Raw genomic sequence first — 72089 nt, 5'->3', positions numbered from 1 at the left:
CATTATATAATTATTTTAATATTAATTAATAAGTATTAAATAAAATATTTTTTTACTGTTTGAACTTGTTTTTTTTTATTATCTCCTAAACATTATTTTTCTCGTTATTATTTATGTTTTCTCTAGTTTATGAATATAATAAGTGCACCTTTAATTTATACGCTTATTCTTTTTAGTTCCTTACATTAGTCTTTTTTCCTATATTATATATTGGAGGTAATTTTATTGAAAAAAAAAATCGTACATCAAATATACTTGACCACTTTTCCGATTATAATTCAAACTTCGCTTCTCATGGTGTGTTACATATGGGATTTTAGCTTTGTTTTCTAGCATATATCCGTGAGTCTCAAGTAATTTAATTTTAAATATTGTGCATGGAAGCTTGCTTTGTATGTTTCATATATAATATGTTGATAACATATGGATCATCCAATACAAACAATGAATTGAAATAATTAAGTAATAATTGGAGAAAAATAATACAAAAGATAAATAATTGTATACTTATACAAATTATATGATAATTGTTTTGTTTATTTCAATATTTCTTGTTAATAATTTTAGTATAATTAATCTTTTCTCTCCCAGTTAACTTTTTTAATTTTATCATTAATTTTTTTTTTCTCCTATTATTTATTCTATACTAACAAAATCTAGCTTTCACCCTTAGCTTGATGATGAAGTTAGGTGTGAAAACATGTTAAATTAGGAAAAGTCACACTCTTAATAGACCAGGCTTATATAATTAATAAGTGTTGGGTAACTTGGACTAGCCTGAAACTTGTTTAGAAGATGTCTTTTGTTATTAGTGTAATACTACTTACTTTTTTTTTTGGGGATCAATTTCATTAACTAAAAAATAAGGCCTAGCACCTAGATTCAAGTAGCTTTTAACAATAAAAAAAAAGACAATCAATCGAACCGAACAAAATCTACGGTTTTAATTAATTAAATAAAAATCAATAAAATATTAAAAAAAAATTTGTTTGGTCAGATAAATTGGACAACTTCTAATCCTAAATATCACAACACACTTACGCCAAATACTTATTCACATAACACTAAAAGATTCCTTTTTAATATTTGGTGTATTTACCAAGATTTAAATCCAAATGCAACATATTAAAATTGATGTACATGGATAACTATTTGAATTAAGCCTTAGCTACAAAATATTTTAAAACTTTAGATCTAGTTATAATTCAATATTTCAAATTGGGCTTCAAATGTCTCATCGGCCCAAAATGTATTTATTGGGACATTATTAATCTCTAAAATAACTAAATCAGATCATATCTTACTAAATTCGATTAGGATGTAACGTAAATTCTTCTTTAAATTTACAAAAAAATGTACTATAAATATCAAATAAAACACTCACTTCGAGATATATGCTATCTTATCCTAAGATTATACATTTTAGATTTAAATTTATGAGAGTTCTTTGTAGATATATATTAATTCCATCTGGCTCAAAAATTGTAGTAAAATAGAGAGTTAGGAGGAGAGTGGATTTTTTTTACTGAAAAAAAATTGGATGATGTTCGATATTTAATTTTATTATTTATTGTTCTTTTTCTCTTATTTAATTTTGATCTTACTTATAAAATTAAAGATGAGAGATCACACTTTATTTTCTCAAGTGTTCAAAAAAATGGAGAAAATCCATTTCGGAGGCATGTAGTCTAGTATTATATTTAATTGAGCAAGATACTTTGGGTTAGTAACTTGGTATGATTTCAATTCAACTGTATATCTTTTAAAAGTTGTACAATATTCAATTTTTTTATAATAATTTTAAAAAATAAAATAAACACATCAAAAAATTATAAATAAATTTAATATTTTTTTAAAAATTAAATACACATTTAAAATATAAATTAAATAAATTTTAAATTTTAAATTTTTTTTAATTTAATATATTTAATTATTAATATATTACAATTTAAATGTATATCCAAAAATCAAATTTGTTAAAATTCAAAATTTCGATTTTAAAATTCTAAAATAAATCTTAAACCATTTAATTATTAACTAATACCATACCAAACCCTAAAAGAAGTAGAGCAGTCACATTCACCGCACATCGTAAACTCAGAGGCGCACGCCATCCGTGGTTTGTCATCCTCCGCCACCGTTCGTCTGCGCCACCGTTCTCCTCAGCGCTCATCTTCGACGCCGTCTTCCTCCTCTTCGGTGCTCATCCACAACGCCGGCTTCCTCTTCCTCGACGCTCATCATCGTCGCCGCCTTTCTCCTCCTCGTTGCCGTTCGTCCGCATTAGCATCGCCGTTCGTCTGCGTGCGCCAAAAACGTTCCTAAGGTTTGGATGGGTCTCTGTTCATAGAGTTTTTCTTTGTGCATTTTCTGACACCATTACTTTTCTTATTATTCTGTATATATAAGTTTTTTACATGAGTTTTGAATGTGTTGATAAAATATTTAGAGTGCATTCTTACAATTTTAGATGTGTTTATGTTGTTTATTATGTTCTTATGTACATATATAAGTTTTTTTACATGAATTTTGAACGTGTTGATAAAATATTTAGAGTACATTCTTATAATTTTGGATGTGTATTTCAGTTTAATTTTTTCTGTGCTCAATATGTAATTTAAAACTACAATGACAATAACTTAGATGTGTTAATACATAATTTTAAATGTGTTTATGTTGTTTATTTAATTTTATATGTATTTTTTACATGAATTTTGAATATTTTAAACAAAAAATTGAAGTGAGTTTAATTTATTTTAAAAACTTCACTGATTTTTAAAAATTAGTATACAAAAAGTTGTTACAAGTTTAATGGTTTGATTTGCAAAAAATTAATATTTCGTAAGTGATTACAAATTTTATAGTGATAAGTATTAAAAATAAAAGTGATTTCTTAAAAATAAAAAGTATCATTAATTAAAATAATAAATATTAAATTTAAAGATTGAATAAAAATTAAATTTTATTTTTCAAATAGTATTTTTTGTATGATTTATAGGCTTTTCATGGAAGAGCTTGATTTTCTAGAAATTTTAGATGGTTGGTGTTACGGTCTGGCCCGAGCCACGCATGGGTCGACCCGACCCATTGGGAACCCGACCCGGGCGATCGAGCCCTTAGCGCCTGCCACGGCACCTGGACACGCGTCCTCATCATTCCCCTAACACAGCTGGGAGGAACCTTCGCGGAAAGTGGGCTCGTCCCCTCAGGGCCCATTTCTGACACAGTATAAATAGGGAAGGACCTGTCCTTCCCCGAGGTACGTCATATCCTTTCACCTAATCACTCTGTCCGCCTGCACATGCTGACTTAAGCGTCGGAGCGTCTTTGCAGGTGGCACCCCCCTCATTCTCTCTCCGCAACAAGTGCTCGGCTACTCGGCAAACCCAACCCCAGCACGATCAAGGCAAGGGCGTCCCCACTCCTTCACCTGCTCACCCCGATCTGTCCGGAAACCGACAACCGAACATTGGCGCCGTCTGTGGGGACTCCTCGACCTAAATGGAAATCGCGCTGGGTCCCGGAGACCAAGCCCGAGCAGCCGGAGCGGAGGGGGCGGCTTCCGTCGCCTCGCTAAGGGGGCAGCGGAGGTCCCCCCGACAACACGCAGAACAGCACACGAGAGCGCGGCCCTTCGGGGGAACAGGCGGCGATAGCGCCATAATAATGCAGGAGCTACGCCACAGGGTCCAGAACTTAGAGCGACAGCTGGCCGACCGGGAACGGGACGGACGAACCACCGATCCCAGCTACACCCCGTCCCCCGAAAGCGAGGAGGGAGACTCTCACAGAAGCCGCCCGCGACGTACATCCGCATCCCGAACGGAAGCGGAGAGCACGCGGGAAGAGTCTCCCATACCGAGGAGACGAAATGACATGGTCATCTACTCCCGTGGAAGGCAAACCCGTTGAGCGGCAAGAGGTCGCGAAGACGGGGAAGGGATATCCGAGAGAACGCGACAACCTGTGATAATGGGCGTCACCCCGTTCCACCGATCTATCCTCGAGGTCCGGTTGCCGAAACACTTTGATAAACCAACGGACATGAGGTACGACGGAACTCAAGACCCTCTAGAACACCTCACAGCCTTTGAGGCTAGGATGAATCTGGAGGGAGTGGGGGACGAGGTAAGATGCCGTGCCTTCCCGGTAACCTTAGCAGGGCCAGCGATCAGATGGTTTAACGGCCTCCCACAAGGATCCATCTACAGTTTCTCGGACATAAGCCGCGCATTCCTAGCCCAATTCACAACAAGGATAGCGAAGGCGAAGCACCCCATCAACCTTCTAGGGGTAACCCAGAGACAAGGAGAACCGACCAGGAGGTACCTAGACCGGTTCAACGACGAATGCCTAGAAATCGATGGCCTAACCGATTCGGTGGCCAGTCTTTGCCTGACAAACGGCCTCCTCAACGAGAACTTCCGAAAACACCTTACCACGAAACCGGTTTGGACAATGCATGAAATCCAAACAGTAGCCAAGGAGTACATAAACGATGAGGAAGTCAGCCGAGTTGTGGCCGCCAACAAACGGCAGCCCAGCTACAATCAAGTCCGGCAACAGGGCAATGGGGAAAGGCCGAAAGGACAATCCAGGGAAGAGGCGCTGAGTAAGGCACCAAGGACATTCCACCAAATTGGAAAATTCACCAACTACACTCCGCTCACTCTCCCCATCGTGGAAGTCTACCAACAAATAGCCGAAAAAGGAATCCTGCCGAAGCCCCGACCACTCAAAGACCGCACCGGAGGGAGCAAGAACCTTTACTGTGACTACCACAAGGGTTATGGTCACCTAACGCAGGATTGTTTTGATCTAAAGGATGCATTGGAACAGGCGATAAGGGAAGGAAAGCTAGCGGCCTTCTCCCACTTGATCAGGGAACCGAGGAGGCGACATCGCGACCAAGACGAAGAAGGCAAGACCCGATCGGCAAAGCGGCGACAAGAACCAGAGGACGGAGAACACGGCCTCACCGTGATTAACGTAGTAACGGCCAAAAACGCCGCACCTAGATCCAGATCTGCACACAGGAAGGACGCGAAGATATTGTCGATCTCCTCCTCCTTGACGCGAAACTCTAGGAAGCCTCCATGCATTTCTTTCGGCCCAGAAGACCAATGGTTTGACGACGTCCCGGACAATCCACCCATGGTCATAACGGCCCGAGTAGGGACCGGTCTCGTCAAGCGCATCCTTGTTGATACGGGTGCGGACTCGAACATCATGTTCCGCAACGTGTTCGATGCACTGGGACTAAAAGATGCCGATCTAACGACTCACCAACACGGGGTCACTGGACTGGGCGACCACTTCATCAAACCGGATGGGATAATATCCCTCCCGATCTCAGTAGGACAATCTCAGGGCAGGAGATCAGCGATGGCCGAGTTCGTGATCCTCCGTGACTCCACCGCCTATAACATCATTTTGGGAAGGAAAACGATCAATGATTTCGAGGCCATAATCAACACCAAGCTGCTAGTCATGAAATTCGTTACCGACGACGGATCCATAGGGTCCATAAGGGGAGACCTTGAGACGGCGGTCGCTTGTGACAACGCCAGCCTCTCCCTTAGAAAGAAGTCCAAGGAAGCGTCCGGTGTGTTCCTAGCCGACCTTGATGCCAGAGTAGACGACAAGCCGAGACCAGAACCGGAAGGGGATCTGGAGAAATTCAAAATCGGTGACGAAGAGGAAAAGTTCACATTCGTTAACAAGAACCTCCCACATGAGTTGAAGGAGCCTTTGGTCAAAATGATAAGAGCCAACAGGGATTTGTTTGCCTGGACCCCAGCCGACATGCCGGGTATAGACCCAAAAATCATCTCGCATCATTTAGCCGTCAAGGCAGAAGCGCGCCCGGTGGCCCAACGGAGGAGAAAGATGTCGGCGGAAAGAGCAGAGGAGGTGGCCAGGCAGACGGCCAGCCTCCTAGAAGCAGGCTTCATACGGGAAGTCGACTACTCGACATGGCTCTCGAATGTAGTATTGGTGAAAAAGCACAACGGCAAGTGGAGAATGTGCGTAGACTATTCTGACCTTAACAAAGCATGTCCCAAAGATTGCTTCCCCCTCCCCAACATTGATGCACTCGTCGACGCTGCGGCGGGATACCGATATCTAAGTTTCATGGACGCCTACTCCGGTTACAACCAGATTCCGATGCACCGTCCAGACGAAGACAAGACGGCGTTCATAACGCCAGGAGGAACTTTCTGCTATAAAGTAATGCCATTCGGCCTAAAAAATGCGGGGGCAACATATCAGAGGCTGATGAACAGGATATTCCACGACCTCATAGGGAAAACAGTTGAAGTCTACGTGGACGACATCCTGGCAAAAACTACACGACCTGACGACCATTTGAACGACCTGGCGAGTGTATTCGCGTCCCTCCGGCAACACGGTATGAGGCTGAATCCCCTCAAGTGTGCTTTCGCTATGGAAGCCGGGAAGTTCCTCGGATTCATGATAACCCAAAGAGGGGTAGAAGCCAACCCGGAGAAGTGCCAGGCGATACTCCAAATGAAGAGCCCAGGCAGTATCAAGGAAGTCCAAAGATTGGCAGGTCGATTGGCCTCATTGTCGCGTTTTCTCGGAGCATCGGCAACAAAGGCCCTACCGTTCTTCAATCTCATGAAGAGGAGAATAACGTTCGAATGGACACCCGCATGCGAGGAAGCCTTTCAACACTTTAAAGAAATCTTGGCGACACCACCTGTCCTCGGGAAGCCAGAAGAAGGGGAGCCATTATACCTATACCTCGCCATAACAGGAGAAGCCTTGGCCTCAGTTTTGGTACGGGAAGAAGGAAGGACACAACAACCAGTCTATTTTGTCAGCAGGGCCTTACAAGGGGCAGAGTTGAGATATAACAAATTGGAGAAGTTAGCTCTGGCACTCCTGACCTCTTCGAGGAGACTAAAGCAATACTTCCAAAGCCACCAAATCATCGTGAGAACAGATCAGGGAATCCGGCAAGTGCTTCAAAAGCCCGACTTGGCGGGGAGAATGATGACTTGGTCAATTGAACTCTCTCAATACGACATACGATATGAACCCCGGCAAGCCATCAAAGCGCAGGCGATGGCGGATTTTCTAGTAGAGGTAGCGGGGGACCCAACCGAAGACACGAACACACGGTGGAAACTCCATGTGGACGGAGCCTCCAACCAGACGTTCGGGGGTGCCGGGGTTATCCTAGAAAACCCGGCTGGAGTCGCATACGAGCAATCAATTAAGTTTGATTTCCCCGTTTCAAATAACCAAGCAGAGTATGAAGCCCTCATAGGAGGCCTAACGTTAGCAGCAGAGGTCGGGGCGACAAGGTTGGAGATATGCAGCGATTCGCAAATCGTCACTTCCCAAGTGAACGGGAGCTATCAAGCTAGGGACCCACTGCTGCAGAAATACTTGGAAAAGGTCAAAGACTTGAGCCAAAAGTTTAAAGAAGTCACGATCCAACACGTCCCAAGAGAAAAGAACACACGGGCAGATCTCTTGTCGAAGTTGGCCAGCACAAAGCCGGGAGAAGGCAACCGGTCTCTAATCCAAGGAAAGTTGAAAGAGCCGGCAGTCACATTACACCTCTCAAAGCTAAGCCCTTCCTGGTTGGATCCCATTATCAACTTCTTAGAAAGCAGCAAACTCCCCGACGACGAAAAAGATGCCAAAAAGCTAAGAAGGGAAGCCGTCAGATACGCCATCATCCAAGGTCAGCTTTTCAGGAAGGGATTCAATCATCCCCTACTGAAGTGTTTGCACCCCGACCAGACGGACTACGTCCTTAGGGAAGTCCATGAAGGGTGCTGCGGCCACCATATAGGAGGCAAAGCCCTAGCAAGGAAGTTAATCCGAGCCGGATATTACTGGCCATCGATGATGGCTGACTCCAAGGAGTTCGTTAAGAAATGTGTCAAGTGCCAAGAAAACGCCAACTTCCATCGAGCACCCGCTTCTGAGCTCAACTTGCTAACGGTTTCTCGACCCTTCTCGCAGTGGGGAATCGACCTCTTAGGACCTTTTCCCGTCGGCCCGGGACAAGTCAAGTACCTCATAGTTGCTATCGACTATTACACCAAATGGATAGAGGCTGAACCGCTGGCCAGCATATCCTCATCCAATTGTAGGAAATTCATGTGGAGACAAGTCATAACACGGTTTGGTATCCCGGAGGTCGTCATCTCGGACAACGGGACACAATTCACCGACAAAAAGTTCACAGAATTCCTCACCGGCCTGGGCATAAAGCAGAGATTCTCCTCGGTAGAGCACCCACAGACAAACGGGCAGGTCGAGTCCGCAAATAAGGTCATCCTGCAAGGGCTCAAGAAGAGGCTGGATAGCAAGAAAGGCTCTTGGGCCGACGAGTTAGCCTCAGTCCTATGGTCCTACCGAACAACCGAACAATCCTTCACCAAAGAGACACCCTTCCGACTAACCTACGGGTCAGAGGCAGTGATACCTGTAGAGATCGGGGAGCCGAGTCCACGATTACTCCTGAAGGGAGTAGGCAAAGCCGTCGAGAAAGACCTGATAGAAGAAACCAGGGAAATGGCCCATCTGGCAGAAGCAGCGCTAAAACAGAGAATGGCCTTACGCTACAACGCCAAAGCACTCAAAAGGAAGTTCGAGGAAAACGACCTCGTTCTGAGGCGTAACAACATCGGCCCATCCACCCCGGGAGAAGGCAAACTAGCGGCGAACTGGGAAGGACCATATCGAATCAAGGAGATAATCGGAAAAGGAGCATACAAGCTAGAGAAACTCAATGGCAAGGAGGTCCCGAGAACATGGAATGCCGATAACTTAAGGAGGTTTTATTCATGAGCCATCTATTTTCGTGATAACACTTCAGTGACTTTGATATAATGATTGAACCCCCTAACTTTTTACATTCCATTCCATATTTGCCCATGCTATTTTGCCTACGTTATTCTCTATATTTGCCTATGTTATTTTCCAAATTCTAACTTTCTGAGCGATCACTATAAGAACGGTGATACGAGGCCTCGGAACTGATCACCCCGGGAGCCCCACAATTCGAAAAATACGGCGAATGACTACAACAAAAGCGCACGCCATTAACGGCTAACGCGAGTAAATGGAAACGCGAAGTAAATTGATGACAAATGAAACGAAGTTAAACTTACGGGCAAACAAGCCCACAAACCCACTAACGGGCGCCAAAGTCATAGTAACAGGCTCAAAAACTTCAAACAATACAAACATCACTTTTTCGGCATATCGACAACTTTGCCGTCCTTAATGGTCTTGAAAACTCCGATCGCCGACACATCGAACTCCGGGGAAACGATCTTCACCTGAGCTTTGAGGGCCTCCTCAGTCATAAAAATCGCATTCTTGCCCTGCTCCTTGACTTCCTTATGCTTCCGCTTGAACAATTCGGCTTCCTCCCGAGCAACCTTGGCAGCCGCCGCTGCTTCATCCCGCTCTTTCTCCAGAGCGGACACCCGACTCTGCGCGGCACTCAATTGGCTCTTCAAGGTTGTCTCTTGCTCCGTTAGGCGGGATACGGAGGCATCGGCAGTCTTCAATTTCTCCTCCGCCGAAGCAGCTTTCTTCTCAGCAGCATCAACCTTATTTCCCGCTTCAACCAGCTGATCCTGAAGTGTTTTAACTTTGGTTTTGTACTTATTGTTGGCATCAACAGCAGACTCGAGCTTCCGGCGAAGCGAGGCCATACCAGAAAGTTCGAACTCCGCCTTCCGGGCTATGGCCGCGCCGCGAAGGAGGGTGCGGTACATCCATCGAGCCTGCCCCGATAGGTCGGTACCATGGAAATGATCCTCTGTGCCCGGAAGCAGTTGAGCGTCTATAAACGTTTCGGCATCAAAGTTCCTTTCCATAACAGTCAAAACACCCTCAGGACTAGACTGGGACCTCTGTCTCTTGGGGGTAGGGATGACGGACAACTCTTCCTCCTCCTCCCGACGAGAGGAAGAAGACTGCCCAGGAATAGCAATCTCTGGAGGAACCTGAGTCGCGGAAGTCGGGGTGGCGGCGGAGGTCGGGGTGACGGCCTTTGCAGACGCATCGACGTCGGCAGCGGGCACTTCGGGAGGAACCGTCGCTTGTTGTCCTCCGGTCTCCTCACCCTCGTCGTCCTGAAGAAAGGTTTGATACAAGTTGTCCATGCCGGTTACTTCGGCAGAAAGCCCCACTACAAAACAATTTGAAAAACGAACAAGTCAAATAAAAGAAGCAATAGGAAAATTTAAACAAGCGACCACACGGCAAAAGGAACTCACAGACATAGTCTCTGGCAGCCTCACGGTTTCCCATGAGGAGATGGGGATTCACGTTATTCCTTCCAAGAACTGCCAACAAGATGTCGGCTACCCGCCGATCCACGGCCGACATCCCTTTATAAGTAACCTTGATAAAAAGATTAGACCCCGCCCCGAAACTCCAATACGTCGGGATGAGGCTACTTTTCCAAAGATAACCAAAAAGGGTGACGACCCTTAGCCGGACGGACCTTAAAGTACTTGTCCTTGAACCCATGATAAGAGTCCTCGAACAAGCCAAAAATCCTCCGACCCTGGGCAGACCGGAAGGACATGAACCCCTTCCTGTGTTTCCCCTCCTTGGAAGGATTGGTTAGAGTAAAGAAAAAAAGGAAGACGTCGACAGAGGTCGGTAGCTCTAGATATTCGCACACCATCTCAAAGCAGCGAATGGACGCCCAGCTGTTCGGATGCAATTGAGATGGCGCCACGGAAATCCGATTAAGGAGGCTCATCTGGAAGGGGGAAAAGGGGATGCGGACCCCGACCTGAGTGAACATGGCCTTGTAGAACCAGATCCAATCGGCAACCCGGGGGGCGTTGAAATTAATTTCATAAAGCCGTTCGTGAGGGGCGGGGACATAAACATCATAGTTCGCCTCCTCGTCGGTACCCCCACAAAGATATTCGGCCTGACGAAACTCCGTTAGCTCTTCCTCACCCATTTGGTTGGGAGAGTTCCTGAGATCGGAAACCACCCACGCGTACGGGTCATAACCCGCGGCGGAGCTTGAAGCTCGGCTAACGACACGAGGCATACCTACAGTGGGGGCACCGCGCGGTTAGTCCGTGAGGCCGGAACCCGGGAAAGACCCAAAGAAACCCCTTATGTCGTGACCACGGGGGGGAGACCAAACAAACCAAAACCAAGGCAAAAACATAAACCCCCCATGACACACCACGGTCAACAAAAGAAAAGGAGAGCGCATCCACAAGAATGCACCCATGAACAACCAGACATGAACAAGCACATGGGAAGTGATTATAGCAGACATGCAAATAACCATTGAAGCGATAAGAAAAACAGAGAGAGCAGTTACCTGGATGAATTGAGGAAATTCCAAGAAGGACGAAGCACACTAGAATAATGGAAATAACTTTTGAATGATGAGGACGCAAGAAGAACGAATGAGAAAGTATGATCAGAAAAGCAAGAAAATAGAAGAAGAGTGGAAATATAAAACCGTTCAAAACCGCTCTGATGGAAGCGCGAAAGAACTGGGGGCAAAATCGTCTTTGCACACATGGGGTTTCTTTTCAATCTTTTATGGGCATTTAATGCCCCGCGCGAAAAACAAGGCGGAAATGGAACGCCCCGAACCACGAACGGGCACGCATGCGGGCAGTGCGTCTCCCACACGAACGGCCGACCAGACGACAACAATGATAGGATGCTCGCCGCCAACAGCCTATACGGCAGGTTAACGGCGCGTGGGGGCACTGTTACGGTCTGGCCCGAGCCACGCACGGGTCGACCCGACCCATTGGGAACCCGACCCGGGCGATTGAGCCCTTAGCGCCTGCCACGGCACCTGGACACGCGTCCTCATCATATCCCTAACACAGCTGGGAGGAACCTTCGCGGAAAGTGGGCTCGTCCCCTCAGGGCCCATTTCTGACACAGTATAAATAGGGAAGGACCTGTCCTTCCCCGAGGTACGTCATATCCTTTCACCTAATCACTCTGTCCGCCTGCACATGCTGACTTAAGCGTCGGAGCGTCTTTGCAGGTGGCACCCCCCTCATTCTCTCTCCGCAACAAGTGCTCGGCTACTTGGCAAACCCAACCCCAGCACGATCAAGGCAAGGGCGTCCCCACTCCTTCACCTGCTCACCCCGATCTGTCCGGAAACCGACAACCGAACAGTTGGTTATGTGTCTTTCTATAAGACATAAACATGAATTCCATTAAAGTAGTTATTGGTCACTTTGTAACAAAATATATGTTTACAGTATGTTAAAGCTATCAATGACTTACTGACGATTGGATTTTTGACGGTTTAGAATTTCACTAATGAAATCTTGTTGTAAAGTATAGTTTCTAAACCAAGCAATAATCCTTTCATACAAAAATTTGTTTGTCACAAGTACAAACCCCTAAAATTAATAACCGAAGTATTTAAACCTCGGGTCGTTCCCCCTAGGATTTACAATAAAGTGTCTTGTTATTTGTTGTGAGTTATTTTGGGGTTTTTGAGATTATAGACAAGAATTATAAATGGCAAGGGAAATAACCTAACAACTAATAAAGCTCTTGGCAAGATATGAGAACTAGAAGTCCTATCCTAGTTATCCTCCTCAATTGTGATGAGAATTGTTTATTTCTACCACTTAGTTAACCTCTAACCATGGAGGGAAGTCAAGTGGATGAATCAATTTGATTCCTCAACTCCTAATCAACTCCTAAAGGAAAGACTAGCTTTAGAGGTATTCAAATCAATTAGCAACTTCTAATTATCAATCAACAAAAGGATTAGATAACTCAAGAGTCACTAATTACTCAACCAAAGCCAAGAGGAACAAAACCTACACTAAAACCCAACCAAGCATTTCATCAAACACTTGGAAGGCATAAAAGAAAAGCATAGTAAATTGATAACAAGAATAGAATATAACTACAATTATTGCAAAGAATTAACAACAACAAGCAAGGAAATCACAACTATCATGAATTACCTCAAATTGCATTATTGAAAGAAAACTAAGGAACAACAATCTATCCAAAACAAAATGAAGAATTACAATTATGAAAGCACATAACTAGAAAGAGAGAGATAAGAAGATTAAGAATTGATAAAGGAAAATTGAATCAAAGCATGAATTAAATCTAGATCTAAGAAAAGAGATTAACCTAAACCTAATCCTAATTCTAGAGAGAAGTGAGAGCTTCTCTCTCTAGAAAACTACTTCTAAAACTAATTATCTATCTAATGATCTCCTAATTAGTCTATGGATGTGAATGTGTGTCAATCCCCTTCAATCCTTGGCTCTTATATGCATTTTGGCGCCAAAGTTGGTTGCTGAAACCTTCCAAAATCGCCAGGCACGTGTTGCAATAAAAGAATCACGTGCGGACCACGACGCGCGCGCGCACGGTACGCGTGCGCGTCCCTGGCTAATTCTGCGATGTGCGCGCGAGCGCCTTGTGCGCGTACGCATGCTTGGCCGAGATCAACTCTTTGGCTTTTCGTGCTTCTCTCCACTTGCATGCTTCCTTCCTTGCTTCCTTTGATCCATGCCTAGCCTATTTCAATCCTGGAATTACTAGCAAACACATCAAGGCATCTTATGGAATCAAAGAGGAACTAGAATTCATCAAAATAAGGCTTAAAAAGCATGTTTTTACACTTAAGCACAAATATGGGAGAGATAACAAAACCATGCTAATTCATAGGCTAAATGTGACAAAAGGTTATCAAAACACTCTAAACTTAATACAAAACAAACCGTCAAATTGGGGTTTGTCAACCTCCCCACACTTAAGCCTTAGCATGTCCTCATGCTAAATTAAGAAGGAACTAAGGGTTATGACATTTATTAAATGCAACTAAACTATATGAGTCCTATCTAAATGCAACTACCTAAAGCAAATGCAAATGCTTAATTCAAACATATCAAATTGCCAAAAGAGCATGTGTAAGCACAAGGGCTAAGCAATAGGAATTAATTCCAAACCACAATTGTATTGAATTATCAAAAAGAGTTTAAACTTGCAAGAATATAGATAATATGGGTGAACACATGTAGTTGAACTTTTGAACCCTCACCGGATGTGTATCCGCTCTATTCACTCAAGTGTTTAAGGGTCAATTCACTCAATTCTCTTCTAATCAAGCTTTCCAAAATTTGATTTTCTTCTAACAATCAACATTTATTCAATGCATGCATACATTCATCATGAGGTCTTTCATTTAGGTTGTAATGGGGTTAGGGTCAAGGTAGGATCATTTATGGTTAAGTGGACTAGGATTTGAATCTTTGATTAGCATAGACTTCCCCACCTAACTATATAATGACCTATACAAGTTCAAACTACTCTAACTACCCATTCTTCACTTTTTCTTACATATTCATGCATCCTTATTTGATTCATAACATCTATGCATTGATTCCTTTTTATTGACTTCACTTTGGGGTAATTTGTCCCCTTTTTATTATTTTCTATCTTTTTCTTCTTTTTCTTTCTTTTTTTTCTATTCTCTTTTTTTTCTTTTGTTTTTCTCATTTTCACTTTTGTTTCTCTCTTTTTTTTTTCATTTCTTTTTCTTTTGTCAAACTATATACAAGAGTATCAATGCATAAGGTCTATTCATTTGATCAATACATGAGTATGTACCCAATTCTTAAACATGAAAGTGTACTACCCCTTCTATCCCATCCAATGTTCCCAAGCCTCACCAACTTTGAATAATAAACACTCTCACTAGCCTAGGCTAATCAAAGATCCAAACAAGGACTTTTATTGGTTTTCCGCCTTGGCTTGTAATGTGCTAGATTGAGAATAAGTTGGTTAAGCATAGGCTCAAAATTGGCTAACAATGGAGAGTAAAAGGTTGGCTATTTGGGTAAGTGGGCTAATGAAGTAATGGCCTCAATCATATAAATGCATAAATACAAGAAATAAATGGACATATAGAATCAAGCAAATCAAGGATTACATTCATAGAAAGAGAGCAATTTCACACAAGAATGGAAGATAGGTGGTTATAAAATGTAACCACATCAATAGGCTCAAGTCTCACAAGCTTGTGTTCTTAGTTCAATACATGATTCACAAAGTATGAAATTCAAGCAAGTTGTACCAAAAATTTTCTTTCAATCAATTGGGTAAATGCCCTATATTTAAACTTCTTGGAAACTTTCAATGTTTGACTAGGCATTGTTGTGATTGAAAAATCCAAAAATTTTCTTAGTTCACCCTTTTCTCTTCTTTTTTTTTCAGTTAAAATCAATTTCTTATGCAAAAATCAATTTCTTATGCAAAAAGGGTGACTAAATATTTGCACTTCAAATATGATTTCTAATCACAACCACAACTAAAAATAAAGATAAACGAAAATGTATAAATCCAACTAGAAGTACGGAGTCTATCATCCAAATCATCTAAAAATATCCAAAAGCATCAAAATATCTAAAATCCAAAATAAGCAATAAAAGTGTCCAAAGCAAACTAGAAATGCATCAAAATATATACAAAGATGTGCAAGATAAGATAACTAGGCTGAAAAGTTCACCGGTTCCCAAATAATGCTACCGGTGCCCTCCCCACACTTAAAATCAAGCATCGTCCTCGATGCTAAACCGGAGGATCAGTGGGAGGTACAACGATAGGCTCTGGCTGTGGGGTCGGATCCTCATGAGTCTGTGGTGGCTCTGTAGTGTCAGGGGCATCCTGCTGAACTGGCGCCTCCGCATCCTCCTGAGGATCCTGTTCATCGGAGGCAGGAGAATCGGGAAGCGGGGGTAGCTCAGCACCCAAAGAAATAAGTGCCTGGTCCATCCGGTCTAAACGGCGTCTGACGTGGCGTCGCTCGCGCTCTAAAAACTGGAAAAGACGCTGGACCAGGAGATAGGTCGGCTCAGGGGCTGCTGGAGGATCTGTAGATGATGAAGGGGCTGTGGCTGTAGAGGATGATGGGGCTGCTGTAGGGGCTGATGGTGAAGGTGTCCCCACGACAGCTCTAGCCCGAGAGCGGCGTCTAGCAGGTGGTCTCTCATGCACCCAACCACCCCAGGGGATAGTAACCTCCCTGTCATCAGCATCAGGGGGCGGTGGTCGCACATCATCATCCAGCCATGGGACCTCAGTTAGGGCCGCCATACTCGTGACCAATGTAGGAAATGGGAGTAGGCCACGAATATGCGCCCGCCACATACACTGTCGGATAAGTCTAGGGAAAGAGACCTCCTTCCCCTCCATAACACACCCAATCAGTAGAAGCATCTCCATAGGGATCTCAGAGAAGTGGGTGGTAGGTAAGACATAGCATGCGAATATCATCTGCCAAGTCCTGGCCTCCCTAGTCAAATGAGTAAACAACATCCCCTTAGGCTTGGTGTTGCCCGCATCCATAACCCATGCAGCATCCGGTATCCCAATCACGCGCCGAAGCGCCTCATAGTCAAAAGTCATGGTATGGATGGCTATCTCAGCCTGCTGATGGGCACACAGGTCATCCGGAATGTGTCAGCAATGTAATGCCTCCTCAATGGCAGTCTCGGTGATCATAATCTCTCTACCCCGCACCTGAACCGAATCCAGAGTCGGACGGAAGAAGTTGCAGTAGAATTCCTTCACCCAAGATATATTTATATCCCCCAAATCTCGGTCAACAAAGTCGATACCTAACTCAAGGATCCGACTGGTAATGGACCGTCTCACATCATTAGGTAGGAGCAACTTCTTCTTAATATTCAGCTTCGTTGTTCGATATCTAGAAAACCGAAGCTCACAGTAGAGATTGGGGAATTTTTCCGGATTGGTAGAAGGTAACTGCTGATTTTCTTTTTCCTCATCATTCAATGGATTCTTAGCATAATGCTTGTAGATGGCAGGAATGGAGGGTGTAGAGAGTTTTCTTTTCTTGGAGGTAGCGGCAATGGCTTTGCCCTTATCCGACATCCTGAAAAATATGATAGAATATATAAAACATTAAGCATGTAACAAAGAAGGCATGTTCAGGATACAATTATCAAAGAACAATCATGATGTTGCAATGAATATGCAAAAGTGAACAAGTAAACCAAGAAAGCAAGCTTCATTAAAATCAACAACTCATATTCAAAAGGCAATAATATCATCATATTTTTGAAAGAATTGTTAAAGGGGGTTAAAGGTGAGCGGAAGTTAGATGGTTAAAGAAATTAGTGAGTTAGAAAAGTGGATTAGTGATATGATGATATTTATGCGCAATGAAAAGAAAAGATATGGTTCATGTTCACAATGATTGTGCAAATCCGGGAAGTCAAAAGGAAATAGAAAGTTGCCCAAATTTGAAATAAAGCTCAAAATGAAACTAATTTCCTTGAAAATCGGGCAGCATTCTGGCTTAAAATTGGACGTTCCCGGATAGCAAATTAGCACAATTAGCATAGAAGACAACATCAAGTAAGTACAGCAACAATGGTATAGTATTCAGGCAGCAAGAAATGCATAAAAACAGTCCAAAATCAGCATACAACATCCAAATAAGCAGACATCAATTATGCACGAACGGAGCACTTATCAGGCCTAGAATCCTCTATCCAGCCCTAGCTACCTAACCGCAGTTATTTCTAACTAACCTAACATACAAAGTTCTAAGTCTAACTAACTAACATGCAATACAGTAACTAGCATAAATGAACAATAAAAAGGAAAAATAGAAAAAAATAACAGAAATGGAGCAGGAACCTGGGAGCAGAGAAGACCTAAGAATGGAAAGGAAACTGGGGGGGAATGGGGCAGCAGTCGCGCCGCCGTGAACGGTGGCGGTTATGGCAGAATAGAGGCGGCAGAAATTGCTGCCGGCGCTGTGAAGGTGAGAGACAGGGCAGAGATCGGAGGAGAGAGTGAAGATGAGGCGAGTGAAGAAAGGAGAGAGAGAAGGTTGATGGTGAACAATGGCGGCCGCGGCGGTGGTGACGGCGGTTACAGGGGCGGGCGGCGACAGGAGAGGCTGAGGGATGGGAAGCTAGCAGTGGTGATAGAAGGGAGGTGATGGGAGAGTGTGACCGGTAAGAGAAGGGGCGGCCGTATGGTGGCGGTCGCCGGCAGAGCAGGGGTGAACGGAGGTTATGGGAGATGAGAGGAAGGAGATGAAAATGGAGAGGGGGAAGAAGTGCGCTGCGGCGCAACGCTCTTCGCGTCTTAGGGTTCCCATTTTTTTTTGAATCGGCGCGACCGCGCACCTTGCGCGTCCGCGTACATTGAGAGAACTTAGCACCCACGCGTGCGCGTACAGTGCACATAAACGTGGATGAGCAAAATAGGAAGGGAAGCGTGCGCGTACAGTGCGCGCACGCGTGCATGGGGTTGGGCTAGGGGCTTAGAGTTGGCCCAACTCAGGCCTAACTCTCTGGAGAATGGCCTGGAAGTCGCGCTATCAGATCGGCGCGCACGCGGCATGTACGCGTCCGCGCGTAGTAAGAAAATTCAGAGGTCCACGCGTGAGCGTGCAGTGCGCTCTAGCGTGGGTGGCAGAATAGGCAAGGGCGCGTGCGCGTACAGTGTGCGCACGCGTACATTAGATTGGGCCTGAGGCTTAGAATGGGCATGAGGCACGCCCAACTCTCGGGTTCGTGGCCTAAATTGGTGGCAGCACGCAAGGGACGCGCGCGCGGCAAGTGCGCGTCCGCGTACATTGTCGATTTGCGATGAGGTGCGCTGGCGCGATGCGTGCGCTCGCGCAAATCGAGTTGGGCCTGGGGCCTGAAGCTAGCCCAGGAATGGCTCAACTCTCTGGGGTTTGGCTCAAATCGAGCTGGTGCGCACGCACGGAGTGCGCGTTCGCGTGGGTCGTGTTGGGCTCAAGGCATAATGTTTGCCCAAGGGAGGCCCAACTCTCGGGAGTGTGGCTCGTAGTGCATCCACACAGGGACGCGTGTGCGTACATGGTGCGCGCGCGTCCACCCTTTTTTTTTTTTCAGAAACAAATTGCTGGGTGCTCCCCTTAATGTTCACAACTCTTATTCACTCAACCATCATACAGTTCACAAAAATGCAATTTCGATATTATTCATCTACTACTAAACACAACATGCATGTGATTAATCTAACAATTAAGTTGTACAAACAAATTCGTATGAAACATCTACCTACAATGGTAACTCAAATCACTTATTAAGTAAATGTAAAAGATTGGAAAGAGTTTACCATGGTGGGGTGTCTCCCACCTAGCACTTTTAGTTTAAGTCCTTAAGTTGGACATTTTGAGATGCTTGTTGTCATGGTGGCTCATGTTTGTACTCATCCTTGAATCTCCAAGGATCGTTGCTCCTCAATTGGTTGACAGAATTTCCAACCATTTTTATTAAGCTTGGGCAGAGGTCTACCCAAAATACGAGTCCCCATATTTGGTCTTCACATAGCGAACCGGGATCCCATATCTTATTTTCGCATCCATCCGTTAGTTGAGTTTCATGATTTTGTCGGATGGGTGGTTGACATAAATGTGGTGGATGCACAGAATTCTCTTTACTCCACCAATGCTTCCTTCTAGATCCATACAAGGTGATCCTTGTCCCAACATTATTCCTATACCTTGAGGCCTTGACCTCAATGAGCTTAACACCTACTTCCCAACCACTACACAACTCATTCTTACTTTTAATTCCACAAAGGGTTCTAAGTTGACCATCATTTTCAATCAAACCATATTCAAGTGAGAAATTAAAGCTTAGAGATAGAGATTTTACCCACTTAAATGTTGTGATGGATGGTAACTTGGGAAGAGAGGCTTCCCCAATTTCAACCTTTTCCCTCTTTTCACATGGCTTGGTGTTGTCTTCAAGAACTTCATCTTGTCCAATGGGAGGTGATTCAACTTTGGATAGAAATTCATTGATGAATAAATCCATTTCTTGATCAACCTCTTCATATTCTTCAATTTCTATATATACCATGCCAACGTTCTCTCCTTGGTAGATCTGTTTGTCATTGCTTACCAAGGGTATGGGAGGTTGTGCACACTCTTCTATAATTTCAACTTCATGTCCAATGGGAGAGAATTCGATTGTAGATAGAAATTCATCCATGATTGAATCCATCTTTTGATAAGCCTCTTCCAAGTCTCCAACGATGATATGCCTTGGAGGTTGCGCACCCTCCTCAACATCAATATCAAGCTTCTTGGGAAAGTGCTCCATGATGCTACATTCCCATGGACTTTCAACATCCCCTAGATCTTCAACCACTTCTTCCTTTTCTTCAATGATCATGGGCTCCTCCAATTGTTCCAACACAAAATAGCATCCCTCATCCCCCACCGGAGTTTTCAATCTCTCCTTCATGCTTTGCTTTTCAATTGATTCTCCATATGTGGCTATGGAAGCACCTTGAGTGTTCAAACATTTGTAGGCTAAAGTATGCACTACCTTGGTCAAGTTAGTCACAAACTCTAAGGTGTTCCTTTGCATATCCGCTTGTCCTTGAAGTAGCAAGGTAAGAGAATCATCTATTGGGGCTTTGGGGTGAGTAGGGGGGTTCATTATTTTGGAGAGAGGATTCATGGTAGGAAGGTGGTTCTTCTTGGTAAGGGTATGTAGATGGTGTGTGTTGAGGTGGTTTTTGGGAGTAATCTTGATAGGGTTGTGGTGGTTCTAAGGGTTCTCGCTCATAATGGTCATAAGAATATGGCATGAATGATTGGTCATATGGTGGATATGGATCATAGGAAGGTGCTTGGTATGGAAGGGCTTGTGAGTATGGTTGAGGTTCATGTTGAGGATAAGATTCATAGGCATATGGTGGTGGTTCTTGAAAGTCACAAGGTGATTCACCATAGCCATTGGGTTGATATGCATTATAGGATGACTCTTCTTCAGAGTTCATTGGTGGGGGTTGTTGCCATGAAGATTGATCATATGCACATGGCTCCTCCCACCTTTGATTGTTCCATCCTTGATACCCATCCTCATTGAAGCTCTCATTACCTACAACATAATTAGAACCAAACTCATAGCCAAAGTGAGAATTCATGGTGGAAAAAGAAAATAAAATTCTACACTAGCAAATGAAGCAAAAAGCAAGATATTTACACTATTCACATATGTACAACAACCAATAACATAACACCATTGCAAATCCCCGGCAACGGTGCCATTTTGACGATTGGATTTTTGACGGTTTAGAATTTCACTAATGAAATCTCGTTGTAAAGTATAGTTTCTAAACCAAGCAATAATGCTTTCATACAAAAATTTGTTTGTCACAAGTACAAACCCCTAAAATTAATAACCGAAGTATTTAAACCTCGGGTCGTTCTCCCTAGGATTTACAATAAAGTGTCTTGTTATTTGTTGTGAGTTATTTTGGGGTTTTTGAGATTATAGACAAGAATTATAAATGGCAAGGGAAATAACCTAACAACTAATAAAGCTCTTGGCAAGATATGAGAACTAGAAGTCCTATCCTAGTTATCCTCCTCAATTGTGATGAGAATTGTTTATTGCTACCACTTAGTTAACCTCTAACCATGGAGGGAAGTCAAGTGGATGAATCAATTTGATTCCTCAAGTCCTAATCAACTCCTAAAGGAAAGACTAGCTTTAGAGGTATTCAAATCAATTAGCAACTTCTAATTATCAATCAACAAAAGGATTAGATAACTCAAGAGTCACTAATTACTCAACCAAAGCCAAGAGGAACAAAACCTACACTAAAACCCAACCAAGCATTTCATCAAACACTTGGAAGGCATAAAAGAAAAGCATAGTAAATTGATAACAAGAATAGAATATAACTACAATTATTGCAAAGAATTAACAACAACAAGCAAGGAAATCACAACTATCATGAATTACCTCAAATTGCATTATTGAAAGAAAACTAAGGAACAACAATCTATCCAAAACAAAATGAAGAATTACAATTATGAAAGCACATAACTAGAAAGAGAGAGAAGTGAGAGCTTCTCTCTCTAGAAAACTACTTCTAAAACTAATTATCTATCTAATGATCTCCTAATTAGTCTATGGATGTGAATGTGTGTCAATCCCTTTCAATCCTTGGCTCTTATATGCATTTTGGCGCCAAAGTTGGTTGCTGAAACCTTCCAAAATCGCCAGGCACGTGTTGCAATAAAAGAATCACGTGCGGACCACGACGCGCGCGCGCACGGTACGCGTGCGCGTCCCTGGCTAATTCTGCGATGTGCGCGCGAGCGCCTTGTGCGCGTACGCGTGCTTGGCCGAGATCAACTCTTTGGCTTTTTGTGCTTCTCTCCACTTGCATGCTTCCTTCCTTGCTTCCTTTGATCAATGCCTAGCCTATTTCAATCCTGGAATTACTAGCAAACACATCAAGGCATCTTATGGAATCAAAGAGGAACTAGAATTCATCAAAATAAGGCTTAAAAAGCATGTTTTTACACTTAAGCACAAATATGGGAGAGATAACAAAACCATGCTAATTCATAGGCTAAATGTGACAAAAGGTTATCAAAACACTCTAAACTTAATACAAAACAAACCGTCAAATTGGGGTTTGTCACTTACTCAACTTCTTAAAGCAAATGATGGGAAACAACTGTATTTGTTGTCAATCAATGAAAACAATAAGAATAAACACAAAATAGTTAATAGAAATCATTCCAAGTGGATGTTTAATTTGTCAGATAGAAATTAGAGTTAATATATAGGAAAGTGCTGTACATACAAATTATTTTGATTTATAAGTCATATAAATTGGACTAAATTTAACAAAAACAATGCTCATCTATTCAAGCATGTCAATACACGCGCTATTCAATGGTTTTTATAGCGTGTTTCACGTTCTTCTTTCTCCTTCTCTTTCTTCTTCTTCTCCTTTTTTTTATGTTTTTCTTCCTTTTTCTTCATGTGTTTCATTTTTATCGTCATATTTTTACTACTGTTATTGTTGATGTATTTTTTCCTCCTCTTTCTATTGATTTTACAACATTATGTATTTTTTCTTTTTTGTTTGATTTTTTCCTTCCAAAAAAAATTATGAAAATATGAAATAATAAAATGAAGAATAAGAAGCAGCAGAAGATGAGGAGAAAGAGGAAGAGTTTTGAATTATGCAAAACTTATCAGAATAAAAATATACCCAAATATCTTCGTGTTACATCCAAATTTGCTACAAATACAAAAAAATATTTTCTCTAATGCTGCATTTTTTTCTTTTTTTTCCTTATTTATTTCTTTCTTTTAGTTAAATGAATGTAAGGTCATGTTCTTCCAAGTAATTTTGCAGCATTATGTATTTTTTCTTCTTCTTTGTTTGATTTTTTATTTTTATTCTTGTTAAGAGAGTAAAACAAGAAGAAACTTGAGAAGGTAAAACAAAAAAGAAAAGATGAATAAGAAAAAAAGCAGCAGAAGATGAGAATGAGGAAGAGGAATAGTTTTGAATTATGCAGAATTTATCAGAATAAAAATACACCCATATATTTTTGTGTTACACTCAAATATCTTCGTGTTACACCCAAATTTGCTGTAAATATAGAAAAATATTTCCTCTAATGCTACATTTTTTCCTTTTGAATTAAATCACACCTCAGCCACTTGATTAGATTCAAAAGAATATTTAATTTCATTCTAGTTCAATTGACAATCAGAACCTGAATTATTCATTATCTTCAATAATGAAATAACTGGTGATGGAGGAGAAAGAGAAAAAGAAAGGAGGAGAAAAAATTTCAATGAAAAAAGGAGGAAGAGGAGGAAGAGGAGGAAGAGAAAAAAGTGGTGTTAAAGACGACGATAACGAAGAAGAAGAAGAAGAAAAAGAAGAAGAAGAAGAAGAAGTGCAGTAACAAAAAGAAGAAGAAGAACGTACAGTAATAACATAAAACATGTGAATATAAATGACTTGTAAAGACTTATATAAAAAAATATTTGTATATAGAGAATAATTCTATATTTATAAAACAACATACATTAACTTCCCAAGATGTTCCTGATAGGAGTTATATCACGTGTGTAATTTCCCTGTGTAATTTCTTTTTCACTCTTTTTGTCACTTTCTGTTTTTGCTGTTAGATAGTTAGTTAGTTGAGAAACTGTTAGAAGGTGCTGGAAGCTTTCCCTGCAGCTTCTCTGTTCTCACCTCTCTATATAAGCAACCCCTCTCATCACTGTACATGAGCTTTTCTTTCAATCTGAGTTCAATAAATGAAATTCCCTTTCTTCTCTCTGTTCTCTCTGTCAATACCTTCTCCCCTTTAACTCTTCTTTTACCCAAATTACCCTCTATGGTCTGGTACTCGCCAATGCTTTATTGTGACAATTTGAGTGTTGTTTTACTTGCTGCCAATCCCATCCTTCACTTCAAGTCCAAGCATTTTGAAATAGATCTGCACTTCGTTCGAAACTATGTCTACACCAAGACAATTCGAGTTTGTCACATTCCAGGCTCAGTTCAAATAGCAGATATCCTTACAAAAGCAATCCTTTCTGAGAGCTTCCTTCATTTTTGAGGCAAGATGAGTGTTTGTGATCAGCAACAAATCATCAGTCAGAATGACAACAACCAGAGATGATGAAGAAAGGAGCTGAAGTGTTAACTGATATTCAGTATTCAACAAAAGCTGATAACTAGAGATGATAATAGGAGTTATAGCATATGTATAATTTTTCTGTGTAATTTCTCTTGCATGCTTTTTGTCACTTTCTGTTATTACTGTTAGATAGTTAATTAGTTGAGAAACTGTTAGAAGGTGCTGGAAGCTTCTCCTGCAGCTTCTCTGTTCTCACCTCTTTATATAAGCAACCCCTCTCATCCCTGTACACGAACTTTTCTCTCAATCTGAGTTCAATCAATGAAATTTCCTTTCTTTTCTCTGTTCTCTCTGTCAATACTTTCTCCCCTTTAACTCTTCTTTCATCCAAATTATCCTCTTTGGTCTGGTACCTTTCAGTTCCAATTAACATATATATTTATTTTTCAATTAACATCAACACAATTTGAAATAATATGCATTTAACAGTTACTTCAAGAATTGAAGATGATCCTTCAAACTATCAGTCTATCACACTTATTATTTATTGTGATAATCAAAGTATTTGTTTTCTAACCATAAATAATCTCATACTTCATAGTATGTATAAATACTTAGAGTAAGATCTTTCACTTTATACTGGAATTAATGAATCAAAAACAAAAATAATGAATATTCAATCATAGGATCAAGTTGCAGATGTATTGATAAAATTATTATTTATTAGATAATTTGATAAATTTAATATCAAATTCAGAGAATATAAATTATTTCCTAAATTTAAGAAAAAGAAGCATATATATTCATGTAATTAATAAATAGTAATTATACTCATGATTTTAAAAATTGAACCAAATTAATTGATTTAATCGAATTAATTAAAAATTAATTACTAGATAATTTGTTTAGTTTAGATAAAAATTTAATTGACAATGAACCAATTAAAAAATAAAAAAATTAGTTAAAAAATTGATTAATGGATTAAATTAGTATAATTTTTAACAGTTAACTAGTTTAAAATAATAAAGTATAAAAAAATTTACTTTTTAGGAGGCTCTACCTAAGATTTTTGTAAGATATTGATCTATGATTTTTAATACAATTCGTTCTCCTGAATTCATTCATACCATGCTTTGCTTCGATACTCTTAATTAACAGTGATGGTATTAGTTTGATTGAATGGCAAATTATACTACTATTAATTTCTTTTAACAACAGAGCTCAACATAATAAGTGGAGCAAGAACAACAACAAGCAAATAGAAAAGTTAAAAAAAAAGAAAAAATCCTAAAAAAACTCATCAACTATTTTTTGTGCTCCTCTTTCTTATAGTGTACTCTTCATTTTGTACTCCTAATTTTGTGCTCGTGAAAAGATCTTCAACCACTCTAATCTTATTAAAACTCTGTCAATCCAATTGTAAGATTGCTAAGCAAAAGTCTACCAGTTACATATCTTCTTTTATCAATTCTTACTAAAACTCTGTTAATCTGACAGCATCCTTTCTCCCCTCCACCTGCACAATCTCGTTGAAGTCTCTCATAAAGGCTGACATAATTCTGCAATATAACTCAATTTCTCCCACACAACAAATTTTTCTTCTCTTGTATGAACTCCATACACCCCAGAAAGTTTAATTGAAATTATTATTAGTAAGACCCCTTCAATACACAACCAAAACTCCCTTTTATGACAACGACTCGTTTTAAACATTATTTCATCCCAAATTAATAGTAAACCACTTGAGACACCCTCCGACTCAACATATTCTCATCCTACAGCGTCACTCTCCCGAATTCTTATTACATCAAATTTTGTTACTACCCGCCACTTAATCTCAAACAAGCCCAACATATTCAACTTAAATTTTTTCTTGAGGTTTTTGACCATGTTCAATTTTCCATCACCCATTAGCCCCTATCATTCCAAGAACAAATTATTTTAATAAATTATTACACACCTTGTTTTTATTTTTGGGCCTGCAGCGTCTTGCTTTCTCTTTCTGTTTTGCTAATCATCTTTTCTGAGCAATTTCTTCATTCTGTGCTTGGAGAATAGCCATAATATCATCTTCTTCATTGTATAAAATTGCACCTGATTCTAACGCTAGGTCCTAAGTTTTTCTATTTTCAAGCATCTGCTCCTCCAAAATATTATTTCTGTTTCCCTTACTTCCTTCATTCTTTTTCGAACCACCATCATCAACCACCCTCTTCCCAACTACTTCTTCATCATGTTCCGATAAATCTTCCTGTCTCTTTGTCAATGTTGTTCCCTTTGTGGCGAAACCCATGCTACTATTATTCACAATGTCATCCCTATCACACGTTTCTTAATCAACGTCTTCTGCACCATCATCATCAACATACACACCCAACCCACCAGTCCCTCCATTCAATGTCACCGCTGGAAGAGTAGCGGCTTGGTTCTCCGCGACCAACTTTTTCTCGATCTCATGACCCAACATAGGTGGCGTTAGGGTTGCGCATTTTCCTTGCCACATTGAACCTCCTTTACCGTGGTCAGCCTTTAGGTTACCTCCTTCAACACCATTCGGTCTCCCTCGATCTTCTCCGCACCGGTTTCTAGCGCAATTTTGCAGATGCAGCTTTCTGCACAATTGTCGTAAACCCTTCTCTAGCGTGCCCATTCCTACCGTGAAAACCGTGCTCTATTTCCATCAAGCCTGACTCAAATTCTAGACCCAACCCAACATCACCGAACCAGTTGATTGAGAAAGCCGGGTCCAAAGATCCTTCTCTATTTTTTTTGGACATCTTTGAATTGTTGGGCCTAGCACAAAGCCTACAAAAAATCTTCTTTTTCTTATTCCTTTTGCCCCTCCTTTCTAATCCATTAAAGTTACCTTCATAAATTCATGTTACTGTATCTTCAGAATCAGCTTCATAATTAATATCATCACATCCCACACAATCCGCTCTCCCTTCAATTCCTTCATAAATTGGTTGATATGTTACTGTTTTTACCTAATTTTGTTTTGAATGATCATTAATCCACTCATTCATAATAATTTCAGGAATTACCAACCTGCCCTTATCTTCTCCGTCTTTCCTCAGCTCCCCTATCACCACATCGGCAGCCTGGTCGTTGAAAACTACCGATTTTGTAGCCCGTGCACTTATTATGCTCGTATCCACACACTCTTTTTCCGCAAATATTCTTCGTTGTTCACAATTATAATCACCTTTTTCATTAGCTTCTTCATAACAATTCAATCCAAAAGTCTCTCGTCCCACTTCTTTCACTAGCACATCAAATTCACTGATACCTATTGTGATATGGACCCATTCATTAATCATATCCATGATACAAGTATCAATTTGCACTCGTCCAACACTAAAAGACATGCACGATTCTATTACTTTGTCACAACCGACTACTTTCTCCCATTGGCCTCCTAACATACTAAAGGTATTTGCTGACCACGCATGTAACGGAACCCTGTAACATTTTAACCACACTCTTCGAGTTTCACATCACTCTGTCTCATCCCATCTCCATATACTATGGAAGAATTGCAAGAGATTATCCATTTTAAACGTATATGCTTCTTCCGCATTCAATACAGAATCAAAAGTCAAAAGAACTTTATATGCTCCTAATTCCCGTACTTGGACAACTTGAGGCAGATTTTTTCCAATCATCTTTTTCAAGGAACTTAAATCAATTGCCTTCGTCGTACTGCCGACCAGACTTCTCTGTAGCCACTCCAGATTCTCTTTCACCACTGATACTGCCACTTTCTTTGTCCACCTATTTTCATGCGAGTCTGGCTCTTTTTTATACCTTGTTAGTTTCTCTACTTGCCTTTGGTTATCTCTTTCCTGAGGTTGAGAATTTGTCTTGTTCCGAATATCACCTTCTTTCTGAGCTGTCTTTCGGACCTTTGTCTCAGTTGTTCGTCTATACTTCACTTCTCCCACGTACACAATCTTCCCTCTCAACCTCATACGATTCATTTCTGTTATAGCCTTCAGAGCTCCACCTTTCGTTGTGTACCGGATGAACGCAAAAACATACATATTACCACCTTTTTGTTTTCGTGATATATAAATGTCGTTAATGCGTCCAATCCAATTAAACGGATGAAATAATTCATTCTTCGAAATGTTTTTGGGGAGATTATCAACAAAAATAGAGAAAGACTCATTTTTCAACTGTTGATACTCTTTTCGATTTCAAATCCTGTAATCTTTTACATGTTCTCTAGTTCTAACCCACTGTGTTTCTCACCCTATGTCTCACTCCTTCTCTCATCTCTCACTCCTCACCAATTTCTAACACTCATATGAATAATTATTCACGTTATCATGCTGCTGTAATATACCTTTATGCATCATATTAAAAATAATTTGTGGTCATTATATCCGGTCCATTTATACTACTATTAATTAAATTGATAATATTAAGGAGATAAAAAAAATTTTCAAATTTATTTTGTTTAATATTTATTAATTGAACTGTTTTGATTACTTTTTTGTCTAGCTAAATAATGTACTATACAGACAAATGTACATAGATTACGTTCTTGTGTACTATAGTTTTGAAGCATTATTAATTAAACACGCTTTCTTTAATAAAATAATGTTCACCACAAAGGTAATTAAAGTGTAATTTTTTTAATAAATTGAGACAAGTGATGGATGCAAGATTGTCGGTCCTGGTTGATACATATATAGTATTATTACCCTATTCATTGATCATATAAAGGTAGAAATAATAGTAAATTAAACATAAGTGAGTCAATCAACATTAAATCATAATAATTTCCACTAAGAGTTTATTTATTAATTAAATTAAGGAATATAATCTGGTTATGGTGTCCACATTACTCAAACAAAACACTGACATATAGTTGTCACTAAAAAGACAAAGTCTAAGAAAAAGTTATGAACAAAGTATGAAAAAGTTATGATGATCCAAAAAGATACGTCTATTTAGTTGGTAACATTTGCTTCTAAACAAAAATCATACTGTTTGATTTGATTCTCATGATGTTTTCCTTTAAATTAATTAAAGTATTCGTCCAATATGCAACAGTTACGGTGCGTACGGAATTATATGGATGCATTTTTTAATTAATCAAACACATTTTTTTTTACGAAAACAAATGGTATTTTATATTGGACATGTTAGGGTCATTCTTTTAAATTGAAGATAGGAAACTACTTTGAAAAATAGTTTAATTATTTTGTTGATCGATGAAATTTCATTCAATTTTTAATTAGATATATAATTAAAAGTTTCTAATCAAATTTCTATTATAGTATAGCATAACTTTCCAATCAAGTCCTTAATTTCATCAGCCAATATAAAAATTTCAATCACAATAGATGAAATATTTTGTGAATTTTCATTGCGCCAACTATCTAATGTATTATTGTGTCTTAATAATAATAATAATAATAATAATAATAATAATAATAATAATAATAATAATAATAATAATAATAATAATAATAATAATAATAATAATGTTAAGGTGTTGTGTCCTAACAACATTGATTAAAAAAAGAAAAAAATTATTTTTAAATACATTAAATAAATAAAAAGCTTTTAAAAATCAATGTTTACTTTTATTTTTAATAAAAACTTTTTTGTTTAGTGTCTTTAACCAGTGTCTAAGAACACTCGTCAGCAAGTTTCTAATAATATAAGTGTGTAACTATCATGTGTCTACATATTTTCTAAGGACACATGTTAAAAAGATTATTGTTAATAGAAGTTTTAATTTAGATTTTTTCTTTTGATAAATATATAATAAATATATTAAAAATTTAAACTTTTTTGTTTTTAATAAAATTATTTTAACTTATATTATGCATATAGGATACATGTTAGTTATATTCATATACTATAACAAAAATTATTTTTAATGGCAAATTTTTTAATGACAATTATATATTTTTTGTGATTATTAAATTTTTTTATTAGTAATTATATAATTGTCACTAAAATTTTTAGCGATAAAGTATAAGAAATCAAATTAATGTCGAATTGGTGAATGCTAGGGGGCCAGCAATTTTTGTGATTGTTAGCCATCAACTAGCCATCAATGATGATTTGATGGTGTGAGATTGGTGTAAAATTTCATCCAATGGCTCACCTTTCTCTGCTGATTACATGCTGGCCAAAATTCAATAAAACTGCTGGCCCCTAGACTTTTCCTTAAATATATTAGCAATTATTTTCATTATCATTAAAAACAAAACAAATAGTCACTAAAATAATTTTTCGAGTTGTGATGATAATAGTAATAATACCAGTAATTAAGAACCATTATTTACTTTCACAAAAAAAAAAAAAGAAAAACAAGCTAAGGGAGGGTCCCAAAGCCCAGCATGTTTTCCATTACAAGAGGCTTGTCAAATAATGTGCATGGTTATTCATCTGCCACAAATACTGATGTTAAAAAAGAAATGGTTACCATCCCTAGTTACTAATAAACATTGGGTTTTAAATCATTTGCTATTTTGGCCAAAAAAAATTCCTTTAACATATCAATGGTTTACACAACCCTAACCTAAAAGCAACTAAACAAAAACTACACACATCAAAATCCATCCCCCCCCCCCCAAAAAAAACAAAAAAAAAGTAAAAATCCCCATCAAAAATTAAATTAAAGTACCAAGAACAAAAAACCGCACAAAACCCATACCCCACAAACTAACTAACAATGGAAAATTATTTGTACAAAGTTCTTTTGATTCTTACTCTCTTTTTATTCTTCCTTGTTGCCGTAGATAGCAACATACTTAACAAACACCACCGCAAGTCAAGGTTCAAACCCATTTATCCCGATCCAAGGTTTCCAGTACCCTTCCCAATAAATGACCCTACTAACCCTATAAATGATCATAATGACAATAATAACCCTACAAGTGATGGTGGTGATACCACTATTGATGAGGAAATTACAAGGGGTGATTTTGAGACAGATTTCAATGGGGCATGGGAATTGCTTTCACCAAACTCGGGTGTTTCAGCAATGCAAATCAATTTGATGCCAACAAACAAGATTATTGTGTATGATGCCACCATTTATCGCATCTCTAGGATCCAATATCCACCGGGGGTGCCTTGTGTTCCATTCATGGATGAATTCACCCACCAAATGAAACAAGATTGCTTTGCTCATTCTATGGAATATGATCTTGACACAAATCAAGCTAGGCCACTCAAGGTTCTTTAATTTCTCTCTTCTTTTCAAGAACAATTCCTATGTATTTCTATGCCATAAATGTTTTAAGAATATTCATATATAATTATACTTGCTTTTTTTTATTTATAAGATTTTGAAAGTTATATATAAGTATGACCAACAAAAAATAAGTAATAATTATATAAAAAGTTAATTTTAATGGCATAAAAAATAATTAGAAAATTTATGGATAAGGATAAGTTCAATAACTCACCATTTAAAAGCATTCTTTTTGTAGATAACTTGTTAAGAATTCAGAAGTTATTTTTTAATTGATTATGTTATGTATACACTAAAATAATAAATTATTAAAATTAGTCACCAATATAAAATATATATGTTAGAATATAAATATACATTGAAAATAAATTAAATCACATGTATTTATATACAAATAAATTCGTGATTAATTTTAGTGTACGAATAACATTTTTACTTTTTTAATATAAATAAATTAGAATTTTCCTTATAAAAACCCATTAAATATAAGTTATTGTTAGAGTGTGTTTTACAAGAATGTTTGAAATGATTATGAAGGTAACGGCAGATCCATGGTGTTCATGTGGAGGGCTTGCACCTGATGGAACCCTAATAAGCTCTGGCGGTTTCAGAGATGGATCAAGAACCATCAGATACTATGGTGGACCTAACTGCCAAAAAGACTGTGATTGGAGGGAACATAATGAAGCTTTGAAAGAAGATAGATGGTATGTACCCTACGCTATTTCTACACTACTAATTATAAAATATGGTTAAAGTAAGAATAATTAATTTTTCAAGTTATTGAGTAGAAGTTTGGTGCTTAATATATTAGCTACAATATGTTGTTGTGTTATTAGGTATGGAAGTCAAACAATTCTTCCGAATGGTGATTTCATAGTGATAGGAGGTCGCAGATCTTTTAGCTATGAGTTCCTCCCTAAAGTAGAAGGTCAAATTACCGATAAACCCTACTTCTTCCCATTCCTCTATGAAACCTCAGACCTTGATGAAAACAATCTCTATCCTTTTGTCCACCTTATTCCTGATGGAAATCTCTTCCTTTTCTCCAACAATCGCTCTCTCCTTCTCAATCCAACCAACAACAAGGTTGTCCGCACCTTCCCCGTCCTCCCCGGAGGCTCGAGAAACTACCCGGCCTCCGGCATGTCCGCCCTTCTCCCCATAAACCTGAATAATAATAATGTTACCGCCGAAGTCATGGTATGCGGCGGCAACAACCCCAATGCATTTTTCTTAGCCGAAACTAGAAAAACTTTTCTTTCAGCTCTTCAAGATTGCAATAGGATGGTGATCACAGACCCTAACCCTACGTGGGACTCAGAACGAATGCCTTCAAGGAGGACCATGGGGGATGCCCTAATACTCCCCAATGGACAAATCTTGTTCATTAATGGAGCGCAAGTGGGTACGTCTGCATGGTGGGATGCAGACCAACCCAATTTGACTCCGGTCTTGTATAGTCCTGAAAAGGCGAAAGGAAAGAGATTTAAGGTTATGAAGCCTACGACGATTGCGAGAATGTACCATTCAACCTCCGCAGTGATTCCTAATGGCAAGATTTGGGTTGCTGGTAGCAACACTCATGACACTTACAAAGATCATGATAAGTTCCCAACTGAAACTAGGGTTGAAGGATTCTCTCCTCCTTATCTTGACCCTAAGCTAGACAACTTTCGACCTCAAATCATTGAACAAACTTCCACCAAGGATTTGAAGTATGGAGTTAACTTTGAGACACAATTTTCAGTCAAGAGAGGATTTCATTTGACCAAGAATGATATCAAAGTTACCATGTACTTCCCTCCTTTTACAACTCATGGAGTGTCTATGAGCCAAAGGCTTTTGGTTCTCAAAAATGAAGCTTTTGTTAAAGATATTATTAAGGGGGTTTTTAAGTTAACCTCGGTGGCGCCTCCGGCCGGTGAGGTTGCTCCTCCGGGATATTACTTGCTATTTGTTGTCCACCGTGGGGTACCTAGCAAAGGAATGTGGGTACACATTCAGAAATAGGATATATAAGAATTCTTGGAAGCTATTTTGTGAATAGTTATGTTCTAGTTTTTGTTTTCAAATTCCTCAATTTTTTTTATGTAAAGAAAGAAAATGATGGAAAATAGTAATGTATATCAATGTAAATTAATTACATGCTTTGTTATTTTAGTTCAATTCGTCCAACTTCTTGTAGAAGAGAGTTGCAACGCATAGGAGGAACTAGTTCATATTAGTGTTACGTGAAATGTAAATAATTATGTTAATGATTCAGAAAGGATAGTGGTATCATTTCTCCCTCGAATGCTATTCATCAAATTTTCGAATCCCTTTAATTATTATTATTATTATTATTATTATTATTATTATTATTATTATTCTCACACTATCTCTCATTCTAATTGGACTAATCAAATCAAAATTTCATTTAAAAATTTATTATTATCCAATAAATTATTACATACATAAAATATAATTCAAATCACTAGTATTTATTTAAATAAATGAGCCAACCAATTAAATTTAGTTATTGTTATCCTTTTTTTTTTTTTTTTTTTGGTCGGTGGATTGGACAACCCCCAATCCTAAGTACCCCAATGGATTGGACAACCCCCAATCCTAGGTACACAATACACACCCACACACTCCTCACATACTTACCAATATTTTCTTCTCGGTTGCAGCTGGTAGGACTCGAACCCGAGACCTTTGAGATGGGGAGGGGGCGGAATGCCGTGTGAGCTATGGCTCATTAGTTATTGTTATCCTTTAAAAAGAGAAAGTTCCTCTTTTGATGAAATTGGGTTCAAATAAGAGATTGGGCATGTTGGACTTGTATGTTCTTTTATCTTTTGTATATGATTCCATTGGCCCTTTTCTCTCTGTTATTTTTGGAACTGGGCACCCAATTTTATTTCGTGTTTGAGCCTCCGACCCGTGTGTTTTATTTTTAAAAAACTGTATTAAGTGCTCAACAGCAATTAGGAGCATTCATAGATCGAAAAAAATACAGTCAAAATCTCAATTTAATTTGCACTTTTTATATTTAGATCTAATTAAAATTATATATTTGCAAATCAGATCTGATATTAGATATAGAATATATTAAAAAAATTTATTTTTATAAGAAATAATAAATTTTTTTAGTTTATTTAATAAAACTTTTTTTTCACTTTAATAAAATCTCTTTTTTATTTTTTTGATATATTTATTCTTAAAATATGATGAAATTATTTTTTCTAAAATAAAAAAATACAATGTATATGAATAATTATTAGAGAAAGTCTAGGGGACTAGCACTTTTGTTGAAATCTGGTCAGCACTTAACTATAAAAAAAAATTAATCATACATCATTAGATATTATCTTACACTATCAAAAATATTGATGATGGCTAATTGATGGTTAAACTTCACAAATTCTGTTGGTCCCTAGCACTCCTCTAATTATTATTATATAATTGAAATAAAATATAAATTCAATATATATTATTTATTTATTTATTTATTATTTGGTGCCATACAAATTGGATCTTATACATATATAGATATGATATTCGCAATACGATCTTATTAGATTGAATTTAATGGAATCATATTCGTAAAATATAGACCAAACATAGATAAATACTGTGAATTTATAGATATAATGAACACTCCAAGAGAAATAGCATTAGCTTTCAACGGCGGTGGTGACACGGCTGAAAGCAGTGTCGACCGACGACTCCCCAGGTCACGGTGTGGGGCGACGGTGATATTCCATGTAAGAATCATGACCAGCGTTTAAGAAAGGATCGGAGGAAAAAGGTTTTTCACTTTCTTCATGTATGTCATGTTCTGTGTTGGTCAATGTGGCGTGCACGTCCCATATTAATTTAAGTACACACCCTTCAACTTAATTTATTCCTTCATAGACAATTGAATAAGTGAACTAGTGATGGAATTGAAAATCACTCCCAAGACTCAACACTAGAAGCTGTAACTAGCTATTGAACTCTATAGTCCTATGCACGACATTCTCTTATTCTCTCACCGCGTTCTTCTCTCCAGCTTCACACACCAACTTTTTTCCATGCAAATCGTATAGGAAAAGTACAGGGTACTAATATAATATTTGTCAATTTATTGACAATAATAATTAATTATTATATTTTAAACACATATATAAAGAGACACATTTAAAAAATATATCTATAAAGATACTTTTATTAGATACAACCATAAAAAAGATATTTTTATTAGACATATTTACAAAGATATTTCCATTAAATACAATCATAAATAAGAATTGGTAGAAGTTGACAGATTCTTAGTAACGTAGCGGAATTAAATCATATAATATTACCATTCTACATATTTTTATTTGGACTAAAATTGAAAGCCTAACTCTCTTTGGATAGTAATCTCCTAAAGTAAATCTCAATATGATCATGTACAAAAAACTAGATATTCAAAATTTACTTTTCAAAAAAAATACCTGCTATATTATCATCTGCTTATTGAATTGATGATATGTGAAGCTAATGATATCAGACATCAAATTGTGACATACACTTTTTCTAATCCGTGTAATATATAATTGTATATGGAAACAAACTTCTAATTTGAAATACAATTAGAACGTACATAAATTCGTTATAAAAAAATATTACGTGCACATAAAAAATTAATTACTAAATTAGTTAATATATATATATATATAAATTCATGTGTTATTTAACTCAATTTATATAGTATATATTTTATATTTTAATATGTATTTTATACGAATGACTGAGTTTTAGTATACACGTTACGTTAAGTAATTGTTCTTTATTAATTACTAGGCTGCGTGCTCTCATCACAATCACATAGTCACATTATAACAATAATTTAATTAGAATGTCAAATGTCACTATTATGAAAATAAAGGTTAATAATATACTCGGATGGAAACTAACCAATTAAATTTTTAATTCATCTTTCATCTTTATAATATAGAGCAGCATGCTATATATATAAAGTGATCTAGATGGAACCAAAAGACAAACGACCAAATTTTCAACTCCATATAAAACATACACCAAACACATATACATATGGCAGCAGCATCCGAAAAAATGTTTTTGGCTTTGTTGTTCATATTTTTCATGGCACGAGGGATTATCATAGTGGATGCAAACTTTGGTAAAAGCATGTATCTCACATGGGGTACCCAACATGCTTCAATTCAGGGTGAAGATCTTCAGCTTGTGTTACATCAAACTTCAGGTATACAATAATCTACTATATATGCTTCTCATGCACCCAATTATTGTTATTTCTAATCATTCTATATATATTTCTTTGCTAATTAATAAGTTAATTATTCTATTTGGTTACGTAGGAATAATGTAGTGTTTGAGGATAAAAAATATATTGTAAACGATATCAAGAGTAATTATTTGTTTTATTGTGGAGTAAGTAGATATATAAATAAATTCATTTTTGTGAGCTTAATTAACAATCTTGCTATTTAGCATCGCTCTAAAAATTGAATTGAGAACTGAAAATCGGTTATTGAATCAGTTCGATTTAAGATAAAAATCAATCAACAATAAATCGATTAGAATAAAAAGATCGATCAAACAATCAGTTATGGAACCAATCTAATTATTTAATGGTTAAATAATTTAAAATTATAAAATATAAAAAAATATTTTTTAAATTATATATTTTATACATAAATAAACACTAAAAAATATATTTTATACATAAACATATTATTTTATATACTCATCGGTTTAATTACTTATTTAAACCTTTAAACATGTGAACCTCTCATTTTTACTAATTCAATTACCGATTTAATTTCCAGAATTTTGCTATTTTAAAAGAGAAAAAAAAGAAAAACAATTAAGAAAAAATATTTTAAAATTTTTATTTAAAAATCTATTAAAAATAATTTAAAATTCTCAATCATTTCTCTTGAAAATTAATATTGAGAAAAATTGTAATTAACGAAGTGAAAACATGGGTTGAGTTATAATTTCAGGTTCTGCTGCTCAAACAAAGATACCATTCTTATTTGGAAGTATAGAATCGAAAATCAAACTGGTACCTAATAATTCTGCAGGAACTGTTACAGCCTATTATGTAAGTAGTTCATTGGATACACAATTATTGATTTTGTTCCGTTTTATCTATCACTAATAATTTTATTTATTTTATTGTTGGAATGGGTAAAGCTATCCTCTACAGGAAGTCAACATGATGAGATAGACTTTGAGTTCTTAGGCAACATTTCAGGACAACCATATATTGTCCACACAAACATATATACACAAGGAAATGGAAGCAAAGAGCAACAATTTTACCTTTGGTTTGACCCTACCGCTGATTTTCACAATTACACCATTCATTGGAACCCCACTCAAGTTGTGTAAGTTTATCAATTTCATTTATCACACTTTTTGGATGAACAAAGCAGAGAATTAAGTCACGAAAATGGGACGGTAAAAATTTAGATGCAGTCAACTTTACGTAAAGTTAATAGTTGAAAGTCGTTAAATAATTGATTGATTTGACTAAATTTTTATCTAACAACTTTTAGTTATTAACTTCACATGAAGTTGCTGTATTTGAGTTTTACCATTATACTTTTTGTTAGTTAAACAAAATGTTAACTTTTTATTATTTATATATATTGATGATTCAGATTTAAAAGGATAATTTATTAAACTGGTCCAAAAATTTTTAATTTGTTTATTTCATTTAATAGCAAGTCATTTTTCAAGAAATTTTGCATTCTCTATATTTTTTTTCTAAGTATTAAGATTTATCTTAAATTTGATATATAAATTATTATATATTTTTTAAAAATAACTTTTTTGAATTCATCGTTGTATTAAAGTCAATTCAATTTAACCGATTTGTCAATTTTTTACCTTATTTGCAATAAGCTTTTTGAATTGAAACTAATCCGGTTGAATCAGTTAGTTTGACCTAATTTTCATAAGCATAATTGAAACATGTAAAAGTGTTTAATTATTTTTTCCCTTTTCCTTAAAAAAAATAGGTGGTATATTGATAGCATACCGATTAGAGTTTTTATGAACAATGAAGAGGAGGGCATAGCATACCCAAACAAGCAAGGAATGAAAGTATACACAAGCCTATGGAATGCAGATGATTGGGCCACAAGGGGTGGTTTGGTGAAGACTAATTGGACCAATGCACCATTCATTGCAAGGTTGAACCGTTTCAGAGCAAGGGCTTGCAAATGGAATGGACCAATTAGCATAAACAATTGTGCCTCTAATGTCCCTTCTAATTGGTGGACTTCACCCATTTACAAGCAATTAAGCTATGCACAGATGGGTCAGTTATATTGGGTTAGAAACAATTACATGATCTATGATTACTGCAAAGATACCAAGAGATTCAATGGTCAAGTGCCTCCTGAATGTTTTAAGACACAGTTCTAAGTGTTAAATCAACCATAATTACTTCAATCATGGTATCTTTATATGAATATTATATTATAAATTATTAGATAATTCAATCAAATATATCAATTTATCTACTCATTTATAATATAATTTTAAGTCATATGTCATATGTCATGTGAATTTTTATAAGACAGAATCTATTCATGCGGGAGTTTGTTTTGTCTTTTGTCTCAATATTTTTAATTTGTTTATGGGATTCAGAGTTCAGACTTTGTGATTTAATTATTGTTCATGAACTGAATAATACTGCCTTGTGCATTGTAATTTTTCGGTTATTTTCATCTTTATTTCCTTCTTATTGTATGTTAAAATCTCTTATTCTTTATTATTATAAGTCACTCTAAATGTATAATTTACAAGTGTAAAATATCTTTCATCTTTTGAATAATGATTATCGAAGATTAGAATTTGGAAAAATATACAAGTATATATGTGAAGAAAAATTAGGATTAAATAATTATTATCGAATATTAGGATTCGAAGAGAATATATTAAGTAAAAATATGGAAAAAAAAATAGAATTTGGAGAAAAAATTATGATTAAAGAGACAAAAAAAAGATATAAATGTATTTATTGATAATAGTAAATGATATTTTTGGCAAAAAAATAATTGAAACTTCTTTTATTTTTATTTTTTAAAGTAAGATATTGTTGGTTTCTAAAAAAGACAAATAATTGTTTTTAAAATATAATTAAAAAAGTTTCTCTTTAAAAAAAAACTTTTTCCACTTAAAAAAGCCAAACAACACTTAATGGATGTCTATAAATGTTTCTATAAATGCTTATTAAATTCAGAAACATGCATGTAATAACAAAATCAAGGTTTAGGAGTATGCTTCATTCCAATTTCATCAAGTAGGACCAGAATTTAGCACCTGCTTCAGGCTTTAATTTTAAACACCTGAATTATTATACCATTTAGGATAAAATGCATTTAAAGATGTATTGAAATTTTGATTATATATATAAGATTTGTTTACCAGTCTCCAAACATATTATGGAATTCAATTAATCCAATAAAACCATGTAAACATTCAACATGATGCGTTACTATTCTCATGAGTCAATTTCATACACAATCTAACCAAGCTTAAGATGACTTGAAAATGAAATAGAGGAAAATGTGTAGACAAATTAATTAGGGTACTCGTTTCGTTCTAATTATTCGAAATCGCTTTTGTAATTTGATTTTTCTTTTCTAAAAAAATACTTTGAATTTTTTTTTTTAAATGTTGGTTATTTTATAAACTTATACAAATATGTGAATTTTTTTAAGCATAACCAAACACACCCATAAACTAGAGCAAGCAGACAAAAAATAGATGGCGTGCAAGGAAATAACATTAATTATTGTACAAATTTCTAGATCTAACAAAGAACCTTGGATTTTTCTTGGGGAGAAAAAAAAAAAAAAACATACAACGATGTTAACACCTTAAATGTTGTGTTTAGGAAGATGACAAAGAAGACAATTTTATCATTGCCAATGTAAAAAAATTAGAAATAATATATCATATAAATTATAAAATTTTGTTTATTTGTGTCTTGTAAAGGTTACGTGGAGAAAATGGTCATGCCTTATTCTCAATTGATTTAATTTATATCAATTTTGAGTTCTTTCATCAATTCAAACTATATTACATTTGATTGAATCATTTTGCTTATATATTTTGAATGTAATTAAATCCGAACCAAATTTTATCAATTTGAATTCGAGTGACTTCTAAAATATTGCAAACTAAAATTCATCAAATCTAATTAAAAAAAAACTCATTTAACATTTGTAAAATAATATTTAACCATGGTATAAATGAAAAAGTGATGCAATAAAAAAGCCAAGGCGAAGGGGAGGAGGAAGCTGATTTATGATGAGAGTATTAATGGTGGGGGCTGGTTGTGGATGATTGGTCGCAGGTGGAGGTAGTTGGAAGCGAGCCATTGCATGGACTCCAGTGGGGTAGGATACGGTGATGACGAGCTGAGGAAGGTTGGTATAAATTTTAAAGTTTATTAACTAGTTTTGGTTGGTGGAATAGTCAGATTAATTGGTTATTTAAGTAGATTTGAATTCTGTTTTTTTGTGCATGCAATAATATTTTGCTAGCACAGACTTTTAAATAAAATTCAGATTCGTAATTGATAAATTTTTAATATATTGGGATAGAAAATATCAAAAAATAAAAATATTTAAAAGATTTTGAATTCCAAATTTTTATTGAATTAATAGAGTTAGATGTATTAAATAAGAATTCAATCGAAATTGAATTGAATATAATAAAATAATATATTTATGTATAAAAATAAAATATATAATTTTTTATAATTTATTATTTTAAATTGATTAATCACTAAAAAATAAACCAATTTACAAGTTAACAAATTGTTTGACCCATTTTTTTTATATTTTAATCGGTTCACTATTAATTGGTTTTATCTTGAACTAAATGTAGTTGGTTTTTATTTTTTTAGTTAATTTTTTTATTAAAATTGATGGTTGATTAAAAATTATGAAAGTAAAACTCTCTCTCTCTCTCTCTCTCTATATATATATATATATATATATATATATGAGTTATTCTTCGCATACAAGCGATTAAAGCTTGTAAACCTTACGAGTTCAATTAAAACTAACTCAAAACGCGCTTCGAACCATTCTTCTTTCTCTTCGTCTTCTCCTTCTTCTTTTCTTTCGTTTTTGCCTTCTCTTTTTCCTTCTTCTTCTTCTTGCTGCACGTTCTTCTTCTTTTCTTTCGTTTCTGCACGTTCTTCTTCCTCGTCTTCCTCTTCTTCTTCTTCTTCTTCTTCATTTACGTTCTTTTCTCTCTGTTTTTTCATTTTTTTTTCGATTTTTCATAGTGAAATCGTTTTTGAAGAAAAAGAAGCAGCAGAAGATGAGGAGGAGAAAGAGAAAGAGTTCTGAATTATGCATAAGATGTACTTCAACGAATTTTGGGTGTATTTCTTAAATCCTTTGGGTGTAGTTTTGTAATCTTTTGGGTGTATTTCTGTAATCCTTTGGGTGTATTCCTATAATCGTTTTGGGTGAATTCCTATAACCGTTTGGGTGTATTTTTGTTGGGTGTATTTCTGTAATCGTTTGGGTGTATTTCTGAAGTTAAAAAGGATTATAGAAATACACCCAAAGGATTACGAATACACCCAAAAGATTTAAGAAATACACCCAAAATTCGTTGCATAATTTAGAACTCTTTCTCTTTCTCCTCATCTTCTGCTGCTTCTTCTTCTTCAAAACGATTTCAAAGCTTAATTTAAGAAACCATGAAAATCGAAAAAAAACGAAGAAGAAGAAGAAGAAGAACCGTTCTGAGTGTAGCGCTTTGAAAACAGGAAAATCGAAAAAAAAAAAACGAAGAAGAAGAAGAAGAAGAAGAAGAAGAAGAGGAAGAGGAAGAGGAAGAGGAAGAGGAAGAGGAAGAAGAACCGTTCTGAGTGTAGCGCTTTGAAAAAGGAAACGGTTGAATAACGCATTAAAAGGCCCGTATGTGTAGCAACTTGTAAGACTTGTAAGTCAAAAAGACTTATATATGTAGCACTCCTTATATATATATAGAACATTGTTTACAAAAAATAAAAACAAATAAAAATAAAATAAGATAAGAACAAATAAAGATAAAATAAAAATAAAATAAGAACAAAAATAAGAGAGAAAAAATAAGATAATAAATAAAAATAAAATAAAAATTTAATAATTTTTTATTAATTTGATCGAAGGTCGATTCGATTAAGTTTTTAAAATAATGATAAATTTATACAAATATTAATATCTCTTAACAAAATAACTGTTTAAAAGATATGTAAGGTGACAAATAAATTCTTGAAAATTTACACTTTGAATTAACGTCTTTAATAGTAGATATAGATATATTACCTTTAAATTAACTCTTATTATTAAGGTAGAAGATTTTAATTTAAACTAACATACGTTTGTTATCTTAAAGGACTTATTGATATTTTTTTAAGAACTAATTTGTATGAAATATTATTATTTAGGAATTTATTTGTCACTTTATTCTTAACAAATTATTTAAGAGTAAATAGTCAAAATCGTCCCTGAAAGATATCTCGATCTCCATTTTCGTCTCCGAAAGATAAATTTAATAAAAATCGTCCTCGAAAGATTTAAAATTAATCACGTTAGTCCCTCCTTCTATTCTGTCACTAACAATGTTAATTTTGCTGACGTGGCACATGAGTTTTTTTTGTCAAGGTTCAAACCATTAGAAAATTGGAGCCCCAACCTAACGACCCAACCCGGAGATTACAGACTCTCCTTATCCTCTACGCGTCTCAGCCTCCATGCTAGTTCCAACAGTTGCTGGCTCCTCGTCAATGTCGTTTTTTCCGCTGTCACCTACATTGGCGCCTTCGCATCAACTCCCATCAGTATCTATTTCCATACCCCAACCCACCCAAACCCCAAACTGACCCTCTCTCTCTCTCTCTCTCTCTCTCTCTCTCTCTCTCTCTCTCTCTCTCTCTCTCTCGTGCAGAATTTGAATTCAAAGAGCAGGATTGGGGACACTGATCCAATATTGTTGGACATCCTACATTTGGCAGGGGAGGTTAACAGGTTCGGGTTCACTTGAACGCCAAGGGAGAAAAATAGATTGGTGCACGAAAGATACCCATAGAACTCGGTGGAGCGCTGGAGCAATGCTGGACGATTAACCCGCCCCTGAACTCAAGGTAGTGATCTGACACGACGTCGAGAGTCGTCGGGGAGCAAGGATTGAGCGGCGTCAACAGAACCAGCAGCAGGGACAGCAACAAATGGTGTCAGGAGCCATGGATAGAGGAGCATACGTCCGAAGAAGCTCAGATCAGGGGCGGAGACCGAACAGAAATATCGTTTAGAAGACAATGACGACGACGGAAGTTCGAATTCGTCCTCCTTGGCGCAACGACGACCGCGTTCCGCAAGTAGTGCTCTGTGATGCGGCTAACCGAATTAGATTAGGGGTGGAAAGCAAGCACTATACCATTGATGCGGCAGTGGCAGCAGCTGTGGAGTAGGGCTCTAAGACTCTTGATAGATGGCGGAGGTTAACGTTTAGGCAAGACGTGATATCGTGGTTACTGGAGACGATGCGCAGTGTGAAGCTTGAAGAACCACTATTGTGGGGGTTGTGTTGTAGTGGGACGGGAATGGAGGCTCGAAGCTACTCAAATGGGTTGAGGAGGGATTTTTGGGGCAGGTACGGATAGGTCGGGATTCTGGGTAGCTAGGGTTCTGTTTCTGTTTATTGGGCTTAACAACCCATGACCAAAAAGAAAAAAAAACTAACGTGCCATATCAACAAAATTAACGTTGTTAGTAATAGAATAGACGAAAAGACTAATGTGATTGATTTTAAATCTTTAGAAGACGATTTTAATTAAATTTATTTTTTGGAGACGAAAATGAAGATCAATGTATGTTTTAAGGACGATTTTGACTATTAACTTAATTATTTAAAGATAAAAATATCAGACAAAAATTTTGAAGAGCTACGTAATCGACCCGGCCCATTGGGTATTGCTGATACTTGATCCATCCCGAAACAAGATGAAAGGACGAAACTATCCCTATGCAGTGAGCAGCAGCCACCAGGGTCTCACTCATATCTCAGATCGAAGTTGTTTTATCGTCGTGGCTAGCTTCCTGTTCTTCGCACTCTTTTAATTGATGTTCCCAATCCCATAGTTTTCAAACTCCTTCTTTTAGGGTTCTTAATTCATTCACCATGGAACGCATCATCGCCTCCAAGTACAAGCTCGGCCGCAAGATCGGAAGCGGTTCCTTCGGCGAAATCTACCTAGGTCTCTCTCTCATCATTCCTCACTCTCCTGATTTTTTTGTTTTTAATCTTCTGTCTTTCTGAATTGCGATTCGTGATTCCGCAGCTACGCATGTTGATACCTTCGAGATCGTCGCCGTCAAGATCGTACGCTCCATTCCTCAGCTCAATCGTTTTATTTTTCTGAATAATTTTAGCTGCTAGACCTTTGTTTGCGTATCTGATTGTTGCGCATGGTGTTTTTTTTTTAAACGGTTGTTGCTTTGAGCTAATCGTTGTTTGTTGCAATTCTGGTTGTTAAAGCTTTGCTATTTTTTGTATTTTCACGCTGCTTAACTTTCTCTTGGTGGGATTTGGTTTGGTGTTGTTGCAGGAGAACACTAAAACGAAGCATCCTCAATTGCTTTATGAGGCCAAGCTTTACAACATTCTCCAAGGAGGAAGTATGGTTTTTTTCTTTTTGGAAATATTAAGCTATTTTCTGAGTGAGGAAGAAAAACAAAGGAATTGACTTTTGACTTTTGAGTGTTTTTATTTTCTTAATATGTAGGCGGCATTCCTAGCATAAGATGGTCTGGTGTAGATGGGGAGGATAATGTTCTTGTGATGGATTTGCTGGGGCCTAGTCTTGAGGATCTCTTTGTGTATTGTGGAAGGAAGTTCTCATTGAAGACAGTATTGATGTTGGCTGATCAAATGGTGACCTTGCTTATCTTTCACTTCTTTTATTTTATTTTTTAGTTATAAGGGTAACCACTTTGCCATAAAATTAACCACTTACCTGTTTTATTTTTGTTTATTTTTTTCCAGCTGAAACGGATGAATTGTTTTAGCACTCTTTATCTGCTATACGTTCTGCTGAAAATTTTGTCATGTGCATCACTATTATAAATCTTGTTGTGTGTTCTGATGCTAAGAGTGCGTTTGGTATTGACTCTTTCTTAATTTTGTTGGGATGCAGATGACTAGAATAGAATATGTGCATTCCAAAGGTTTTCTACATAGAGATATAAAGCCTGACAACTTCCTCATGGGACTTGGTCGGAAAGCAAACCAGGTAGCTACATGGTTATTGCTGCAACGCTGTTTCGCGTTACTTAGGTTTTAGCAATTGAGTGGCACTTTTGTTCTTCAGCTCTTTGTTAGTGTTAAGGCACCATGCATGCATAATGAAATTGTTCTACTTGTCAGGTTTACATAATTGATTTTGGGCTTGCAAAACGATATCGGGACTCTACAACCAATCGCCACATCCCTTACAGGTTTCTATAATTCTTCCATTGACTTGGTTCAGTTCTCTTTTCCCTTCTACTTTTCAAATTTTGGTTTGATGTGAAATTGTCACTCATCTGGCTGTAAGTTCGTTGTCAGAATCCAACCAATTTCTTAAGCAGCTTTCTTGAAGATTGTTTAATATTTTTGTGTGTATCTCTTTCCTTCTGCATCTCTCTTCTCATCCCTCGTTGTCCCATTCAGGGAGAACAAAAACTTAACGGGGACTGCACGCTATGCAAGTTGCAATACACATCTTGGGATTGGTAAGTCTGACGTCAGAAGTTATTTAACTGCTTCATTGCAAACAAGCTGAATTAACTTTTTCCTGTTCTATCTTACTTCTAGAGCAAAGTCGGCGGGATGATTTGGAGTCATTGGGATATGTGCTTCTCTACTTTCTCAGAGGAAGGTACAACTTTCTTCTGCTGCTGCTTCTTTTGTTACACTAGCATTTGTCTCATCTTCCTTTAGAGAGAAGCATAATGCAATGTATTAACTTCTAAATGACCAAATATTTGTGTTTAGCCTTCCTTGGCAAGGTCTAAAGGCTGCAACAAAGAAGCAGAAGTATGACAAAATATGTGAGAAGAAAGTGTCAACCCCTATTGAGGTAAGTGGTTGAAGTTTTGAAGTGTACTGTCCACCCCTACTTGGTAACGGTTCTTATTTTCTAGTTATTTTCTATAGGTTCTTTGCAAATCTCATCCTGTAGAGTTTGCTTCATACTTCCATTACTGCCACTCTCTGACCTTCGATCAGCGACCTGACTATGGATTCTTGAAGCGCCTATTTCGGGAACAATTTGCTCGGGAAGGTGACTATTTCTTGGCCTTTGTGAATAATTTTAAATCAAACAAGTTTCCGAACAATAATGTATCTTCCTAATATTGCATGAGATAGAATCTTACAGATTATGCGGTCTTTATGCTCTCGTCACATAATGCTTACTATTGTCCACTAATCAACACTAGCATGGTTCACGCTGCTGCAAAATCTATTGATTTTAAAAGATGCCTTTTGTGCACATATGGTCTTTCCTTGTGCAGACTTCATGTCCCAATGTAGTAAAGTTGGCACATCTATGTTTTTCATCTCTGCTCTTAGGTTTAACTTCCTCCTGTTCCGTTTGCTGGTGTATCGCAGGGTTTGAATTTGATTATGTGTTTGATTGGACTATTTTAAAGTACCAGCAGGCACAAAAGAATAGAGTCCAGGCTCACTCATCTGTAAGTAATTTCTCCTTTTGGGCTTTTACCATGTACTTTTGAGTTCTCCCATATGATTTTGGCAGTACTATATTTTGTCATGTTGCAGGTGGTCCCGGGAGCAAGCAACAGTCGTGCAACACCAATGGACTTTGACAACCATCGAGGTTGATGCATCTCAAATTAATGTTCTTCTGCATAAAAAAATATCTTGTATATTTCCTATTATACTGATCTTGAGGTTTTTTCAGGTGATGCTACAGAGCACATTAAATCAGGCAATGCCACTGGCTCTGGTGTTAAATTTCAGTTTAAATCACCTGCTGTTAAAAATCCACTCGACAAGAATGACAAGAATGTAAGTCATCTTAGTTGAAGTCTCTTGGTGCAATAATTAAGTCACAGTTCTTTGGTTACATATTTCTCTGTTTTAAATTTATAGAATAGATAAATGTGTTTAACTAGAATTATTCAATTTCTTCTATTTTTTCCCCTAGATTTTTGGCGAAGCAAATATACCCTCTACTTCCCATTCTCATGCTGGTCCCTCAAAAAGGAACTCCTTGAAGCCTGCTCCGTCCTCCGATGCTGTTAACCCTGGCCATGGGCAAGGCAGTAAAGTTGGCCCTTCAAGTAGCTGGATTTCATCTCTGCATCGCATATCATCTGCCAAATGAACATCCAATATGGTAATTTTCTGGTTCATACTACTTTTGTTGTCTTACTTTCTATTTTCCATATTCACCACTCCTATCCTTGATCCTTGATTGTTTATATTTTGCTGTATTTCCAGATGTGGAAGTGGTCCTGAAGAGTGCCTTCTGCATACATGAAGTTGCAATTAATGGTGGATGGCTTGCATCGTTTGTATGCTTTTAGTCAATATTTCAAGTACTCTCTCCACGAAGACTGCAAAGGTGCTACAAGGTTGATAAATTTCATAGCTCAATTTTTGAGGTCATCGTGTGTTGCTTTTTCCCAAAGGTGACTACAAACGATTGTTTGGTTTAATATACAGACTACCAGGCTTCACACGTTTCCTGTACATAGGTTTCAAATTTGAATTTGGCACACAGCAATGTTGTGTATTCATGTTTTTTTAATGTAAAATTAATGTGTGAATGTAGCCTCATTTTCCCTTATACTTGATGATAATTATCCTGGTGCCATGATAAGTGGTGACAGTGTGATTTGCATTGATTGACAATGTTATGAATTGCAGGTGAATTCATAGTTTCTCTCTTGATGAGTTATATTTGATCTCAGCTCTCAGCCTTTTTCTGGTTGTTATTTATTTTGACTGGATTATGTTATCTATTTGTATAAGATACAAGGACCTTGTAGCTTAACTGCATATATACATGTTTTGAAGCATCCATAAATAAAATTTCTTTAGAAAAAAGGGAAAAGAAAGGGAGGGGGGCTTTTAAATATTTTATCAATTGGTGTTTGGCTTCTGTATTCTCGTCTTGACATAATCTACCTCCTAAGATGGTAAGTTGAACTTCGTGTTATTGACTAGCATATCCAAAATAATCTTAGCAAAAATATTTAGCGGAAAGATCGCTGAAAATTATGGTTTCTTAATACATATTGATGGGGTTGTTGGTGGCAACTATTTAACACCCAAAAATATGATTATGTTCTGCTATGTTGCAGAGGGATGAGGCCACTCAGTTATTGAGATCTGTATCTTGTTTTAGAATTTTTATGTTGGTCTAAAGAGGATATTTTAGGAAAAATCTTAAATTTCTAGGCAGTGTCACTTGTTAACTTTAAATAATTGCCTCTAGTTGGAAGTTTCAGAGATATGTTGCTTTTAATTACCTGTGGTTTATAGTTATTTCATTCAAGTTTTTAATTCAACCATGATGCTCAGGAATCACTTCTTTACTTGTAGGTAGAACAAATATGGCGCTCAGCCAGATTAGATTGTACAATTCTTGGGATGAATGAGTTGTAATTTTGTGTAGTTCAAGGTTAGGATAAACTGCTGCCTATTTGAAGTTCCTGTGAAAAATTAATTGCAAATGAACAGCTCAATTATCGGTTCACATTTTTTCTTTTGCAGGGTTTCTTTTCTCAATCATGACTGAAGGATGAAATATATCAGTATACTAGAATTTGTGTGATGAATGCCACCATCAACCAGAACATATGACTCTAGACAGATTGGATTGACATAGTGCTCGGGGACTTCTTGAGCCTGAGATGTGATATGGATATTTAATTGCTATGATTCTCTCTGTAAACAGATTGCAAATTTCATTTTCAGCTAGTCTAAATGATTGGCTGATGCAGTTAGGTGCTGATTCTGGGAAGTTCTCTGCCCAGATGTAAAGATTTTCTAAGAATTGGTGCATCTGAAGGTGGTTAACTTCATGTCGTGAATTAAGTTTTGTTAAGGGCATTACTGAGAGTTGAATACGTTTTTGAACGAAGATAAATTGTAAGTTTCATGGTTCCTTCGCTTTGATGTGATGAGTATCCATCATTCGTTGCTGACATATGCATCATATGTTGCATTATTGTGGAGCTGCAGAATTTGTTAGAATATCAGGCATTCATGGTGAATATTGAAGCCATAAACGTGTACACTATTTGAAGGTATTTTTATTCAAGCACTTTTGTAATACTGTAGTAGATACCCCAGGATCAACTAGTGTTTGGTATGAACAGAGATCATGAAGATTTCAGATTCCAGAGCACATGTTATGTCATTGGTGTTTTTAAAATACCAAGTATTGAAATGCAGTCTGAGGTGTGAAGTGAATGGAAATTGTGCTTGAAACAGAGGAGTAACTTGATTCTTGAATGGCAATATCAATGACATTTGACAGTGGTAGGAATATGAGGAATCGATCACCAACCAAACCAATACCAATCTAAATTCTGAAACGAATGAATGCAAGTGGAAACGTTTACTTAGATTTGTCACGTTTTAGGTTCCAAACACGTTTAAGTTCCTTCGCTACCAAACAATGATCCAGAATCTTGGCAGCAGAGGTTAGATTTGTCATATAGTTTCGTTGAGGCTAGTTTCTGTGAAGAAAAATGGTCGAGATTTTGAAAGAATTAGTAGAAACTTGTACGTCATTTATCTAGCAAAAGTTAAATTATTTTGCACTTCTCGTTAGTTCAATATTGTCACCATCCAACCCCTTATTCAATCCTTTTGTTTTGTTTTGCTTTTATTTTTTTTTCGTTTTTCCTTTTTCACTGCCTTACCCTTATCTCGAAGGGAGAAAAGGAAATAGCCGAAAACAAATGAAAGAGAAATAATAATTATACACTTAATCTACAATTATTAATTAGACTGATTGATTTTTCACTATCCTTTGATTTATGTTGGTATCTCTTAAGTTCAAATTTAGACGTGCAAATAAAAATGTTTAAGGCATCACATTTAGGTTATAAAAGGGAGTTGTGTGGATTTCTTTTCCAACTAATCCATGTATTTTTACTACCTGCATATTTGTTCCGGGGTAAAAGTTCCTTCTGATTTTCGGGCACCACTTGTTTGTTTGGGTCCCTGTGAATGAAGCTAGGATAAAATACACTATTGATATTTTCGCATAATATTCAATTTAATAATTAAAAAAATTATTTTTGATCTTAAAGTTTGTCAAAAATTTTAAAAATATTCTTAAATTTTATTTGAGAAATTTTCGATTTACATCAAATGTACTTCTGACGCTAATCTTCAATACAATCAAGTCAGATACAAAGTTCTGCATTAATTCCTAGTTGTTAAGCGATTGGTCCTAAACTTCTTGAAAATTTAGCAGTCAAAAACACATTTTATGTAAGTAAAAAATTTTTAGAATAAAAATAAAATAAAATTTAAAAGTATTTTTGAAATTTTTGATAAACTAGAGAGAAAAAAATATCCTCTACCTTTAATAATTTGATGGATGCATATCTACTAATATACATGCCCCTAATAATATATGGGATTATTTAACTTTATTATTTATTTAACTTTTTTACTTTTTGTTAAACTTTTGTCAAATATTTCATATTTAGTGTGAGTAAAATATTTCTTGGATTAAACTTTATTATGATATTTTGATAACAACTGCATGATTCAATAAGCAATTAGATTATTTATTAGATTGAAATAGTTATGTATAGAATACAAAAGGACTTTGATCCAAGGTATTTTAATATTTTTTAAATTGCAATAATGAAAATGATGAATTTCTTTTTCTTTTCCTTTTTTTTCAAAATCACATATTTAGAACATGCTTTTTAAAGTAATTCAATTTTTATAAAACATTTAATGCCTTAAGTTGAAAACTCTTAAAATATCTTTGATATAATATATAAAATTAGAATAATAACTAATCACAGATCCTTCAAAACACATTTTCGAAGGTGTCGTGTCATTTTATATAAATATTTTACACCTCTAGTTTACGCAAAATTGCATGGACGAGCTGAGCTAGAGAGATGGTGGCCAAATAAAATTTATCAAAACTTTTCAGGGTCCGAAAAATATTGAATATTACACCTTATGATGAAGAACATTTGTTTTGAATGAGAAAAAGTAGAAACTAGAAACATATCAATAGAAAAAAATAATAATAAATTATGAAGCTCAATAATTATTTCTAAGTGTTTAGCTTCATAAACACATAAGAAGGAATAGTAGACATCTTACACAAGTCACATCTCAAAATGTAAAAAATAAATAAAAGAAGAAAAAGATTAAGCTCACCAAAGGAGAATAATTAACATTCTTAACCTCAATTAAGAACATAATTAATAAAGAGTAATCTTCTTCATGATCTTGAGGACTCTCACAACTTCAGTTAGCACAACCACTGGCTCAGTAGTCCTAACTCCAACCATTGCAGCCAATTCTTCAATTTTCTTCTTTGCTTTTCCATCAAGCAACAACTCATCCAAACTCACTTCTTCTTCTTCTTCGTCTTCGACTGCGGCATCATTAGCACCTCCCCCACTGCATGAGTCTGTGTCTGACTTAGCACAACAAGAAGAATGTTGTTCATAGTATGGTTCATCACAAATTGGTGTGAGTGAATTGGAATTTCCCTTTTCACCCTCAGGCCTTGCATTATGTTCCATGTTGTGATTTGGATTATTGTAGAGGATGAAGGAAGAACAATAAGGGTATGAAAAATATGCTGAAGAATTATTGAATTGTTCTTGTTCTAAAAAGTCAAAGGGTTTCATCATATTCTTTGTTTTTTCTCTATAATCCATTGCTGAAGATGATGAAGGGTGGAAAAATTTTGCTCTGTATATATACACATATTTATGAATAAGAAAAAAGTCATGTTAGGTCCAAATGAAGAAAATGGACAAAGGATAAAGTAAGAAGCTAATTATGATCATGATTCAATTGGACCCTTGTTTTAGAAATTTTGGGTTTAGGCTTAATTCTATTTGAACTTTTTGCTTAATTACTACTACTATGTTAAGGTACAATGATACCTTTGCCCCACTATTGATAATACTTTTTCCCTAAAATATATATTTGACTACATTAGCAGAAAATTTTTTACATTAGTAATTATTGGTAAATCGATTTTACTTATATACCAAAATCAAACATTATATTGATTTTTAAATAATTATTCATGTCAAATCTAACTAATAACTATGCATGCGTTTATTTAGGAATACTAAGATAGGAATATTGATACACAAAATCATATTTGGCATATAAGACATGAACAGAGATATTATATCTAAAAATACTGAATTAATGTATTTTGTATCCATGATAGGAAGGACACAAAGACATTAACATAGTAACATGGATACAACTTATTTTTTATTTTTTCTTTTATTATTCTTATTCATTTTACATAATTATACTTTTTATTATTATATTTTTCATCTCAAATTTTTTAATAAAAAAATGAGAATAAATATTCATAATTTATTCTACTTTATTACTAAACAGAATACAAAAATACTAAATTTTATATTTTTGTTCTTTTATCTTATCCTGTTCTAAAAAACAAATGCAGTTTATGAGACAACATTAAACCATTTAAAAGTTTAGAATTGAAATAGGACATTTAAAATGTTAGGGTCTAAATTAAAATTTGGCTCACATGTTGGAGACTAAAATAGTAATAGAAAACTAATTTTTTATTAATTAATATTAAATATTTTTTTATTAATTTTTTTTAAATTTTTTTTTTGAAAAATTTAGAGTATAAAAATAAAATTTAGAGTATAAAAATTTAAGATTTATAATTTAGAATTTAAAATAAAAAATATTTTTTAAAATTAGTTGATATAAACCGAAAAAAGAGTTAAACTCTATTATCTTATGTCTTGGGGGCCGCAGCTATCTGCGATGATATATATAAAGTTGACGAACATGCATTATCAATGAGGTCCGCAAAGAGCAATTTGAGCAATGATATATGAACACCCTAAATTTGATATCAAATAAACTTTTCGAATTTTTTTGTTAAAGAACAATAGATAAAATAAAAAGAAGAAATGCAAAAATAAGTGTTTGATGTCTATATATGTGATGTCTATGAACGTATAGATAAGTATTTTAATAATTGATGTCATACGTATAAATATTAGCATTGATTTACAATTTTACATATTATAAATAGACTTAATTAGTTCAAGGTCATGTTCAATTGATTTCCATACTATTTGATGAGTTTGAAAACTCTAAATTAATATTTGTAATTACTAAATATTATTAATATAATTAATTAAATTGATTCTAATTTTTACTTGTTAAATTAATAATTTTATAATATAGGTTTTTAATTGGGCCGAAAGAAAAGAAAATTGGTAAGCCCAAATGTGTTACTTGTAGCTCAGCCTTAAAACAAATTATTTTAATTTATTTGGCTGAAACAAGTTGTTTTTGGGTCAAATTGAACTATTATTGCTACAAACCCAAATTAAAAATTGTTGCTACATAATTCAAGACTTGGTCCGAAACCAAGTTTGAAAGAAAGTAAATGTATTGCTTCTAGCTTCCAACGGAATCCATTTCTAATGGAATATTTCATTAAAGTGAAGTTAATACATGCATTGGAAATATGAGAGAGAGTTGGTCTTTGATTTGATGGACATCATTAAGCTACACGTTGCTCAGCAAGGGGAGTAGAAATTCAATTCACCTTTATTCTCTTTCTTTGCTTCATTAATTATTGTTCATAATTTATCTTTTCTCTCTCTCATATCTTTCTTCTCTATTCGGTCATTACCCAACAAACTATGGAAGCCATGACTAGACACCGAAGAGAGGAAGATGCACGCAACAAGACCATCAAAATGATGGCAAGAAAAAGCAAACAAAAAGTATGCTGTGGCTAAAATTCTCATTTACTTATGGTAAGATTTTATGATGAGATCTTGACTTCTCCATACCAAAATTGGTTGAAAAAGATTTCGGCCAGCAAGGAGAAGATTCTTGGAGGGATGGCTTGTCTCTGATCTTGTTCAACCACCACAGGAGGTAGCTACAGTGGCTACGTGATGGAAGAGGCAGAGATAGGAGTAGATGAAACTATCATCATCATGAAGCATCAAGGGCCAGAAGTTCATCTTGGAAAGCAAGAAAAGATGAAAGGCTCGGATTGATGAAGATTGATGACTAAGGAAGGACTAGAGGTAATTGCATGTTAGTTATTGCATGAGTTATCTCTTCTCTCTCTTTGGCCGAACTGGTTATGTTTCTTAAGAAGAAGAAGTTTAGCTTGGTTTGTTTGGTTTCAACCTTAAAGGCTTCTCTCTATAAGTAAGAGTGAACAGTCAGGGTTTGAAGCAAGGAGAAGGAGTGATAGTGCAAGGTACAGTGTTCACATAGCTACTTAAGCTAACAAAATTTTCTTCTCCTTCAATGTTCTTCATTTTGTATTTTTCTGTTTAATTTTGTCTGTCTTAAGTCTCATGGAAAAAGGCAAACAGTGAGGTTTGTAAGAAAAAGCCATAGAGCGGAAAAAGACAGAGAGTGCAAAATTAAAAGAAAAAGCCATAGATGTCCTTAGAGTTCTTTTGTACATCTGTGTTGTGTTTCATGATTTTGTGGGAATTTCCATGTAAGTTAGGTTAGCACTTTACAGTTGAAAGCTTGGCAGTGACCAAGTCAAGTTCAGGATTGGGTTTAGAATTCTGGACTTGTCCCAGATAGGAAGGGTAGTTCCTAGGAAGAATTGGTGTATGTAATCAAGAATGATTATAGTAAAATTCCATCATTGTTGTGATGGAGACTGGATGTAGGCTGCATTGCACTTAGTAGCTGAACCAGGATATATCTGGGTGTAATTCTCTTTCTCTTATACTGCATTTTCTATTTCTGCTGCACAGGAGATAAAACCACAAAATATCTTGTGCCAAGTGACGAGACAAAAAGAAAAGTCTCGTGGCTAGGGACGAGACAAAAATCAAATAAATCTCCAGAAGTTGTTTCAAAGATCAGCAAAAGTTATGAAGTGAAAAGGGGCTAAGATTCAACCCCCCACTTCTCTTAGCCACTGAAACCATCAATTGGTATCAGAGCTTGGTCTGAAAGAGATCAAGCTTTGTAGCTTAGAGAAAAGATCCAGATGGCAGAAAACAGTGGCTCAAATCTAGTGACATACAACCTTACAGAAGGACAGTCCAGCAACAGACCTCCTCTTTTCAATGGGAAAAACTATACCTATTGGAAGGAGAGAATGAAGATCTTTGTGCAAGTAGTAGATTACAGACTTTGGAAGATCATCCTGGAGGGTCTCCAATTCCCAACCATCACAAGCGCAGAAGGAGTAATCTCTCTCAAACCTGAAGCAACCTGGACCGAAGAGGATAGAAAGAAGGTGGAGCTTAATGACAAGGCTATCAATTTGCTCAACTGTGCTATCAGCTTCGAGAAATATCGACGGGTATCATGATGTACAATGGCAAAAAAAATCTGGGATAAACTTCAAATCACTCATGAAGGAACCACCATTGTGAAGAAGACTCGGATAGATATGTTGAACAGAGAGTATGAAATGTTTACAATGAAGGAAGGAGAATCTATTGATGAACTGTTCGAACATTTCAACGTCATCATTGTTGGCTTGGATGCTATAGGAATAACGCATTCTAATTCTGTACTTGTGAGAAGATTGTTGAGATGTCTCACTAAAGAGTGGGAAACAAAATTATTAATCATTTCCGAGAGCAGTGGTCTAGATTCCATGACATATGATGATTTGAGAGGAAACTTACTTGCTTTTGAAAATACTTATTTGAAAAAAGATTCAAAAAAGAAAGGAATTGCTTTTTCATCTGTGACTAACCCCCTGGATGATAAATCCAGTGATAATTCTTCTGAAAATGAGTTTGTGTTGTTTGTCCAAAAATTCAGGAAAATGATGAAATCCAAGGAGAGAGGTAAAGGAAGCAGCTTTAGAAAACAAAGGAAGGATCTCAGCGAGGTTACATGCTACAACTGTAAAGAAATTGGGCACTTCAAGTCAGATTGTCCTAAGTTGAAGAAAGAAGAGAAAACAAAAGAAAAAAAAAGAAAAAGGGGCTGATGGCATCATGGAAGGACTTGGAAAATGACCCAGACAGTGATGAAGAATCTGAGACCAAGTCACAACCATGTCTCATGGCAGATAACATTGAACAGGTAGTTTTTCATAATCCAAACACTGAAGATCTTCATCTTATGATAGACTATCTTTCTGAAAAAATAAGATGTTTTTTGCTTGATAACCAAGATCTTAAACAACAAATCACCATCCTTAAAGCTGAAAATAATTTTCTCAAAGAGAAGCTAAGGAAGGCGAAACTGCTACTGAACTTGTTGAAGAAAATAAGCAGTTAAAAGCTCAACTTAAAAGCTGTGAAAGTAACCATTCTGTTGTTGCATATGTAAACTATTTTAAAGAGAATGAAGAGTTGCTGAAAAAGATAAAAAATATTGAAAATGACCTAGCCAAGTTCACTCAAAGTTCTGAAAATTTAAATCAAAATTTGGCTAGTCAAAAACCACTTTTTGATAAAGCTGGCTTGGGGTTTCAAAAGACTTTCAAATATGTTTAAAAACCTTGTTTTGGAAATATTGCTTCATCTTCTAATGATACAAGGTTTCAAAACCCAACCTACTTTAACAAAACAGCAACTCTAAGGTTTTGTAGACTATGCAACCGAAGTGGCCACTTTTCCATTCAATGTTTTTTTGGCGAAAGGATGATTGGTGATAAAGTTTACAAAGTTGTTTTTGATTATAATGGACTAGGACATAAGAGATGGTTTAACGTGAAAGGATCCAAGAAGATTTGGATACCTAAGGTTACTTGAGCTTGTTTTGTAGGTGTGCCTAGCATCCAAACGGAAGGAAAATATGTGGTACATGGACAGTGGATGCTCTAGGCACATGACCGGAAAGACAACCTTCTTCATAAAGCTTGATGAGTATGATGGAAGACTTGTCACTTTCGGTGATGATAGAAAAGGAAAGATAGTGGCCATTGGGAAAGTCGGTAAAAGCTTTTCATCTTGTATAAATGATGTTCTTCTTGTGAATGATTTAAAACATAATTTACTTAGTGTAAGCCAATTGTGTGATCTAGGCTTTGAAGTTATTTTTAGAAAGTTTGTGTGTTTGGTTGTTTGTGAAAAAACTGGAGATATTTTATTTGAGACTAAAAGATGCAACAATGTGTATGGTTTGACTCTTGAGGACTTGAAAGAACAAAATATAATATGTTTTACATCTCTTGAATCTGAAAAATAGCCATGGCATAGAAAGTTGGATCATGGTAGCATGTACCAAATTTCTAAGCTAGTCAAGAAAAATTTGGTTAGAGAAATTCCAAATATCAAATTTGATAAGGATCTTACTTGTGATGCTTGCCAATTAGGCAAACAAGTAAAATCTTCTTTTAAACCAAAAGATGGAATTTCAACCAAAAGGCCATTAGAGATGTTACACATTGATCTTTTTGGTCCAACAAGAACTCAAAGTTTAGGAGGTAAACACTATGGTCTAGTGGTGGTGGATGATTACTCTAGATTTGGTTGGGTACTTTTTCTTGCTCATAAAAATGATACTTTTCATGATTTTTCAACCCTTTGCAAGAAAATTCAAAATGAGAAAGATTTAAAAGTGGCCCATTTGAGAAGTGATCACGGGAAGGAATTTGAAAACCAAGACTTTGAAAAGTTCTGTGATGACTTTGGAATTGCTCATAATTTTTTATGCCCTAGAACACCTCAACAAAATGGGGTTGTTGAAAGAAGGAATAGAAGCCTTCAAGAGATGACTAGGACTATGTTATGTAAAAATGAGGTTCCAAAATTCCTATGGGCTGAAGCTATAAATATAGTATGCTACATTTTGAGTAGGACCATTATTAGAAAAGGGTTAAAGAAAACTCCTTATGAGCTATGGAAAGGAACCCCTCCAAATCTTAAGTATTTTCATGTTTTTGGATGCAAATGTTTTGTGCTAAACAACAAAGAAAATATTGGTAAATTTGATCCAAAATCATATGAGGGAATGTTTGTTGGATATTCCACTACTAGCAAGGCCTATAGGATTTATCTCAAAGAACATAGGACCATAGAGAAATCCATACATGTGACATTTTGTGATTCTAATTCAATCTCTAGTACTGTGATAGATGATGACACAGATTGTGAAGAAGTTGTCAAGGAAACCAGTGCAAATCCCAAGTCTGCTCAAAATGAAAAATTTGCCAGTCCAGTTTTATCTCGTTAGATTGGAGGAGATATTTCCATTTTATCTCCTGAGCCAGTGACGAATGGATTTTTTTGATGGTTTAGAATTTCTCAAATAAAATCTCGTCGAAGTATAGTTTCTAAACCAAGCAATAATCCTTTCATACAAAAAGTTGTTTGTCACTAAAACAAACCCCTAAATTTATAAACCGAAGTATTGAACCTCGGGTCGTTCTCCCTAGGAATCACAATAAAGTGTCTTGTTATTGGTTTGAGTTGTTTTGGGGTTTTTGGATAAGAAGCATGAAAAGTAAATGGCAATGAAAATAAACTAACAACTATAAAAGGCTCTTGGCAATGTATGAAAATTAGAAGTCCTATCCTAGTTATCTTTCTCAATTGTGATGAGAATTGTTCATTGCTACCACTTAGTTAACCCTTACTAAATAAAGGAAAGTCAAGTGAATGAATTGACTTGAGCCACAAGTCCTAGCCAACTCCCAAGGAAATACTAGCTTTAGTGCACTCCAAACCAATTAGCAATCTCTCCAATTACCAATCAACAAAGGAATTAGATAACTCAAGTGTCACTAATTACTCTACCTAGGCCAAGAGGAACAAAATCTATACTATATCTAGAAGAGGCATTTCAACAAACACATAAAAGGCAATAAAAGTAAACAACATAAATTGCAAGAATTAAAGAGAGATCTAACTACAAAGGCAAGAGATCAACAATAGAAAAGCAAAGAAGAACAATTATTATGAATTACCTCTTATTGTATTGAAAGAAAATGGAAGGAACAATAGTAGATCTACAACAAAGTATAAGAACAATCATAAAGGAAATTACAATAAAAGAATAGAAGAAGATGAATGTAGCAACAAGGAATTGAGAAGATAGAAGTAGAAGAAGATGAATTAAAATCTAGATCTAAGAACTAATCCTAATCCTAATTCTAGAGAGAGGTGAGAGCTTCTCTCTCTAGAAACTAATTCTAACTACTAAACTAAACTAATGGTAACTAACATCTGTTTCCCTCTTCACTCCTTGGGTTAAATAGCATCAGAAATGAGTTGGATTGGGCCCACAAGGCTTCTAAAATCGTTGGCCACGTTTTGCTTCAAGTGGACTAGGTGGCAGCAACGGCGCGTGCGCGTACTATGCGCGTCGCGCCACCATACGTGTAGCAACTATGGCAAATCTTATATCGTTTCGAAGCCCCGGATGTTAGCTTTCTAACCCAACTGGAACCGCATCATTTGGACCTCTGTAGCTCAAGTTATGGTCGTTTAAGTGCAAAGAGGTCGGCTTGACAGCTTTCCGGTTCTTTCATTTCTTCATGAGTTCTCCAACTTTTCATGCTTCTTTCTTCATTCCCTTGATCCAATCCTTGCCTCCTAAACCTTAAATCACTTAACAAACATATCAAGGCATCTAATGGAATCAAGGTGAATTAAATTTATTCATTTTAAGACCTAAAAAGTATGTTTTCACTCTTAAGCACAATTAAAGGAGAAGTTATAAAACCATGCTATTTCATTGGATAAATGTGGGTAAAAGGTTATAAAATCCCTTAAATCAAGCACAAGATAAACCCTACAAATGGGGTTTGTCAGCCAGCACGAGAAACTGAAACAGTGAGACCCACAAAATCTCATCAAAGTTCAACACCACTCTGGAAGCCTAGAGAATGGAAATCCATGAGGGGTTATCCTCATTACTTTATCATTGGTGATCCTTCTCAAGGTGTAACAACAAGATCCTCAAACAAAAGGCAATCCGAACCAAGCAATTTTGCACTCTTGTCACAAATGGAGCCCAACAATGTGAAACAAGCTCTTGAAGATCCATCATGGGTCAAAACCATACAAGAAGAGCTTGCTCAATTCAACAAGAATGAGGTTTGGACACTAGTACCTCATCCGGATGGTAAGAAGGTAACAGGTACTAAGTGAGTTTTTAAAAATAAACTTGGTGAGGATGGACAAGTTGTTCGTAACAAGGCTAGATTAGTGGTCCAAGGTTACGATCAAGAAGAGGGTATAGATTTTGATGAGTCTTTTGTTCCGGTAGCTAGAATGGAAGCAATTAGGTTGCTTCTTGCCTATGCTGCCCATAAGGGCTTTAAAATATTTCAAATGGATGTAAAATGTGCTTTCCTTAATGGATTTAGTGATAGAGAAGTGTTTGTGGCACAACCCCCCGGCTTTGAAGATAAAGAATTTTCAAACCATGTTTTTAAACTCTCAAAGGCTCTTTATGGCCTTAGACAAGTTCCAAGAGCTTGGTATGAAAGGCTTAGTGCCTTCTTGTTGGAAAATCAATTTCAAAGGGGTACCACCAACACTACTTTGTTTATTAAAGCATCTAATGATGATATTCTCCTAGTTCAAGTTTATGTGGATGACATTGTGTTTGGATCAGCCAATGAGTCCTTGTGTGAAGAGTTTGGAAAATTCATGACTAATGAGTTTGAAATGAGTTTAATGGGAGAGCTAACTTTCTTTCTTAGCCTCCAAATTAAACAAACTTCTAGTGGTACTTTTATTCACCAAGAAAAATATGCACTAAAACTCATCAAGAAATTTGGCCTAGAAAATTCTAAACCAATGGGAACACCAATGCATCTTAACACTAAACTTGAAAAGGATGATAATGAGAAAGATGTGGATGAAACAAGGTATAGAGGAATGATTAGTTCACTTATGTATCTAACCTCTTCTAGACCGGATATTGTTCAAAGTGTGGGTGTATGCTCAAGGTTTCAATCTCACCCAAAAGAATCCCATCTTTCAGCCGTTAAGCGCATCATTAGATACATTAAAGGAACTAGTGATTATGGCTTATGGTATCCAAAATCTGATGATTTTTGTGCAGTAGGATTTTGTGATGCAGATTATGCGGGAGATGGGATGGATAGAAGGAGCACATCCAGCATGTGTTGCTTCTTTGGGAGATCACTCAACATGTGGTCAAGAAAAAAAAAAGTAATTGTAGCCCTATCCACAGCTGAAGCTGAATATATTTTTGCCTCTGCATGTTGTTCTCAATTAATTTGGTTAAAAATGCAGTTGGAAGATTACAAATTAAAGATCAATAGTATACCCTTATTTTGTGATAATATGAGTGCTATAAACATTTCAAAAAATCCTGTTCTGCACTCAAGAACCAAGCACATTGAAATTAGATATCATTTCATTAGAGAACATGTGCAAAAGGGTACTATTGATATTCAATGTAAAATCTGAAGACTAACTTGCTGACATATTTACAAAACCCCTCTGTGAAGACAGATTCTGTTCTTTGAGAAAAAATTTGGGAATGATAGATTTAAGCTCTCTTGATAATTTGTGAATTTTTTGATTCTGTCTGGTTTTATTTCGTAGAAAAGCAGAAGACAAATTTCAATCTGTGTTGAGAAGGCCATGATACCGGGGGAGACTGCGTAGATATTAATTATTTTGGGTCCCACCAAATTTTTTTGACCTTACTCTGACCAGTTTTTAAGTTCCTCTTTGTGTTAATCACAATTTTTGAAGTTGTGTTATCAAATCTTGTAGGAAGGAGTTGTTGTCAAATCAAATCTTTATCCTTCCCTCATCCCTTGATTCTAGGAGCAAAACTTTCAGTTTTTAAAATCCTTCATTGGTTAATAACCGCGCCTCTTATTTGTTTCTTGTTGAATTCTGGTTCTGTTTGGTACTTTGTAGGCTGTTTGGATACTCTAGACCACTGATATTTTGTTAAACTCTTGAATATTTTGGTTTTGGTTATATTTATGTGTATTTCATTGTCATTTTTTTGCAGGTTCCCCTTTGATGACAAAAGGGAGAGGAAAACTGGAAAAATTGAAAAGTTGAAAGAAACAACAGGGGCTGAAATCTTTTGTGATTCATGATCATCCTTGTGCCTTGTTCTAATGATTATGATCTGTTTTGTTGAAATGGTTGCTGAACTTTGGAACATAGTTATTTTTTGATAATCCCTTTATGCTCTGATATGTGAATAAATGCTGGATAATTTTTTTTGTTTGTGCTCTGATATGATTATGTTTGATTAAAAATATTTTTCTTGCTATAAACTGATAATTATTTTGCTCTGATATGATGGCTGAAAAATGTTATGTATTTAATCAAATGTTTTGGCAGCAGATTTTTGGGAATTATCAAATATTTTTCTTTACTTTTATGTATTCTGTACTTAAATTTTTTTTATTGCTATTGAGCAGAAAATTATTTATATGATAACAAATTAGTTTTGTTTATCATTCAACTTTGCTCATAAATCAAGCCATTCAACATTACAAAATTTTATATGTTGAATAACATAGTTGCCTTAGGTTTGATAAAAATTGTTACATGTATAAAGCTTCCCTTAGTAAAAATGGTATATCTTAAGGGGGAGCCATGTGACAATTTAAAAGGGGGAGAAATTCAAATTTTCAAAGGGAGTATTCTTTATTCAAATCTTAAATTTCTTTCTATTTCAATTTTAATAATGTTTGTCATCAAGGGGGAGATTGATGAGTTTGGAAAACTCTAAATTAACATTTGTGATGACTAAACATTATTAATATAATTAATTAAATTGATTCTAATTTTTACTTGTTAAATTAATAATTTTGTGATGCAGGTTTTTAATTGGGTCGAAAGGAAAGAAAATTGGCAAGGCCAAATGTGTTACTTGTAGCTCAGCCTTGAAACAAATTGTCTTAATTTATTTGGCTGAAGCAAGTTGTTTTTGGGCCAAATTAAACTATTATTGCTACAACCCCAAATTAAAAATTGTTGCTACATAATCCAAGGCTTGGTCCGAAATCAAGTTTGAAAGAAAGCAAATGTATTGCTTCTAACTTCCAACAGAATCCATTTCTAATGGAATTCAAATTTCATTAAAGTGAAGTTAATACATGCATTAGAAATATGAGAGAGAGTTGGTCTTTGATTTGATGGACATCATTAAGCTACACGTTGCTCAGCAAGGGGAGTAAAAAATCAATTCACCTTTATTCTCTTTCTTTGCTTCATTAATTATTGTTCACAATTTATCGTTTCTCTCTCTCATCTCTTTCTTCTCTATTCGGTCATTACCCAGCAAACCATGGAAGTCATGACTAGACACCGAAGAGAGGAAGATGCACGCAACAAGACCATCAAAATGATGGCAAGAAAAAGCAAACAAAAAGTATGCTGTGGCTAAGATTCTCATTCACTTATGGTAAGATTTTGTGATGAGATCTTGACTTCTCCATACCAAAATTGGTTGAAAAAGATTTCGGCCAGCAAGGAGAAGATTCTTGGAGGGATGGCTTGTCTCTGATCTTGCTCAACCATCACAGGAGGTAGTTACAGTGGCTACGTGATGGAAGAGGCAGAGATAAGAGCAGATGAAGCTATCATCATCATGAAGCATGAAGGGCCAGAAGTTCATCTTGGAAAGCAAGAAAATATGAAGGGCTCGGATTGATGAAGATTGATGACCAAGGAAGGACTAGAGGTAATTGCATGTTAGTTATTGCATGGGTTATCTCTTCTCTCCTCTGGCCGAACCGGTTCTGTTTCTGAAGAAGAAGAAGTTTAGCTTGGTTTGTTTGGTTTCAACCTTGAAGGCTTCTCTCTATAAGTAAGAGTGAACAGTCAGGGTTTGAAGCAAGGAGAAGTAGTGAGAGTGCAAGGCACAGTGTTCACATAGCTACTTAAGCTAACAGAATTTTCTTCTCCTTCGCAGTTCTTCGTTTTGTATTTTTTTTGTTTAATTTTGTCTGTCTTGAGTCTCATGAAAAAAGGTAAATAGTGAGGTTTGTAAGAAAAAGTCATAGAGCGAAAAAAGGCAGAGTGCAAAATTAAAAGAAAAAGCCATAGATGTCCTTAGAGTTCCTTTGTACATCTGTGTTGTGTTTCATGATTCTGTGGGAATTTCCATGTAAGTTGGGTTAGCACTTTACAGTTGAAAGCTTGGCAGTGACCAAGTCAAGTTTAGGATTGGGTTTAGAATTCTAGACTTGCCCAGATAGGAAGGGTAGTTCCTAGGGAGAATTGGTGTATGTAATCAAGAATGATTATAGTGAAATTCCATCATTGATGTGATGGAGACTGGATGTAGGCTGCAATGCACTTAGCAGTTGAACCAAGATATATCTGGATGTAATTCTCTTTCTCTTCTACTCTATTTTCTGTTTTTGCTGCACAGGAGATAAAACTACAAAATATCTCGTGCCAAGTGACGAGACAAAAATAAAAGTCTCGTGGTTAGGGACGAGACAAAAATCAAATAAATCTCCAAAAGTTGTTTCAAAGACCAGCAAAAATTCTGAAGTGAAAAGGGGCTAAGATTCAGCCCCCTTCTCTTAGCCACTGAAACCATCACCATTCAATCTTGTACTCTTATTCCCTTTATTTTGAGGATTAGTTTTATAAGTGATTAAAAAAATGAGAGTTAAATTTTCAAAATAAGAATCTTATTGCTATAAATGTGAAACTTAAGTAACTAACAAAATGTAACGGATGAAGTAAACGAACTATATTTCAAATGACATAATTTTTTTATATTTATCTAGAGGTAGCGAATTAAAGTTCCACTCCTAATTTTGGAAAAAAAAAAAGTGTGGCCGATGAAATAATGCACCGCATTTTTCTCATAAGAATATATATTAATAGTAAACAATTGCACTAATCACATCTAGAAGCACCTTAAAAAGGCTATTGAAAAGTTCAAAACATAGCTTAATCTTACTTAGGTCGAAAAATTCAAATGAAATAATAATAAAGTGGGGACCGTATGTTCTCTATTATTGATAACTTAAGACCATATGGAATTAACATTTGGGTAAAGCCTATAGAGGCTAGAGCCATGAATGGGAATCAAATGTGTCCTTTTCTTAATGATGTTCAATTAGTAGCAATTAATTAGGAAGGTAAAACATTACTTCAGATTTGATTGATTATAATTGCTTCCTGTCATTCACACAAACCACTAGACATCACCTACTTAGCCCTAATTAATCCCACCTGAAACCAAGTCAACTCTACAACCTGTGATTTTTTTTGGTGGATAAAGTTAAGATAGTTTTGAACTTTTAACACTAATTAATTAACAAGAAAAAATTCTTTCAAAATTAAAAAGTGTTTTTGGATTTTTTTTAATTTAATTTTAATACACAGTTAATAAAAAATAGTTTTACACGTGTATCTAATTATATTATACCACATCACTAAAAATAACTATATTTCACATTAACTACATGAATAATCATCTAAAAGAACAAATGTAATTAAGTAGAATGTTTTATATTATCAGTGCATCAAAATTAAATTCATTTTTAAAAATAATTTTGTTATAAATTATTTGCTAAAACAATTCTCACAAGTATAAATTTATCTTTAATTAGAAACTTTTTATTTATTTGTTTATTTATTGTAAAATAACGTTTTAATAAATATCAATGAAGTAATCTTATGATCATCGGTAAAATCAAACATGTTAATAATATTATGTGACAACAAAAGTCACAAGAGACTTTCATTGTTTCAAAACTGTTAATTTTGCGTGATACAAATTAAATTGAAATCTTATGTAGTAAAAGAAAAGAGTGTATCTCATTTAGAGGTATATATGTCCTTCAACTCAGTTTTGATGCAAATGAAAGTCATCATCAAAAAAGAAAAAAAAAATTGCTCATTAATGCATTGTTTATACTCTCTATGACCATGAGCAACCTATGAATCTAAATATCAAACTATAAAAAAAGAATGAATCCAAATTGGTACAACACTTTTATTAATTATTGTCTCATTTCTTAAAAACCAAAATAGGTCTATTGTAACGAAGCTTGGCCTTTAACCAACTTGGATTGATATGTTCTACACTTTTAAAGCCAATCTAAAAAGAAAAAAAAAATCAGGTGTCAAGTATATAATGATAAAATTGCACAATAAATATAACAAAGCAACCTGAATGCTTGTTATTAATTGAACAAACATCACATTTTGATATACAGTTCATCAAAGAAATAAAAATAACACAAACCCTGTTCAATAGTATCTCCTGAAAATTTTTTAGACGAAATTTAATCTCTTTAAATTTCTCAGCAGTAATCTGCACAATAAAATTAAAAAAAGAAAAAATACTATTAAAAAGAAAGTAATATGATTATGTAGCCTCTTATTTTTGGTAAGTAATTGATTGGGGACAAAGAGAGTTAAAAGCATAATTAAAATATTAACAAGTTGATAATGCTTTGTTATGCCAAAAGGCCCCCAACCCCAAAATTGATCCCATTAACTGCCAAAAATCAAAAGAATCTAAACAAAATTGATTAAAGTAGTAAATACTATAACCAAAAAAAAAGTAGTAAATACTAAATACACACTCAATTACATATAGCAATCCATTAAAAAATATAGTATGCATGGGATCCAAAAAAAAAAAAAAAACTTGACTAAATAGGGTCTCATATGTATAGGGAAAATATGAATATATATGTTGAAAATATGAGTTCTTTAAGAATATAACCTTATCCATATTTAAACTTTATAAAATTTTGTATAAATAATTCATAATAAATGATTAATTTAACAGTTAAAATCAATGGGAATGGATCTTTTTAATTATTAAAAAAATTGGACAGTATAAAATGTGATTTCTAACTTTTTATTATTTTTTTCTATATTTATTTTTAGTTCCACTTATAAAATTAATGATAGAAGATCACACTTTACTCCTTCAATTATTTAAAAAAATTGAGAAGATCCATTCTCACAATCATATAATATAAATGAATGATAAGAGAGAGATATATATATATTAAAGATGGTATTATTACAGGCGATACATCATGCTTTATTACATATGACTTCCATGCCTGAGGTTCCAATATAAGAACGCCACCCTGATAATATAAGAAGAAAAAATAAATAAACAAATAACACAGAAAGTTTATATATAATTGAGTTTGAAAAATTAAACTATTGATTAAATATTATTGGATTAAAAATCAATTATATGTATAATTTATTTTGATTAATGTGTAAGAAATAATTTAGTCACATTAGGTCTAAGAAATATGAATACAAATCTAAAAATAGTTCAGTTTAAACAAAATATTCATACTATCACTCTTGATCTAAAGATTGAGTAGTTGAATTACAAAAAAGAAAGAAAGCAAATTGACCCAAAAACATAAACAAGTCCAAACGGTGATTCATTTCAAATCTAATTACTTGGTGTTAACTAAAGAAATTGAATTTCATTTTATTATTTGAACTAAACTTCACTCCACGGAAATCAAATTTTCTCATCTTTCTTTTTTTTTCTTTCATATCACCGACGTGAATTCTTTGAAGTAAAAGAAAGAAAAAAGAAGCTTAGAACTAGGGCAAAAATGAAGAACAAAAACAAGTTTTTAAATCCAAACAAAAAGAAAAAATCAAAGAGGCTAGAGCAAAAAGGCAAAATCAAATAAAAAAGGCAAATCATAAAAAGGTGTTTTTATATTTGTATTTCGTCAAAGATTGCTGAAGAAATCCTCTGCGTTGTAAGTACCGATCGAAAAAAATAAAAAAAGTAAAGATAATGGTGCTTTGTTGTGAGTCAACACTCAAAAAAATTACTTGGAGTCAAAGTTCAATTGCATGGTTCAGATTCAAGAGGCAAGATGACAAAAGATGAAAGAGAAGATGGAAGATATGGTTGCATGCACTGTCTAATCATTGCTTTTACTCCATCTCACCTCTGTAAACGCCGCTGCTACTACAATACTACTGATTTTCAGGAAAGAAGTCAACAAGTGCTGAAGAAAAGTTGCAAACCCTGAAAGCTTCACTCCTCTATTAAAGAGGTGAACGGCCAAGGATTGAAGCAAGGAGTAAGAGCACAACGTTTGGATTCCCATAGCTCATTGAACTGTTTATTCTTCTCCTTCATAGTTCTCATTGAGTATCTTGTTTTTTCAATCTATTATTTCTGTGTTTCAATGATAAAAGGCAAAATTGTGAGGTTTGTAAGTAAAAGTCATTGAACGAAAAAAGGCAAGAGAGTTAGACTTGGAAAAAAGCCTATATTTATTTTAGAAATTTTTTGTAAGTTTTTCTGTTTTGTTGTCATGATTTTGAGGGGATTCCCTTACAAATTGGGTTAGCACTTTGCTGTGGAAAGTTAGGGTAAGTTCTTAGTAGTCAAGTCCGGTTTAAGTTAGAAACTGAATTTGTCCCAGATAAGATTGGTTAGAATCCTAGGGAGCATTAGTGAATGTAATTTTGTTGAAAGGTAGTGAAATTCTATCATTGTTGTGATGGAGACTGGATGTAGACTGTATTGCACTGAGTAGTCGAACTAGGATATATGACCGTGTTACTTCTTTTTCTCTTCTCTGTTTCTAGTTTTGCACTTTAAGATACAAAACAAAAATATCTCCTAATTCTTCTATCTAGCTATACTTCACTATAATACACCTTACTCATAACTCTGTTTTGACTCTTATTGCACCAAGAGACAAAATCAAAGTGTTTCCAGTTTCTCACTCAAAATATCTTAACATCATTTTGGTTTAAAAGCAAAATTTAAAAAAGTCAAGATTCAACCTCCTCTTCTCTTAGCCACTAATATTTATCGTGTGTGTATATATATATATGGTGAATTCTACCCAACCTTCTCTAAAATAACATATAAGTTACCTTTTATGATGTGTTAAATTTTAATTGGTCATCATCTTAACCACATTTAGATTATTTTGTAATTTATTATTTGAAATGGGTAATAATATAATTTCTTAAAATATCGAAATCTCACTTCCGTTAATTGAATTACCTTTCCACTCCTCCATTCTTTCTTCATGGCGTAGCTTCCGTCCTTCCAAGTATCGCCATCGCCGTTGTGACGAGAAGCGCCAACGTCGTCGTCATCATCCCTTAACAACGTCGTTAAATTCTCGTCGTCCGTAACTTCACCGTCCTTTCCAATATAGTCAATGCTGACTTTATCGTTATCTCCTGTCTTCTCATTCGATCCCTCTTTCTGCAGTGGATCATTTCTTATAAATGTAATTAACGGTTAGTTTGGTTATTAAATTCTTTTATTAAAAAATATCTTTATTTAATTATATGATAGAATATATACTCGTATGTAAAATATAATATAATAAAATAAATCTATTCAGAATATTTAAAAATATAATTAAAATCAGAAACATACAAATATAATAATAAATTTATATTTTAAACAAGCAAACATATCTTTGATCATACATAAATGATTTAAAAAATGAATAAATTGTTAAAATTAATAACACAAGTTTAAAATGATAAAATCTAACATTCTTACAAGTATTTTTTATAGTATTTTTGTTCTTTTAATTTTTAATTTATTAGTACTTTATTATTTAATTAATAATTAAACAAATTATTTTTATAAAAAATTATTTTTTGTATTACCTTAAAAAGAAACCAATATAACAGTTTAAAAAATAACGTAAAAATGATATTTTAAATAAAAAATAGGTAATATTAAAATTTTTAAATGCAAAAATAAATTGTATAGATATTTAAGAGATAAATATAAAACACATTCCTAAATTAAATAAAACAGACAAAAATAATTCTCAAGAGTACTTCTATTTATATGTTTTATTTATTTTAGGCATATATTTCATATTTATTTCTTAAATATTTATACAATTTATTTTTATATTTAAAAATTTTAATATTAAATATTTTTTATTTAAAATATTATTTACGTTATTTTTTAAACTGTTATATTGGTCTCTTTTTAAGATAATACAAAAAATAATTTCTCATAAAAATAATTTGTTTAATCAATTAAATAATAAAATACTAATAAATTAAAAATTAAAAGAATAAAATATTATAAAAAATATAGTAATAAAGTTAGATTTTATCATTTTAAATTTTTGTTATTAATTTTAACAATTTATTCAATTTTTTTAAATAATTTATGTATGATAAAACGTATATTTACTTGTTTAGAGTACAAATTTTACCATTATATTTATATGTTCATGATTTTAATTATATTTTAAGTACTCTAAATAGATTTACGTTATTATATTATATTTTACATATGAATATTTGTTCTATTATAGATTTACTTTATTATATTATATTTTACATATGAATATTTGTTCTATTATGTAATTAAATAAAGATATATTTTTTTAATAAAAAATTTAATAACTAAACTAACCATTAATTATGTTAGTAAGGAGTGATTCACAACAGAAAGAGAGATCTAGTGAGATGACATGTGGCTGACTATACTAAGAAGGACGAGAATTCAACGACGTAGTTAAGGAATGATACACAGAAAAAAGAGAGATTGCGTGAGAACGTAGTAGATGAGGATGGCACTTGGCGCTTCTTGTCACGACGGCGACTACGATGCTTGGAAAGACCGAAACTACGCGATGAAGAAAGAATTGAGGAGTGGAAAGATGCTTCAATTAACGGGAGTGAAATTTTGATATTCTAAGAAATTATATTATTATCCATCTCAAATAATAAATTATAAAATAACCCAATTATGATTAAGATAATGACCAATTAAAATTTGACACATCATAAAGAATAACTTACATATTATTTTAGAAAGGGTTAAACAACATTCACACATACATATATATATATATATATATATATATATATATATATATATATATATATGTGGTAGATCACATGTTTAAAATAAATTTTAATACAAAAGTAACCTTTGAAAACGGTTTACATTTGAATCATATATCTTATTATGTAAATCTTTATAGATTATAGGATTTTCAAAATATACACCAAACCCTATAATCTATCTCGAATTATGAAAAATTTATGTTAAAATATAATCCGCTACTAAATATAGTGATTTATATACAAAAATAAAATTACACAAAACACTATATTAAAATTATGTACAAAATAATAAAATGAATCCATGAAGAGAAATAACGTTTATAAAGAGATAGTTTGAGATAAT

At 35.3% G+C, this 72089-nt stretch overlaps 3 protein-coding genes across 9 annotated transcripts; all 3 read left to right on the top strand.

The window, feature by feature from the left end:
• Window positions 1-31080: 31080 nt before the first annotated feature.
• On the top strand, window positions 31081-33996 carry LOC112802111 (aldehyde oxidase GLOX1-like). The gene is made up of 3 exons (XM_025845159.3): window positions 31081-31682; window positions 32238-32407; window positions 32540-33996. The coding sequence occupies exons 1-3, from the start codon at window positions 31176-31178 to the stop codon at window positions 33711-33713; spliced, it is 1851 nt and encodes a 616-aa protein (XP_025700944.3). The 5' UTR covers window positions 31081-31175; the 3' UTR covers window positions 33714-33996.
• A 2732-nt stretch (window positions 33997-36728) lies between these two features.
• Window positions 36729-39286, top strand: LOC112802112 (probable xyloglucan endotransglucosylase/hydrolase protein 26). The gene is made up of 4 exons (XM_025845160.3): window positions 36729-36939; window positions 37703-37803; window positions 37896-38089; window positions 38726-39286. The coding sequence occupies exons 1-4, from the start codon at window positions 36768-36770 to the stop codon at window positions 39132-39134; spliced, it is 876 nt and encodes a 291-aa protein (XP_025700945.1). The 5' UTR covers window positions 36729-36767; the 3' UTR covers window positions 39135-39286.
• A 5436-nt stretch (window positions 39287-44722) lies between these two features.
• Window positions 44723-50230, top strand: LOC112802110 (casein kinase 1-like protein 3). 7 transcript variants are annotated; one of them, XR_011882283.1, is made up of 18 exons: window positions 44723-44979; window positions 45064-45104; window positions 45331-45400; window positions 45508-45656; window positions 45919-46014; window positions 46149-46219; window positions 46434-46495; window positions 46578-46641; window positions 46758-46842; window positions 46920-47046; window positions 47376-47458; window positions 47547-47604; window positions 47689-47795; window positions 47935-48126; window positions 48231-48364; window positions 49338-49416; window positions 49509-49886; window positions 49980-50230. XR_011882283.1 is itself a non-coding variant. In XM_025845157.3 (15 exons), the coding sequence occupies exons 1-14, from the start codon at window positions 44904-44906 to the stop codon at window positions 48112-48114; spliced, it is 1269 nt and encodes a 422-aa protein (XP_025700942.1). In that variant the 5' UTR covers window positions 44723-44903; the 3' UTR covers window positions 48115-48126; window positions 48231-48690. The 7 variants fall into 7 exon arrangements, 1 of the variants encoding a protein (XP_025700942.1); XR_011882282.1 differs by having other exon boundaries at window positions 48231-48421; XR_003202196.3 differs by having other exon boundaries at window positions 49509-50230.
• The last annotated feature ends 21859 nt before the right edge of the window (window positions 50231-72089 follow it).

This window comes from Arachis hypogaea, chromosome 5 (assembly GCF_003086295.3).
Source record: "Arachis hypogaea cultivar Tifrunner chromosome 5, arahy.Tifrunner.gnm2.J5K5, whole genome shotgun sequence".
Lineage (NCBI taxonomy): Eukaryota > Viridiplantae > Streptophyta > Magnoliopsida > Fabales > Fabaceae > Arachis > Arachis hypogaea.
The sequence above is the reverse complement of the archived record's forward strand: the minus strand, read 5'-3'. Positions and strand labels throughout refer to the sequence as shown.

Excerpts from the sequence above, each read along its gene's own strand:
- LOC112802111 (XM_025845159.3), top strand. The coding sequence starts at position 31,176 with ATGGAAAATTATTTGTACAAAGTTCTTTTGATTCTTACTCTCTTTTTA. Across the intron at positions 31,683-32,237 it reads ATCAAGCTAGGCCACTCAAG|GTAACGGCAGATCCATGGTG; the intron begins GTTCTTTAATTT and ends ATGATTATGAAG. Across the intron at positions 32,408-32,539 it reads GCTTTGAAAGAAGATAGATG|GTATGGAAGTCAAACAATTC; the intron begins GTATGTACCCTA and ends TTGTGTTATTAG.
- LOC112802112 (XM_025845160.3), top strand. The coding sequence starts at position 36,768 with ATGGCAGCAGCATCCGAAAAAATGTTTTTGGCTTTGTTGTTCATATTT. Across the intron at positions 36,940-37,702 it reads TGTGTTACATCAAACTTCAG|GTTCTGCTGCTCAAACAAAG; the intron begins GTATACAATAAT and ends TTATAATTTCAG. Across the intron at positions 38,090-38,725 it reads TGGAACCCCACTCAAGTTGT|GTGGTATATTGATAGCATAC; the intron begins GTAAGTTTATCA and ends TAAAAAAAATAG.
- LOC112802110 (XM_025845157.3), top strand. The coding sequence starts at position 44,904 with ATGGAACGCATCATCGCCTCCAAGTACAAGCTCGGCCGCAAGATCGGA. Across the intron at positions 47,047-47,375 it reads GGAACAATTTGCTCGGGAAG|GGTTTGAATTTGATTATGTG; the intron begins GTGACTATTTCT and ends GGTGTATCGCAG. Across the intron at positions 47,796-47,934 it reads TCGACAAGAATGACAAGAAT|ATTTTTGGCGAAGCAAATAT; the intron begins GTAAGTCATCTT and ends TTTTTCCCCTAG.